Source organism: Ruditapes philippinarum, unplaced genomic scaffold (assembly GCF_026571515.1).
Source record: "Ruditapes philippinarum isolate M1 unplaced genomic scaffold, ASM2657151v2 ctg544_1_1_1_1, whole genome shotgun sequence".
In the NCBI taxonomy this organism is placed as follows: Eukaryota; Metazoa; Mollusca; class Bivalvia; order Venerida; family Veneridae; genus Ruditapes; species Ruditapes philippinarum.
In genome coordinates, this window is record NW_026855242.1 from 117,269 (window position 1) to 178,767 (window position 61,499).

At 31.5% G+C, this 61,499-nt stretch overlaps 5 protein-coding genes across 8 annotated transcripts; 3 read left to right on the forward strand and 2 right to left on the reverse strand.

Moving 5' to 3' along the window:
- The first annotated feature begins 4,923 nt into the window (after positions 1-4,923).
- Positions 4,924-8,350, forward strand: LOC132742584 (uncharacterized). Its single transcript, XM_060731029.1, has 5 exons — positions 4,924-4,963; positions 5,138-5,490; positions 5,698-5,780; positions 6,197-6,281; positions 7,189-8,350. The coding sequence occupies exons 2-5, from the start codon at positions 5,217-5,219 to the stop codon at positions 7,287-7,289; spliced, it is 543 nt and encodes a 180-aa protein (XP_060587012.1). The 5' UTR covers positions 4,924-4,963; positions 5,138-5,216; the 3' UTR covers positions 7,290-8,350.
- Positions 8,351-13,454: 5,104 nt separating this feature from the next.
- On the forward strand, positions 13,455-19,555 carry LOC132742576 (C-type lectin domain family 10 member A-like). Its single transcript, XM_060731018.1, has 4 exons — positions 13,455-14,099; positions 14,303-14,385; positions 14,776-14,860; positions 17,444-19,555. Exons 1-4 carry the CDS (start codon positions 13,769-13,771, stop codon positions 17,659-17,661), a joined length of 717 nt encoding a protein of 238 aa, XP_060587001.1. The 5' UTR covers positions 13,455-13,768; the 3' UTR covers positions 17,662-19,555.
- A 9,829-nt stretch (positions 19,556-29,384) lies between these two features.
- LOC132742577 (uncharacterized) lies at positions 29,385-33,782 on the forward strand. 4 transcript variants are annotated; one of them, XM_060731020.1, is made up of 2 exons: positions 29,385-29,675; positions 31,215-33,782. In XM_060731020.1, exon 2 carries the CDS (start codon positions 32,212-32,214, stop codon positions 33,337-33,339), a length of 1,128 nt encoding a protein of 375 aa, XP_060587003.1. In that variant the 5' UTR covers positions 29,385-29,675; positions 31,215-32,211; the 3' UTR covers positions 33,340-33,782. The 4 variants fall into 3 exon arrangements, with proteins under 4 accessions (XP_060587003.1, XP_060587005.1, XP_060587006.1 ...); XM_060731023.1 differs by lacking the exon at positions 29,385-29,675 and adding an exon at positions 29,913-30,257; XM_060731021.1 differs by lacking the exon at positions 29,385-29,675 and adding an exon at positions 29,914-30,257.
- Positions 33,783-37,026: 3,244 nt separating this feature from the next.
- LOC132742585 (uncharacterized) lies at positions 37,027-39,405 on the reverse strand. Its single transcript, XM_060731030.1, has one exon. The coding sequence runs from the start codon at positions 38,697-38,699 to the stop codon at positions 37,749-37,751; it is 951 nt and encodes a 316-aa protein (XP_060587013.1). The 5' UTR covers positions 38,700-39,405; the 3' UTR covers positions 37,027-37,748.
- Positions 39,406-41,606: 2,201 nt separating this feature from the next.
- LOC132742581 (fibrinogen-like protein A) lies at positions 41,607-51,703 on the reverse strand. Its single transcript, XM_060731027.1, has 9 exons — positions 51,488-51,703; positions 50,786-50,851; positions 50,015-50,078; positions 48,739-48,849; positions 48,165-48,307; positions 47,837-47,924; positions 46,305-46,469; positions 44,681-44,864; positions 41,607-41,646 (listed from the first exon to the last, which is right to left on the reverse strand). Exons 1-9 carry the CDS (start codon positions 51,518-51,520, stop codon positions 41,607-41,609), a joined length of 894 nt encoding a protein of 297 aa, XP_060587010.1. The 5' UTR covers positions 51,521-51,703.
- Between the last annotated feature and the right edge of the window lie 9,796 nt (positions 51,704-61,499).

The window sequence follows — 61,499 nt, forward strand, 5'->3', positions numbered from 1 at the left end:
AGTTATTGGATGGAACTCATTCACCGTGACGTTGGTGCAGGCAGACTAGTTGAATTTCTTACAGAATCGGAACATAAATATTTCATAACATTTGACATTTAAAGACGGAAAATATTAAAAAATTGTTTAAAAATGTATTCCTTTGTAAGAAACATAAATTTGGATAAATAAGATACGGTATTTGCTCTGTGAAATTTAAATTTCAAACCGTCATGCTATATGAAACTCTTTCTGTTAAAATGGTTGTTTAAACACGCATTAGAAATGTCATTGTATAATAAAGAAAATAGTCAAGAAAGTTTTTTTGAAATATTTTTGTTTTAATGCTTTAACATAGTTCATAGTTTACCTTTTAAAAAGATATACAAATGAGCACAGTTTATATTGCGTTGTCTTAGAAAATCGCATACAAAAACTGTACTTTTGTGTAGTTCTAATGAATTTAAAACGATATCATTGTATTCTTCTTCTATTTGAGAAAAAAAATAGAATCGTACTTATCCTAATACAGAAAGATTAATTTCAGTTATAGCTTAACATTTAAAACGAACATTTTGCGTGTGTGCATACAAGCAGTTATATTTTACGCAAATAAATTGAAATAATCTCATATCAAAAGTCATAATTAACAATCGACAAGTGAATTTTCTCGTGTGTCTTTTCATACATATAATTCTGATTACTGCGTGAGACATTGAACTAATGGACAGACTTAATTAACAGAGACTGCAATGTTTACCTATTCAAATAACTCCCCCTTTTTATATACTTGCATATACAGATGATAAAAGGGCAGCTGTTAACCCTGTTGCTCCTACTCTATCTCAAAATTAATTGAATGGTTTTGGTCCTTGGTGTTTACTGATTTCAATAATTTAAGTGTTGAAGATTTCATATTATTCACCCCGGCTTTTGGGAAGTTATAATTTCTGCAGATTCCTTTACCTTAATCCAACATATTTTCTATTCGCTGCTCTCGAAGGGTCACCTTTCAGCAGAATTTTACGTCAGTTGTGTAAGATCTAATGAATTTATATCGAAAGGTTTGTTCGTTTTACGCTGTGACGATATAAAAGGATCAATATGAATAATGACCCCGGTGGGTGCCTTCTTTTGTGTAACATATTCTCAATAATTTAAAGACAATGACCTGCCCAATGACCTGAGAAATTATGACTTCTTCACTAGCACCTCCAACGCTTCTTCCCGCCCCACAAACACACACAGACACCATATTTTTACTTTAACAGTATTGGACCATAGCAAGTGTTGCTAATCATTCTGTCGGTGAGCATAAAGTTATCACATTGTCCGTTCGTCTTAAAGCTTGTTCGGTGTAACGAAGTATAGTGAACCCCTTGGAATACTGGCATCCCGGTCTTTATTCTATCGAAAAAGAAACATTTTCTATAAAGAACTGACTACAGCTAAAAACAATGAGCCTGTCTTAAATGACCGCTTGTCATTATTCTCTAGCTAAAATATAATAGACAAGATCAACAAGAAAAGGCGGCGTTCAATGAACGCAGCCCCCACCCGACCCAGTAACAAGCGTCAGTGGCAAGGAGCCCAGGAGGACCCCAAACAAAAATAGGAAAGGGCATAAGGCAGAACACGGACAGGCAAACCACTACATAAGAATAAATAATTAGTAACTGATAAGGAACTAAAGAAAACAAATAAATGATTGAATATTAGGCCCATAAAAGTTTTTATTTAGAAAAGTGACAAAGTAAGGCCTCCATTTTCTTTGTAATCCACGTCAGTATTCGACAGGAACATTGGGGTTTGAAAACATTCAATTAATTGTACAATTCAAGTTAAAATTTTGTATAATCTATACAAAAGGTATATTATTTGGGAATTTGGGTGTGTATCCAATTTCTGTCAACATAAAACGTTGGAATATTATATTACTGCAATAATATTATTCCTTAAAAGGATGATGAAATACTCGTACATGGATGTATAATTTCGTACAATACAACCTAACAATTGCATTATAGTGGTAATTATTGCTTTCATTGGATCAGGTTTTCGTTGATTCATGTGTATCAGATCATCTGCCAATAAAAACATTATTATTTTTTATCAGTTTAATAACACTATTCATAATAATACTGCTTAATTCGATTGTACAGTAATGGTCTAGTACAGTAGAAAATTCCCGTTTATGTCTTCTATTTGGTATGTACAATGGTGGGTTATGCTTTGGAGAAAATTACTCAGATGTATTTTCCGGTAAGTTAAGTAAAATTGTATGTAATTTATGCATGACAAATGAAAATGGTCGTCATCCTGGTGTCAAGCAAAACTTAAGATTGTACTTTTTGTGATAAGAATACTGTTAAGCGCTGCATATGTAGAATTAATCTGAAAGATAGTAGAAACAGATATGTTGATATAAGTATAATTATCATCATCTGGTATCCTTTTAAGAAGACGAACTGAGGCTTTGTAACAAAAAAGCAGAATTAAACCAAATTTGATTTACAATTGGGAAAAGAAATGTTATGATTTACGTCGAATCAAATGAATTCTTAATTATGTTAAATACTTTAAATAATTTGAACTGATACTTATAACTGATACTTGCAGTCTTTAATTTACATTTAAACCTTATTCTGAAGATAATTATGTATATAGTCAAACATTTCTAGTAATGTTTAATATTTTCAATATCTGATATCCTTTTTCTTTATTCTATATTTACAATAACAGCAGTAAGTCGGCGGTCGTGCAGACGTATATTCTTGAAGCTTTGGTTCTTTAATGTAACTATATGTTGATTATTTGTTTTTGACACTTTTTAACGAAAGTTTTGTGAAAGTTAATTATTATGTTACATTGACTAAACAAAAAAATCGGTCATATCTAATAATATTCTGTTCAACATAAATATGTACGCATTTTGCGGATACTGGTTTTTAAAAAATAACTGTTATCATGTGCTTCGTTCAGAAATAAATTTTGTCTAATAGAAAATCCTTAATTATCGGCATATTAGACATTGACACCCAGATGTAGTCAATTTCTCCAAAAAATGTGTGTAATGTTTTCTTACATTACGTCTATTTCTAAGGAAGGACTAACTACAAGTATGAATCATACAAATTGACCATGATCAATGACTCTCTATGGAAGGGCAAAAGCTACATGCGTGTCAAATTACACACGATCCGTCGTCGATCTGTCAGTTATGTTAGATGAAACAGTGGTGAAGATAACAGCCACAGAAATATATTGACAAGCCAGTGACATAAAGACAAGTTTATTTCATGCCAATGAAGAATGGAAACAATATATTGCAGATCCGGAGTGATATTGTGTTACTTATCAGTACAAAGACACATTTTTCATAACAAATTTAGTATTGAAATGTGTGTCAAATATAGTTCTCTTTAATATTATTACATATAAGCGAAGCGAATTCAATCGTGCAATATACATGTTTGTAAGTGAATCAGTTTTTGCAGTTACATTTGTTGAACAAGAAAAACAAGAATAATTGTTATAAATACAAAGTGCCGCTAATTAAAAATGCAATCCTTGGGGATTAAAAAACAAATAATTATTTATGTGCTGGGGCATTTGTGTAGGTACAACATCAATTACGCATAACAAATATAAATGATCGTGCTGGATGATGTATTTCAGAAATTGTTATATAGCAGAAAATTTGTTTGATTAAATCATAAATGAAGCTGTTCGTGCGATGTACAAAGTGACTGAACTGTTTTATGGTGACTTGTATGTACCTTATTTTAAAGAGGACTAACCTTGCTATAATATTTCAAGATATTACGTTTTTGCCAATTATTCTGCAAGATGTAGACTTGGGGAAAAGAATTATCTATCAATGTGAACAAAATCTCTTTGCAAAAAGGCACAATTACCTACTTTTTTTTTGATATCCCTACAAATTACTCAACAACCATTGCAAAGTTTTTCTAATGTATCTAATATAAACCATTTACTTGGTAAGTATACGAGTCAAAACAGCTTGAAGCTTCAATACATTGGTTACACAGCTAGATTAGACAAAATCAACAATTTAAAGAATATAAAATTTCTGTGTTTTGTTTGCGTGATAGGGTTTTACGTCGCCTCAACGGTGGATAAGTCATATGGCGACTTTCAAGCTTTACTGGTGGCGGAATTTCTCGGGTTCGAATTTCAGACACCAACAGACACCTGAGTAGAACCACGGATGTTCCGTTAGTTAGCTGGATTGCTTTCATACATGAAAGAATCCAAAGTACATGGCGGGACTTAAACCTACAGCGAAAAGGGACAAATGGTTTGAAGCCAACGATTTTATCCAATGCTGTATAAAGCTAATGTGTTTCATACTGGAGTTTCTCAAATTAAATCACTGCTTAAATGCAACAAGATTTTATTTTTTTTGCTTTTTGCATTATTCATTCATATAAATAAGCTCGGTTCTGATTTTTCTTAAACGTTTGTATCAGAGAAAAAAGCAGTCTTGTTAAACACATAACCTTACAATTTATGATATTGGTAGTGCGCAGTAAATTTGCAAAAAGTATGTTAATTTTGGAATAGGGAGACCCCTTGAAAAGAATAAAACAAAAGCCATAACAAAAAAAAGAAAAAATGCAGGCACGGTTCGTGAGAGATTATAGAAAGACGCCCATTAGCACCGGCTGCAACACAGCACTGAACACCTTTTTTTGAATAGTAAGTTACTAACATTCACAAATGATTGGAACATATTTAATGATAGTAAAAAATATGTTTTACCACCTTTAATTACCTCTTGTGATATTTCTGTCACGTTGAATTGCGAAATACTTAAAAGCATTTCCAATATATGCAAATATAGAATATCATAAATAATTTAATTGTTGATTTATAAGTGATATAGTGTATCTGATATTTTTATATAATAAAATAGTTCTCGGAAATATCACGACGAAACAGAAATATTATTAAACTAAACGTAAGTTTTTAAGTGATTCATATTATGTAAATTTGATGCATTTGATATATGTATCTAATCATTCACTAAACTAAGTGGTTTTACAACGATTTTATTGTTGCAAAGCTAATTATGTAAGAATGCAAATAATTTGTATTTGATTGTATATTTATTTTATATTATGTTATGTTTCAGTTGGAACCAAATTGCTAGAAGGCATGATGAAGATTACAAGTGCTTTGTTCGTACACTTAATAATCAGTCTTTAAATCAGATGCAAGGAAATGAAAGCACACTTGAAAACATCGTTGGGTTCAGACGTCTAAATGTTCTGGATGGATATTCATGTCCAGTAAACAATACAATCAAAGTCGAAAACCAAGAAAATAAACTTTTGTGTTTGATTCTTTGTTCCAAACTGAGCTCATGCAAAGGTGTTTACATTTTACCGGACTCTAAAGAAAGATGTGTTATGTGCTCTGCAACCTTTTTCACTATTGACATCAGTCAAGAGATAAGTACAACACGTCAGTTTTACAAACGTATCAGTAAGTTAAATATTGTGTTTACTAAATGATTAATTCACATTCAAATAAATCTTCATATCATTTACTTTTGTTAATTCAGTTGAACTACACTATAACTTGGCTTCATTTTTTTCTCGACTACTTAAGTAAAAAAAAAATATTTATTGAATGTGGTTATTTATATATTTGTGTGAATATTAAATATATATGTAAAATCTTCTTCCTCAGGGAGATCGAGAAACAATGTAACGACCTCTGGAGTTTCTGCATACAGTTTTGCAAAAGAACAATTGAACTGGACCAGTGCAGAGGTATATTTTTTTATAAATACTTCCCTTTCAATTCACATTTAAAACAATGAGTGACACTTGCCGACACCTGGTTTGAAAGTGTATTTTTAGGATTTAACTGGCAAGGCTTAGTTCGTTCAGTGTTATGATTCGTTTTGTTCACCAGATCACAGAAGGTAAGATTTATTTTCCTAATTTTTGTCCTTTATTAACGCATCTTTAGTTAATCATTCAAATAAGGCAAGTGAATTATATCATTATTTCATTTTAAATAACAACTAATTTTAACAAATTTATTCAAAATATGTATAAATACAGATGTAGTTTACACAGTACTGTCTAAAGAAATTGGTTTAAAACCCGATGCGTTTGCATGATTTTATAATATTCGAAAGGTTGATTAGTTTTTAACAGGGTAATATATCGTTCTGTTTTAGGAAAATTGCAAAAGTTACGGAGGACATTTGGCGAAGATTATCTCTGATGAAGAAAATGAGTATGTAGTTAATGTTAGTGCATCATGTAAGTGTTCTTGTATACGATTTGTTAAATGAACGCAGTTGAGGTCTAAAGGTCTAAAATATAATATTTGAATTTCACATAGATCATTAAAAAAATTAAAATATACATAGAAATGTAAACGATGATAAAGAAATATACTCAGAAATAAATCAAAATGAATTAAAAATCGTATCTTTTCGTAGTATAATTTGAGTGAAAAAGTTGAAATTGGTCAGTTTTCACAATTGCAATAGTTATTCTTGTAAAACGAAGTGGGCAAATGGTCTAAAATTTTGCACACGAGACTAGAAGGCATGGATTATATTTTGTTTTTAGCTTAAGCAAACCGAGCCTGCAACATTTTAAACTGTGCAGTGCAGACAACCTTTTATGTTTTCATTTGTTGATCTGTACATTTCATATGTTAGATCGGCTCACATAAAATATTTACTTTATGATTATACAAACATTTACAAATCAGGTTAATTATAGTTTTGTAAAAGAATATGGTCTCAATGTACACAATGTCAGGAGTTCTTATCGTATGGGACTTTTAAAAAGTACATAAAAATACAATAAATTTTAATTGATGTATATCCTAAAGTATAAATTGAGATTTTGTTGTTTGTACACCCTTGTCTTGATGGCCAACAGCATAATTCTGCAATATCAAAAATTAAATACATGTCGACATCAGGCTATTAATTAAATTACAATTTAAAATCACACTAAATCCTATAAAGCTATATTCAAATGAATGTGTTTTCCAAAATCTTATGGTCTATCATCGAAGAAGGACTTTAACTATGTGCATGCGTCATTTGCTCCTCAGGAAATATACTAGCATATGCTATTTTTTTTCAAAACTCCAACAATATTTTTTGCAGCAGATATATAGCTTAATTCACTTTTAACGTTTCGATTATAGACCAATATGGGATCTGGATAGGTGGATACGGAGTCGGCGGGCCGGTTGACACATTCAGATGGTGGGATGGGTCACGTTTAGTTGACGGATATGACAATTGAAGTAAAGGACAACCTTGGACAAAAGAACCTGATCCGACGTGTATTGTCTTATTTAAGACAGCAAATGGACAATGGGGAGATGAGGATTGCAATGGCAAAAGGCGTGGTGTATGCAAATTTGAGTAAATCACAACATAATTTAATTATTCTGGTACTAACTTAATTAAAAAATGTAAGCATTTTATTCATGCATATTATAGATTCTTACACGCTTCACACTATTCCCAAATTATAAAGAAAGGACAATAAAGTGTATTATTACATGCTTACACGTCATATGCCGTTATTAATGACGTCAATAGACCAAATGACGTCAGGAAAATTATTAAGCCGCTCAATGTAGTTCAAAAAACTTTGATCAATTCTCTATTTATAAGCATGTTAGGATTGAAATAGACATTGGTTTTTCTTGCATTACAGTTTAATAATGCATGGCTCAAAGTTATAAAATTCATATCTATTTCCTAATTATTGATTTGCACATTTTAGATCTAAATCAAGTTGCTATACATCAAGGTAATTTGTATATATTGGCAGACATGAACGATAGCATTTTGATTATGACAGCATTCATAATTAAAGATATACTATCCTCAAATTTGATAATAGAAAATATTGACAATAGCTACACATTCTCTTTGTAAATATGAAATAAACATGTTTTAACTTTACTTAAAATCATACACACTACATGGGATCGCAATATAAATATATAATGTCATTAAAAAAACTTTCAATCCTTTCTTTTATTGTCCTGTTCTAGGAAAAGCAGCTTTCCATACATAGTCTATTTATTCTGTTATTCAAGTTTCAACTATTCAGTTATGATTTCACAGCTTTCAAAATAAATTCAAGGATGAGCAATTGTATATCTTTAATTTAAGAGCATTAGAATAGTAAGTTTATAGATACTTTAGCCAAACATTTACAGACTCCTTCAGAATAATCATTTGCTCTTTTCGTATCAATAATGTTTAATGTGCTACAGAAAAACTCCTCAATAACCCAATGAACCAAACTTAAAGAAAATACGTTTTTGTCTGAAAAATTTCGCAAAGAAACCTATAGGACATAGTTGATTAACAACAACACGTGAATATAGAGTAAGGAAATAGATATCAATTTTAAGTGCATTTTTGTAGAATAATGTACAATTCGAGTTCAAATGCGCAGGAAAAATAATCACGAAGGCCGATAGACCAGGGTTATTAATTACATAGCATTTGAACGAAATGTTAAATGGGGAATAATTTGAAGGATGTTGTAACAATTGTCATTAACGTTTTGGATTACGCCTTCACCAGGATAAACATTTAAACACACAACCGATGTGTTGTAGTAATAATAATGTAACATTAAAATGGCGGGAAAATGAACAATTCAAATATGTGTTTTTAAGAGTCTTTATTATACAAATGATATAAAAGCTAAGTTCTAATTTTGATTTAAAAATACTTAAATTTCCTATAGATATATATTAAATAAAAAAGCGTAAAATGTAAAAACAAAATAGTACTTAAGAAACACACACACAATATTATGTTAAACATGTAACACATATGATAAATCGACAGAAGATATCAGTTTTGTATTCATTCCTTTATTCCTTCTAGATATTGTGTTTGTAGTTTATGTATTCAGAAATTTATTTTTTTTATCTTATTTTATTGATATCCATGGGCATAAATGAAAGATCGTTAATATTATGATCATGGCGAAATCGCGGCCGTTATTTAAGGAGTTTAGACTAACAACTGTTCCGAGGTATTATCATGCATGGATGCCATCAAATAAAATGATTTCTTAAATTATATTTAATACTTTAAATACTCTCGTTTTCAGACATTCTTGTTATAATTAATATTTTGCAATTTTCTGTTTGCATTTAATCATTATTTTACGGATAATTATGGATATAGTCAAATACTTTCTTTATTTATAAGTTAGTAATATTAAAAATTCTCGCTGATTTCTGATATCCTTGTTCTTTAATTTATATTTTCAATTCATTCTTGACGTTTGGGTCCTTTAATAATACTTTGTTGATTATTTGTATTTGTCACTTTTTAACGATTATGTTTTTTATGATACTGTTCAGACCGTATACCCCGATTGCGCATACATCATGATTTTTATATTGGAGGATCGGGGAAGGGTGGATGTGACTTTGTTTTCATTTCTTTCAAACGTAATTATTTTTATAAGTGGTTGTAAATAAATATCTTTTCCATTTTGTTTTGTTGTTGTTGTTTTTTGTTGTTGTTGCTGCTGTGTTGGGTTTTTTTTAGATGTAAATTTACTCTATTACACCTATTTCCATGATGTAATCTAAACATGTGGGGAACAGAGATCTAACTGACTTATAATATTGTAAGGCTATTAGCTTATGTTGCAAAGATAGGTGAAGAATTTGCGTCGTTTTTTTATGTTCTCAACTTGCGCGCCTAGACCCCAAGATGCCTTAAAATTTCAAATGGACGACTGTGTTTTGTGCTGCATAATTTTAAAAAGTTATGCGAAAGTTGATTATTATGTTACATTGACTTTATAATAACGTGGTTACGTCTTATAATAATCTGCTCAACATAAAAAGTATTAAATAATTACTTTTGACATGTGCTTAATTCATAAATAGACTTTGTCTTAAGGAAAATCATTAAATATCTGTATAACTGACATCTGATATCTAGTCCATTTCTCCAATAAAAGTGTAATGTTTTCTTACATTACGTCTATTTCTAAGGAAGGACTAACTACAAGTATGAATCATACAAATTGACCATGATCAATGACTCTCAATGGAAGACCCAAAACTACATGCGTGTCAAATTATACACTATCCGTCGCCTACTTGTCAGTTATGTTGTATTAAACAGTGGTAAAGATAACAGCCACTGAAATATATTGACAAAACAGCGACATAAAGACAAGTTTCTTTCTTGGTTCCATGGTACCATGGCAATGAGGAATGACAACTATATCAAGCAGATCTGGAGTGATATTGTGTTTCTTATCAGTACAAACACACGCTGTTTCATAACAAATTTAGAATTGAAATTCAATTATATTCCTCTTTAACATTATTTCGAGAAAAAAAAAAACTTATACATAAAAGCATAGTGAATAAATTGTGCAGTTGCAATGTACGTGTTTATAAGTGTATCCATTTTATAGTTACCTTTGATGAACAAGAAAAAAAAAGAATAATTCTTATCGCTAATTCGAAATGAGCACCTTAGGGATTACGAAACATCACTAACATACTGGAGCATTTACAAAGCTATAACATCAATAAAGCATAACAAATATCAATACGTGACCGATGATGTGTTTTAGTAATTGTTTTATAGCAGAACATTTTGTTCATTAAATTATAAATGAGGTTGTTCAGGCGATATATTGTAGTGCCCCGGTATTTAATGGTAACTGATACTTACCTGGTGATTTTTATTTATTCTGTGTCCTTTTTGTTATTTTTCTTTTTGAAACAACAAATATTTTTGCAGCTTTCACTGGCTTCCCGTATAAATCAAGACAGTTGGACTGTTTAAATATTCATCTCAACTTGCCTTATCTATGCGTTTTGCCAGGATTTCTTAATTTTACATCGCACTGTCTCCGTTCAAAATGTTAACAGTTTGTATTTTCTCTTTTGCTGCTCCGTTTATCCTAGTCCGTGAAGTTTTTGTGATAAATCCAGTTTAAATCGTCAATAATACATGTTTTCTTTTATAATGTGAAGTAACTTGTTTAAAATCCATTTTAAACCTTCCAAATTTATTGATTTAATTTGTAATTACTAGCACATTGTTATTGTACAGGAGGCGGCCATTTTGTTATGACAGCTTCCGGTTGTATTGCTACGGACGCCGGTGCGCTAAGGATATTTTTTCCGTATTGTTTACATTGTTTTGATTTGAGAATAGATAGCTATGGCCAGTTTGTTAAACTGTAGAAACGTCCATATCATGTAATTATTTTTGTCTTACATTTCTATCTTTATCTTTAGTGTCTACTCGGTACAATTATCAAAATTTTAAGTTTGCATCACTGCTGCAGTAGATGCGCGCTTTTGCTACGTCATTAATGGTGCATTGATGCGTTCTTGTGTTATGCTACAAGAATGATGCATTTATGCATCATTTTGTTGCATGCTACATTGGTAGCACTCAGTTTTGTATAAATACCAGACGTCTTGCTGCGTTTTGGGACTTCAGATATTTTTTGGGGCCTGGGCACCCGTTACTCTAGTAGCTAAATTTTAAGAACATTTAAATTAAAGCATTTATTTTTCTAAAAGGTTAGTGTGACTTAACAAAATAGCGAATAGACACTAGACAAAAATTATTAATAGTACATTTTTCTTGGTTTGATAAGATATTTTATATCTTCAAAGAAATATTTTTGTAAGAGAAATCTTGTAATGTTTTTGTAGATTTCTCATTGATAAGTAATAATAGTTTTCCTATATATCTTTAAGTAAACTTGTGCATTTTAAATCATTTATTACATTGCCATATGAGTTTGAGGCTTGTAGGTTCTATATACAATGAACAGTTAATTATAAGTTATCCATATACCTGCACAAGGGTTTAGCATTTCAGTAAATATGGTGGTTAGCCATAGGTTGGTAGATAATTTAATGAGTTTTAATTAAGTTGTTAAAACATGAAACTTACTTATTAATTGATGAGCATGTTTTGATTGCTTTAGATTTAACAGAAAATTAAATTGATTATACTTTATCAAGTGCTTGTCTTTTGTCATTGTGTACAAAATAGATTTTAATTATTATTTACCTATACTGATTGAGACCCGCCTTTATTGAGTACTTAAGTCCATCGCCCATTTGTTTGCCCTTCACCCTGAAGCCTAAGTCCTGTATCCTGACAATATTGCGAGGGACTCAGAGCATTGGGATAACCAGCCTGGTGAACTGAGCAGTATAAGTGGAGCTGATACCAAAGTCGAGCACTCACACACTCAGTCATCCAGACACTACATTGTCTATAGCATATTGTGTTTTACAATACCAAGGCCATCCGGACGCTAGGACCGCTAGCGCGTCATATATTTTTAATAAATGGAGCTGGTATTAAGGTCGAGCACTCACACACTCGGACATCCGGACACTACATTGTCTATAGCATATTGTGTGATACAATACCAAGGCCATCCGGACGCCAGGACCGCTAGCGCGTAACAATATTTTGTGTCTGAAGTGTTTTATGATCTCTTGAATATACCTTGTTTTAAAGAAGACTAACCTTGCTTTAGTATTTCAAGATGATATGCGTTTGTAAGCTATTTTGTAAGATGTAGATTTGTGGAATTATCTATCAATGGGAACAAAATCTCTTTGCAAAAAGGCACAATTACCTACTTTTTACGATAAAATAATGATATATCCATATATATTACTCTACAGATCTATACACTCTATTGGTCATATGGCGACTTTCCAGTTTTACGGTTGGAGGAATACCTCAGTTGCACTTTCGTGCATTATTTCACACACGAACAGCACCTGAATATAATCACCGACGTTCCGTTAGTAAATTTGATAGCTTTCTTACTGAAAGAATCCAAGGACCTGCTGTATAACGCTAATGTGTTCTCGTTTTAACATGTATTATTGGAGTTTCTAAATTATCTGATTAACGATATGCTAATATACGACAAGAACTTGCTTATAACAGCTTATGCTTATATAAATATGTTCGGTTCTGCTTTTTCTCAAACGTGTTTGTGTTAAGAACACGCAATAAGCTGACAATTAATGATGTTTGTAGTGCGCAGTTAATTTGCAAAGAGTAATAGGGGATAGGGAAATGCACATGTCCCCTAGCACCGGCTTAATCGGTATTCAATCATCAATACTGATAGTATTGGGATCGATCGTCTCGAACGGAAAAAACAACACTGAAGTACGGTTTAACCTTTTACAGCTGCAACATAGCACTGAAAACCTGTTTTTGTGAGTAGTAACATTCACAAATATCTAATGAAAACACAAAACTCAGTTTTACCACCTTTAATTACCTCTTGTTATCTTATTTCTAGCTGAATGGATGTTACATGAGGCGAAATACCGGTATTTACAAGCATTTCTAATGTAAACGTGCCAATATGAAATTGTGTCTTTATTTGTTAGTGGAATTTGTCTTTGAGAGTTGCTGATTGAATCGTTGAATTTATCAGTGATATCGTGTATCTGATATTATTTTATAAAAAAATAGTTCTCAGGAAAGATCATGACGAAACAGAAATATTATTTGTGATTCTTTAACTTAACGTAACTTTTTAACTGATACATATTATGGGCATTTGACGCATTAGATAAATGTTTCTAATCATTCTCTAAATGAAGTGGTTTTAGATGCAAAGCTAAAGATTTAAGACGGCAAATCATAAGTATTTGATTGTTTATTTATTTTATATTTTAATATGTTGCAATTGAAACTACATTGTTAGAAGACATGATGAAAATAACAAGTGCTTTGCTCGTACACTTAATAATCAGTCTTTTGAATCAGATGCAAGGAAATGAAAGCACACTTGAAAACATCGTTGGATTCAGACGTCTAAATATTCTGGATGGATATTCATGTCCAGTAAACAATACAATCAAAGTCGAAAACCAAGAAAATGAACTTTTGTGTTTAATTCTTTGTTCCAAACTGAGCTCATGCAATGGTGTTTTCATTTCACCGGACTCTAAAGAAAGATGTGTTATGTGCTCTGCAACCTTTTTCACTATTGACATCACTCAAGAGTTAAGTACAACACGACAGTTTTACAAACGTATTAGTAAGTTAAAATATTGTTTGCTAATTACGTAATAAATAATTGTATAAATTTTCATATCATTTAGTTTTGTTAACTTTGTTGAAATACATTATAAAATGGCTTCATTTTTTTTTCTCGACTACTTAAGTAAAAAAATATTCATTGAATGTGGTTATTTATATACTTGTTTGAATATTAAAAATATGTAAAATCTTCTTCCTCAGGGAGATCGAGAAACAATTTTACGACCTCTGGAGTTTCTGTATACAGTTTTGCAAAACAAGATTTGAACTGGACGAATGCAGAGGTATACTTTTTATAAATACTTCCCTTTCATTTCACATTTAAAACAATGAGTGACACTTGCAGGCACCTGGTTTGAAAGCGTGATTCTAGGATTTAGCTGGCAATGCTTAGTTCGTCCCGTGTTATGATTCGTTTTGTTCAACAGATCACAGAAGATAAGATTTATTTTCCTAGTTTATGCAACTTTAGTTAATCACTCAAATAAGGCAAATGAATTATATCATTATTTCATTTTAAATAACAACTGATTTTAACAAATTTATTCAAAATATGTATAAATACATATGTAGTGTACACAGTACTGTCTAAAGAAATTGGTTTAAAACCCGATGCTTTTGTATGATTTTATAATATTAGTATTTTAACAGGGCAATGTATCGTGTAATTTCAGGAAAATTGCAAAAGTTACGGAGGACATTTGGCGAAGATTATCTCTGACGAAGAAAATCAATATGTAGTTAATGTTAGTCCATCATGTAAGTGTTCTTGTTAACGATTTATTAGATGAACACAGTTGAGGTCTAAAGGTCTAAAATATAAAATTTGAATTTCACATAGATCATTTAATGAATTAAAGTATAGAAGAAATGCAAACGAAAAAAAAGAAATATATTTAGAAATACATTAAAAAATAAACTAAAAATCGTATTTGTGTGCTTATCATAGTCTAATTTGAGTGAAAAACATTGAAATTGCCACTTCCCAAAATTGCACTTGTTATTCTGGTAAAACGGAGTGGACAAATGGTCTAAAATTTTTGCACACGAGACTAGAGGGCATGGACTATAGCTTGTATTTTCTTAGACAAACCGAGCCTGCATTATTTTCAACTGTGCAGTAGGCAACCTTTTATGTTTTCATTTGTTGATTTGTACATTTCATATGTTGGATCGGCTCACATAAAATAATTACTTTATGATGAAACAAACATTTACAAATCAGGTAAATTATAGTTTTGTAAAAGAATATGGTCTCAAGGTTCACAAAGTCAGGAGATTTTATCGTATGGGACTGATTTCTTTTTAAAAGGACATAAAATTACAATAAATCTTTAATTGTTGTATATTCTAAAGTATAAATTGAGATTTTGCTGTTTGTACACCCTTGTCTAGATGACCAACAGCATAATTCTGCAATATCAAAAATTAAACATGTCGTCATCAGGTTATTAATTAGATTACAGTTTAAAATCAACACTAATATTGTTAAATAGAAAGCCAAACACGGCACAATTGAAAATGTTGCTGGCTCGGTTTGATTGAGCTAAGGGTGATTCAACATTATTCAAGTAGGAATATTGAAACCACCCAACTAGAAAATGCCGAAAAGTTGAAGCTAAAATACCACAAGCACAACAATAATGTCGTGCTGAACGATCTTCAAGGATCGAAAATATAACATCATTGTTTAATGTACGGGGAGACTTTTTACAGCCGCCACACGGCACAAATGACACGGATGTGATCATAATATAGATAAATACAGAATCCCTAAAGAAAGCCCAACACGACACAATTGAAAATGTTGCAGGCTCGGTTTGATTGAGCCTGTTCATGGACGGTACTGAAAAGTGCAAGTAACCGTCCACGCCCCCTAGCTCCGGCTTAAGCAGAATTCAACATTTAAACATGAAATAGTAAAATTTTGAATTTAGAAACTTCTGCAGATGTGTTCATACGGCAGTTATCATGGAACCTTCAATGTGACACTTCCGTGCATTTCCATGAAAAGCGGCGTATGGTCCCCAAGTAATAAAAAGCGTGTGCCCTAAACGAGAAAACAATGGGCGGAACTAAATAAAATGGAATTTTGAAAGGGGATCAGAGGTTATGAAGCCTGCGTATCACAGACAAGACGTCAAAAGACAAATTTAAAAAGCAAATCCTATACTTTACTATATCCTATAAAGCTATATTCTACTGAAATAGTTCAATAAAATTTTATCAACAGTTATATTATATGTTTTCCACAATCTTATGGTCTATCATCGAAGAAGGGCTTTAACTCTGTGCATGTGACATTTGCTCTTCATGAAATATACTAATCAGAGCTGCATTACTGGTACTGGTACTGGTACTGCAGTACGTACTGCAGCGATTTTGCAAGTACTGGTACTGATACTGAATTACTCTTACAAAATTTTGCTACTACTGGTACTGGTACTGCATTACTGTCTTAAAAAGTGGTACTGCTACTGCATTACCCAGTACTTTTGGTTTTGATAAAAATTTAAAAAAGCATCAATTTTTCTCATAAAATAAAGCTGTAAATGACATGAACTATATTTTATTTTTGTGAAAAAGTAAGTGATAATTTGCTGCAATATCTCTTCAAATGTTAACAAAGTATTCATCATAAAAAACACCAAAGACTCTAAGTAAAAATTAAATTAAGATAAACAGACTCAATAACTATTTACTCTAAAATATCCTTATTAAAATCTTTTATTACTTTGTATTTACTAGTAAACGAGCAAAATAAACACTAATTATTTTTTTCTATTCTAAATAAGCCCATTTCAAGTGAAAAAAGTGATATTGTTAGCACCATAAAAAGTCGATATTACTTTGGTATAAATTGAACAGAGGTGTGAAGGTGTGAAAGGCAACAAAAGACTGTTGTGTTTTAAATGAAAGATGTTTGCATGGTATTTATACTGTTGACTGGTTACTAAACAATTAGATATGACATAAATATATGTTGTAAATATTGTTTGTAAAAAGTATGTTAAAACTATAAAGTTGTAAACATGTTATGTTAACTTTAAAGTAAATTATGATTTTATTTCTTTGCTGAATAATATTTGCAATTATTTGTTTGACACTGTATTTATTCAACTTTTGATGAATATATAAAAGTAATGGTACTGATACTTAATTACTTCACCAAAAAAAAGTACTGGTACTGCAGTACTGAGCTAAAATCTAGTACTGGTACTGGTAATGGTACTGCATAATTTGCCAAGTACTGGTACTAATACTTAAGTACTACACCCTTAGAACTGATGCAGCTCTGATACTAATATAAGCTATTTTAAAACTCCAACAATATTTTTGCAGCACATATCTGGATAGGTGGATATGGAGTAGGCGGGCCGGTTGACACATTCAGATGGTGGGATGGGTCACGTTTAGTTGACGGATATGACAATTGGAGTAAAGGACAACCTTGGACAAACGAACCTGATCCAACGTGTATTGCCTTATGGACATCAAGTGGACAATGGGGAGACGAGGTTTGCCATGACAAAAGACATGGTGTATGCAAATTTGAGTAAATCACAACATAATCTAATTAATCTAGTACTAAAAGTACTTTATTAAAAAATATAAGCATTTGATTCATGCATGAATTCATTATTATTGATTCTAACAAGCTTTACACTATTCCGAAATAAAAAGATAGGACAATCAAAATGTGTTTTATTACATGCTTACATGTCATATGAGGTTATTATTGACGTAAATAAACCAAATGACGTCAAGAAAATTATTAAGACGCTCAATGTAGTTCAAAATACTTTGATCAATTCTCTTTTTATTAGCATGTTGAAATGGAAATAGACATTGATTTTTCTTGCATTACAGTTAAATGATGCATGGTTCAAAGTTATAAAATTCATATTTATTTCCAAATTATTGATTTGCACATTTTAGATCTAAATCAAGTTGCTGTAAATCAAGGTACTATGTATATAGTGGCCGATAGAAAGATAGCCTATTGATTATGACAGCATTCATAATTAAAGATATACTATCCTCAAATTTGATAATAGAAAATATTGACAATTGCTACACAGTCTCTTTGTAAATATGAAATAAACATGTTTTAACTCACTTAAAATCCTACACACTACATGGGGGTCACAATATGAATATATATGTTATTAAAAGAAAACTTGCAATCCTGTTAAGAAAATACCAACTTTTCTTGTCCTGTTATAGGAAAAGCAGCTCCCCATACATACTTTATTTATTCTGTTATTCAAGTTACAAATATTCAATTATGATTTCATAGCTGTCATAAAAATTCAAGGAGGAGCAATAGTATATATTTAATCTAAGAGCATAAGCATAGTAAGTTTATAGATACTTTAGCTAAACATTTACAGACTCCTTGGGAATAATCATTTGCTCTTTTCGTATCAATAATGTTTCATGTGCTACAGAAAAACTCTTCAACAACCCAATGAACCAAACTTAAATAAAATACGTTTTTGTCTGAAATTTTTCGCAAAGAAACTATAGGAAATAGTAGATTAACAACAATACGTGAATATAGAGTAAGGAAATAGATATCAATTTTAAGTGTATTTTTGTAGAATAATGAACAATTCGAGTTCAAACGCGCAGGAAAATAATCACGAAGGCCGATAGACCAGGGTTATTAATTACATAGCATTTGAACGAAATGTTAAATGTGGAATAATTTGAAGGATGTTGTAACAATTGTTTTGGTCATTAACGTTTTGGCCTACGCATTCACCAGGATAAATACTAAACCACAAACGTGTTGCAGTAATAATTATGAAATATTAAAATGTCGGGAAAATGTACAATTCAAATATGTGTTTTAAAGAGTCTTTTTTATACAAATGATACAAAAGCTAAGTTCTAATTTTGATTGAAAAATACGAAAATTGCCTTTCCAATAGAGATATATTTGAATGATATCTATGGGCATAAATGAAAAATCTTTGGCGAAATCACGACCGTTACTTAAGGAGTGTAGACTAACACTTGTTCCAAGTTTTTTTTCATGCATGTATGCCGTCAAATCAAATGATTTCTTAATCATATTTAATACTTTAAATACTCTCGTTTTCAGAAATTCTTGTAATAATTAATATTTTACAATTTTCTGTTTGCATTTAAACATTATTTTACGGATAATTATGGATATAGTCAAACAATTTTTTTATAAGTTAGTAATGTTAAATATTCTCACTGACATCTGATATCCTTGTGCTATATTTTGTATTTACAGTTCATTCTTGAAGCTTGAAGCTTCGGTCCTTCAATAATATTATGATGATTTTTTGTATTTGTCACTTTTTAACGATTTTGTTTTTTTATGAAATTGTTCGGATCGTAAAGCCCGATTGCGCATACAACATGATTTGTTGTATATTGGAGGGTGGGGGAAGTGAGAAAGTGTCTATCAAACGTAAATATTTTTTAAAGATGGTTGTAAATAAATATCTTTTCCATTTTGTTTTGTTGTTGTTGTTTTTTGTTGTTATTGCTGTGTTGGTTTTTTTTCAAATGAATATTTACTCCATTACACCTATACCCATGTAGTCTAAACATGTAGGGAACAAAGATCAAATTGACTTATAATATTGCAAGGCTATTGGCTTATATTGCAAAGATAGATGAACAATTTGCGTCGATTATTTTATATTTTTAACTTGCGCGCCTTGACCCCCAAAATGCCTTGAAATTTCAAACTGACGACTTTAATAACATGAACACAGTTTTTTGCTGCATATAAAATACCGAAAGTTGATTTAGAATGTTACATTGACTTTATAATAACGTGGTTACGTCTTATAATATTCTGCTCAACATAAAAAGTATTAAATAATTACTTTTGACATGTGCTCAATTCATAAATAGACTTTGTCTTAAGAAAAATCATTGAATATCTGTATTACTGACAACATTACGTTCTATTTCTTAGGAAGGACAAACTTTAAGTATGAATCATACAAATTGACCCTGCTCAATCACTCTCAATTGAAGACCCAAGACTACATGCGTGTCAAATTATACACTATCCGTCGTGTACTTGTCTGTTATGTTTTCTTAAAAAGTGGTAAAGATAACAGCCACAGAAATATATTGACAAGCCAGTGACATAAAGACAAGTTTCTTTCATGGTATCATGCCAATAAAGAATGGAAACAATATACTGCAGATCTGGAGTGATATTGTGCTTTTTATCAGTTCAAAGACACATCATGTTTCATAACAAATTAAGAATTGAAATCAAATTATATTTTTTCTTTACCAGAACATTATTTCGAGAAAAAACTTATACATAAAAGCGAAGTGAATTCAATCGTGCAAGTGCAATATCCGTGTTTATAAGTGTTTCCATTTTTACAGTTATCCTTGATGAACAAGACGAACAAAAATAATTCTTATTAATATAAATTGTCGCTAATTAGAAATGATCACCTTGGGGATTACGAAACATCACTAACATACTGGGGCATTTATGAAGCTATATTATCAATAAAGCGTAACAAATATCAATTATCGTGACTGATGACGTGTTTAAGTAATTGTTATGTAGCAGAATATTTTGTTAAATAAATTATAAATAAGGTTGTTAAGGCGATTGTATTGTGTCTGAACTGTTTAATAATCTCTTTAATGTACCTAATTTCAATCAGACTAATCTTGCTTAAGTATTTCAAGATAATATGCGTTTGTAAACAATTGTGTAAGATGTAGATAAGTGGAATAATCTTTCAATGGGAACAAAATCTTTTGAAAACGCACAATTACCTACTTTTAATGATAAAATAATGAGATATCCATACATATTACTCTACAGATCCATTTCAAAATTTGCCTAATATATCTAATATAAATCATTGACCTGGTCAGTATACGAGTCTAAACAGCTTGAAGCTTCAAACACATTGGTAACACAGCTTATATAGACAAAATGAGATATCAACAATTTTTGAAAATAAAATGTCTGTGTTTTGTTTGTTTGATAGGGTTTAACGTCGCGACAACATTGTATTGGTCATATGGCGACTTTCCAGCTGTACTGGTGGAGGAAGAGCTCAGTTGCATATCCGTGCATTTTTTCACACACGAACAGAACCTGAATAGATTCACCGAAGTTCCGTTAGTTAGTTTGATAGCTTTCTTACGTTAAAGAATCCAAGGACCTGCTGTTTAACGCAAATGTGTTCTCATTTTAACATATATTATTTGAATTTCTAAATTATCTGATTAACGATATCCTAAAATACGACAAGGACTTGATTATTACAGCTTATGCATTTCATATAAATATGCTCGGTTCTGCTTTTTCTCAAACGTGTTTGTGTTAAGAACACGCAATAAGCTGACAATTTATGATGTTTGTAGTGCTTAGTAAATTTGCAAAGAGTAATAGGGGATAGGGAGACCCAGGTAGACGAATGAAAACAAAAGTCAAACCTAAAGAAAAGGAAAATGCAGCCCGTCTTATGAGCGATTATAGAAAGTGTAACATTCCACTTGCCCCGTAGCACCGCCTCAAGCGGTGATCAATCATCAATGCTAATAGAATTGGGAGTAATCTTCTGGAATGCAAGAACAACACTAAAGTGCGTTTTGACCTTTTACAGCGGCAACATAGCACTGAATATCTGCTGTTGTGAGTAGTAACATTTACAAATGTTGTGAACATATCTAATGACGATACAAAACTCAGATTTACCACCTTTAATTACCTCTCCTCATATTCTTTCAAGCTGAATGGATGTTATATGAGGCGAAATATTAACATGCATTTCTAATTTAAACGTGCCAATATGAAATTCTGTTGTTTTTTTTGTCTGTAGAATTTGTGTTTGAGACTTATTGATTGAATCATTGAATTAGTCAGTGATATCGTGTATCTGATATTATTTTATAACAAATAGTTCTCGTAAAGATCATGACGAAACAGAAATATTATTTGTGATAATTAAACTAAACGTAACTTTTTGATTGATGCATTTTATGGGCATCTGATGCAATAAATATAGGTTACTGTTCATTCACTAAATGAAGTGGTGTCAGATGCAAAGCTAAAGATTTAAGACGGCAAATAATTTGTATTTGATTGTATATTTATTTTATATTTTAATATGTTGCAATTGAAACCAAATTGTTAGAAGGCATGATGAAGATAATAAGTGTTTTGATAGTACTCTTAATAATCAGTCTTTTGAATCAGCTGCAAGGAAATGAAAGCACAAATGAAAACATCGTTGGATTTAGACGCCTGAAGGTTCTGGATGGATATACATGTCCAGTAAACAATACTATCAAAGTCGAAAACCAAGAAAATGAACTATTGTGTTTAATTATTTGTTCCAAACTGAGCTCATGCTATGGTGTTTTCATTTCATCGGACTCTATAAGAAGATGCGTTATGTGCTCTGCAACCCTTTTCACTATTGACATCACACAAGAGATAAGTACAACACGTCAGTTTTATAAACGAATCAGTAAGTTAAAATTGTGTTTGCTAAATGATAAATTCACATTCAAATAAATCTTCATATCATTTAGTTTACTTAATTCAGTTGAACTACACTAAAACTTGGCTTCATTTTTTCCTCGACTACTTAAAATGTTTAATTATTGAACGTGATTATTTATATTATTTGTTAGAATAGTTCACATATGTAAAATCGTCTTCTTCAGGGAGATCGAACAATGAAACGACCTCTGGAGTTTCTGTATTCAGTTTTGTAAAACAATATTTCACTTGGACTAATGAAGAGGTATACCTTGATAAATACACGTAGTTTCATTTCATTTCCTATTTAAAACAATGAGTTACACTTCCCGAATGGGGTTGAAAATGTCTTTTTTGGGTGGTTGTTTCTGGGGATGTGTTGTTCTGTCAAATATTAGTTAGCCCTGTGTCCTGACACTTTGTTTTGCCCAGATTACAAATTAATTAATTCATTTAAAGATTAAATTTTCTGTTTTATTTTTCTTAAATAATGCATCTTTCAATAAAGTAAATGGGTTAAATCATTATTTCATTTTAAATTAGAACTGATTTAATCATATTTATTTAAGATATACAACATACAGAAGTAGATTTTCTAATTACTCTTAAAAGGAATTGGTATTAAGCCTGATTCTGCTGCGTGATTTTGTTATATTCGAAGGATATGTTAGTTAGTTTTGTACAGGGCAATATATAACGACTTTTTAGGAAAATTGTAAAAGTTTCGGAGGACATTTGGCGAAGATCATCTCTGATGAAGAACTTGAGTATGTAGTTAATACTACTATTGCGTCAGGTAAATTTTCTTGTTAACGATTAGTTAAAGGCACTTAACTGTGATCAAAAGGCCTAAAAAATTTAAATATCTGACATAAACCAGTTGGGGCACTTAAAATGTAGGTAAAAATGTTAGAAAATGATAATTAAATGACATAAATCTTGTCTTTAGATGTGTTTTTAAATTACCATTCTAACATAGAGAGCGTCGATATGTTAATTATAGTTCTGCTCAAGAATATGGTCTCAATGTACAAAACTTCAAGCGTTCTTATGGTATTTAACTTATTTCTTTCAATACAACATATCTTAATATTTAATTAAATGTTTTTTTTTCTATATATGGCCAACAACATGACTGTGTTATACTAATGTATAAATGAATAAATAAATAAATAGATAAATTAATTAATTAAAGAATAAATAAATAAATAAATAAATAAATAAATAAAAAGCAAATTCAGTTGGCCGTCTCTCTTCAAATATTTGATGTTGTCATTTAGAATTACATTTAAATTCTTAGATACACTAAATCCTTACCAGTTAAGACATTACAACTATAAATTGTTATTTTATGTTTATACATGTGAGTAACAGGTGAATAACACATTTTATCACATAATGCACGTCGCGGGAAAAAATAAAGCCATTTACTACACACCCGTGCCGCCTTTACGACTTCGTCAAAAAAGGTATTGCACGGCCGTGCATATATTTTGACGTGACGTTCAATAAAATCAGTATTTAATTTTATATTCATTCTATTCACTATCTTCTATGTATACTCTACCTATAATTATAATAAGCATAATTGAACGTTACAATTATAGACCAACACGGGATCTGGATAGGTGGATCTGGTATGGGCGGATTGATTGACAAATTCAGATGATGGGATGGATCACGGTTAATTGACGGATATGATAACTGGAGCTATGGACAACCTTATTCAAAAGAACTTAATCCGACGTGTATAGTCTTATTTACGAAAGCAAATGGACAATGGGGAGATGAGTATTGCGATCACAACAGATTTGGTCTATGCAAATTTGAATAAAACACAGGAAAATGGTGTTATACTATCACTAAAAGTATATAATGCACACAAAATATATAAGCATTAAATTCATGCAATGATACTTTAGACGCCGCTTACATTTGGCGTCTAGTAGATATGCAGTTGCCCATACAGCAATGGGGGAAATTTTAGACTTGATTTTGTGCATTTTTTTGTTTTAACGAAATCACACTTTTTTTAAATTTTCTAAAAAAAAGCTTTTATGATGTACAACGTGTCATATAGCTTTAAGGGATTAGAATTAACGTTTAACTGAAGTGAATAGTGCCATGTTTGAATATCATATTCTTTTTATCATTATCTAATTTTATCTGCATAATAAACAACGTGCCAATGAGCCAGTCTATAGTCGATCATTCTAAACCTTAACCGTTGAGAGAGGTGACAACTGAGGCAGTGTCACTTTTTTCATTTGCTTCGCCTCTGTTGCAGTTCGGCTCCGCCTTAAATTGTCATATTAAATTTGATATTATGCTCCATATGCTAGCATTTATTCTTCGTTGACGGGGTAGAACTTTGATCAATATCACATGTCGAATCATTAAATTACAAGTTACAAAGCCTAAACCACGCCCACTATCAGAGAGGCGGTTCTCTCTCAACCGTTAAGAAAGTACAACAAAGGCCTGTAAGGGGAGATGACTGCAGAACAGTTTATCCTGAACATTATGCAATTCGTTCCAATATTTCAATGGGTATATTCTCGGCACATATTGCCTCGAATTTATTTTAAGTATACCAATCATTTCAATTTCATTTGTTATCCAATTTATTTTGCTTCGACCAGACATTTCAGTCTTTGTCGCAACAGACAAACATTTTAGAATTTCAGACCTGTCATTTTCTAAGGTTCTACTTTTTCACAAAAATATGCAACTTTATTATTAAACAACGAGCACATACCAAGAACATAGAGAAAAAAATGATTTATGCTTCGAATAGTCAACTGTAATAGAAAACGATGTTCATTGCTGATTGACTGTTCATATCATTTTGCGGCGTCTTTGATGTGCAGCATCAACATTTAACTTGTTGATTATTGATTTGCACCTTTGAAATCTAAGGATCTGTCAATCAAAGTAATTATATAGTACAAGACATGAAGTAACATACTTATTGTGATGTTTACGAGTATAAGCTTATTATGCTACTTCTAGGTACTTAGCTTAACCATTAACGAATTTCTTTAAGATATTTATTTGCTTTTTTATTATCACTATCATTAATTAATTTCGCTACGGAAAAAGTCCTCAGCAACCTTATGAACCTAACTTTAAAATGTCAACTTTTTAACCCCTTTGTCAGGATTTTGGAATAAAAGTAATACATATTGTAGTTTTACAAAAACGAGAAAAACACATTTTATTTGATATGTTTATGATTTATGTTATTTCTTTTGTCCGTCCGTTATTCCGTTCGTCCGAAGAAATCTGCATATTTAGCAAACTTAAAAAGTTTTAAAAGCTTGATGTTTATTGAAATGTGGCAAGAGGACCACATGGAGAATGTGAACCTCCCGTTAGTTCACCATTCAATTCGTGCGAAGAAATCTGGATCTAATAATAACCCAAAAAGTGCTAAAGCTAGGTTGATGACACTTGATACAGGACCACGTGCAAACCACGCGGATCTTTATATTTGTTCGTCCTCCTGTCCGTCTGCCCGTTCGTCATTCTGACAGGCCGAATAAACCTTGATCCTGTCATATAACTGATGGTGATAAATGGTATGTAGGTAGAGGATCGTATAAAGAAAAGATCATATGCACTTCATTTTTATGTTATAGTTATAGATATGGTTAAAAACATTTAAAACTCTACAAATCTGGATTCTGTCATAACTCCAAATATACAAACAAGATATACAAGATAATAATTGGTATGTAGACAGAAGACTATATGGAACTATGCATGTCATCTGGACAATGCGGTTGCTATGGTTATACAACTGGAGAAAAATTTGTATAACCTAAACATTACTGTTCTATTGACACGGTCTTGTTATGGAACAAGTCACAATAGTATTAGATAGTGTTAGATAGTATTTTACTTTCAGTTTCCCATTTACTTATTTTTTTCATTAAATAACTCCACATTACTACAGTTTATTCATTTGCACAGAGCATTCAAGTCAGTGTTTTCGACATTAGCGCCGTTTTGTTTTGCAATTTGCATTTTAGCGTTATAAAATTTTTGTACATAAAAATACCTATGATTTGGGGAAACCTATGCTGAAATGCTGAAATATAACAATGACACTATTTGTATGTGTTTTTATTATAACATTTCATGAGATAATTCGGAAACATTTGATTGTGTTTCATAAATAAATTAGATAGACGAAGAGTACTGATCTGAAACAAGTGAAAGACAAGGCGTAATGTCATGATTTCTTTTTATTTCTGATGTGTATTACAATATCAGATACGAAAAAAAAATGAAGAAAAGAGATCCATTTTGAAGAACAGTGTAATCAGATTAAACAGAGGTGGAATAAATTCTTTTTTTTTTTTTTTTTTTCTTTTTTTCATTTTTATGGTTGAATATTTAGTACAATGTGAAGAGTTATAGAATAAAACAGGTTTATTAAGAATTCCCTGATTTTGGGTTTGTTTTTGGCTCCCTGAGATGAATCACACTCTGAGCTTCATTGTTTCGTGCTATCTTGGCTTTAAAAAGTTACTGTCAGATGGAGATATTCAAGGCCAACGTTAATAATATCTTTGTTTTCCCTACCACCACCACCATATATGACAGTTTGAATAGGGTAGATAGGTAGATTAAATATATTTTATCAAAATTATTATAATGTTTCATATAATGATATAAAAAATGTAAATGTTAAGCAACTGCTTAAAGTTTAGAACTAAAGTGTCAAAGTTTTAATCGACTGAATATATATCCAAGTTTGTAGGTTTATAATGAAAAAAACGTTTGACAGATATAAAGATGGGGTCTTATTTACAGACTCTGCTTCCATGTTTCGTCAAAGTTATTTTCTATTCATCTTTTTTCTAAGCAGTGATTTTCGTGGGAATAGGTAGCGGAAGAATAAGCAAACAGTATTGTGTTATAGGCCAAATTATACCCTTAATGTATTAATATTGTTTGTATCACATTCCCGTTTAATTGTATATCAACATGATCATAGTGTATCTTGATTTATGTAAGAATAGAATGGCCATATTACAGGCACACTGCCTCAGAAACAAAGTAATCTTCCGTCTTTGAAAGATAGCATTACACTGATCGCGTGACACAATCAAAAGCTCTCACACACTCAAGTCTGTAATAACACACTTAAGTTAATAAATTCATATTTAATATAAACATATGTATCTCTCAGCAACAATCAATAATACATGTCCACACTTTAGTTTTCTGCATTTGGTTTACATTGTTTATGTCGTGAGGATTAATTACAAAAATAGTGAATTTTGCCTATTTAAAACATCAATGAATACATGAATGTCAATAGTTACAATAACATGCTGCGTTGTTTCTTGTCTAAAAAAGCTCAATATGATAAACAATTATACAAACTGGGTGATATTCACCTCTTTTTCTTTGTAATTTCAGTTCGTCTGTATACCCTTAAAATGAACAGCTGAATAAAACGTAACACCGTGATTATATATTCGCGTCGGACAAGCTCTCTCTCAAAATTTATGGGTCAACCATACTAAATAACTTTTACAAAATAACCAAAATAACTCTAGCCACTGAGAGTTAAAATAAAGCAACAATTATAGACATCTAGAAGCGTTCCCTTATCCTGACGAGTTCAAGACTTGTGCGTAAGTATGAAAAAAACCAGTATCGAGGGGTTTGTAAATTGTTATAATTCTGCAATATTTGGAAAGAAAATGTTTATGTCTTACATTTAATTCATCATAAATATTAAGTACATGTTTTTCGAGTAGATTTATACACACATCAATTATCGTGAGTCATGAGGGCGAATATAGGTTTAAACATACCCGATATATTATTTACAAATGTTCAAATCAATTATTATGGTGGCATATTTCTGCCACCAGATAACCTGATACCTAACTAGTTAATTAAGAGGTTAACTAGTTACGTAACTAGTTAACCTGATACCTAACTAGTTAATTAAGAGGTTAACTAGTTACGTAACTAGTTAACCTCTTAATTAACTAGTTAGTTATATGGTTATCTGGTGGCAGAAATATGCCACCATAAATTATAATATTTTTTTCCTTTAAGATATTTTGTTAAAATCTTTTAAATACTGAAGGGATTTTCTTAAAATAAAGTGTGAATTATCTCTGATTTTCAATTATATTTTCCTAGGTGACTCGGTTGATAAATACGTATGTGTAATCACTTGAGTAATGATTAGTGTAAACTTCAACTGACAATGAAAGTGTACATATGTAAATTTTAAGATCTGTGTTTAAAAAGTAATTTGCACTGGTGCTATATGCTCGCCACATGATAAATGCATGTATATTATTATTGCTCATGTTTATCGTGAACGAATATTTATAGTAATTCTTTTATTTCATAAGATGAAAAGTTTAATCAGAATACTGTTAATATAAAATTGTTATTTCGAGAATCTTCATTTGCATGCGATTAAATGGAGGCTAAACATACTCCTTTGTCAAACAATTTAATTCCAGTATGATCTAAAATTCATCTAAAATCATTGGACATAGATTGTTGTAGTTTCGGTTGATTCTTAAAATAAATGGAGTTTTTACTCACACTGTACTATCAAACATAATTTTACAGAAAGAGGAATCCCTGTATTGATGTATATCATTAGAAAAATATTCGCCTGTAATATTTTTAGTTTGCAGCAACACGCAATACATTGTATATTGTCTATATTTAGCAAGCATAAAAGTTATTGGTATTTCCATTTTCTGCATGAAACACAAATGTAAATGCTAGAATATTTAAGGCATTGTTCTAATGTATGTGCTTAATATACTCATAGATATTATTCAATATTAAAACACGAAGTTTTGTCGATTGAGATACATATAATTTGATGGATAGTATATGGTTGACTTGTCACGAAAACTGCTATTAAAACCATCAATATGTTATTTCTATGTGTGTACATATTTAACTTTCTCATATATATTCATGTTATATTTGATACATAAATGACTTGGATGATTTTATCCCCTGGCATCTAGTAGAATTCTTTTAAACACCAAAACTGAGGTATGTATTGCAATGTTTCTTACATTAATTTCTTTAGAGAACTTAAATTTTTGAAAATAACAAACGATCAGCTTGATAAAAATGTTAATGATGCCTGTCATGCATTTCTATTACGTGTATACGTTTTATATTATCATAATTTTGTCAAATGTTTTTCTACTGGAACATTATAGCACTAAGGCAAATTACAAGTAATCTTGCCATTGTTATGTTAAGGTATTCCAGATGAAAGTCCTCACTAATGAGTAGACTTGTTTGATTTATTACTAAGCAATATATATGGTAAAGATCATTTTAGATTGAAATCATCTGGAGATAGTTTAACACGTTGAATCAGTTTGGCGTCGCCCATGTGTGAAATGTAGATATAGTGCTTGGTCTACCAACCTTTAAAATCAATTTAACCTTTATAGCGTGCATGTAATATATTTGATATAGAAATATAGCAGGATATTTGTCATGGTTAACACTTTAACTAATCAATAACCAAGACTTATGTCACTTAATTGATTGTTTAAGGTCCGTTTTGAAACTTGATTGAAATAACAATCTTATTCAAAGGACTTAAATCAACCTTTTAAGGTAGGTCACGATTTCATTCTAATATAATCATTAAGTAGTAGAATTATATGCAAAAGTAAAGAATGGGAATTAAAGTAAAATTGCTAATTATAAACTGGTTTATCACTAATGTAATCCGAAGGGCTTACTAGTATATAAATAACACATGGGTTTGTGATATCATCCCGTGGAAATAACTGTTACCCGAGGCGTTATTTTACGGGGTGGGGTCTTTCAAATAGAAATTTGAAAGACCCTGCTGTAACTTACAAACCCATGTGTTATTTATTTTATTACCCCGAACAATAATTGTAATGATTTTTATGATTTTATTTTATTTAGAAAATAGATCATGTGACCAGATTTTATACTGTCTTAGTCACGTGGTACAACACTTGCATTAACAGTATAAATAACTCTAATTTCACTTATGCTAAATAAAAACTCTAATTTTACTTATGTATATTTACGTTTCGGCTTTTGGCCTTTTTCAAAATAATACAATTCTAGTTGTAAAGTTTTAACACCGTGTCTTTCTAATAATATTCAAAGCAATAATTTTTTAAGCATAGTTACTAGAATTGCCTTTTGATAAAGACCATATAGGCGGATATTAACACATATCTGGTGATCATTCGGCAGGTGGTCCACCAAACCGGCTTTTCTGTATAACTTACCAGTAATTACCAATTTTTCAACAAATGACCGACAATATATTTATCATATAACATTTCTAAATAAGTGGTCAGAGACAAATGATCATAACACTCTATGCCCGAGCTCATTAGTCACGCAAATAAAACCAACCGCTTCGTCAGAAGATCCAACGGAATAAGATCTAGCAGAATGATTATTGTACTCTAATTTTTAATTTACATTTTTACTTTTAAAGATGACAGTGTAAGAGATTTTTTCATTATAATTATACATCGTCATATATTAACATGTATATCTAAATTCAATATTTACTTTTTCCAGAATGTATCACATCCCAGATTATTCCCGTAGCATGTCAATAAAGCTGTCCGAAGTCCTAGACGATATAGGTGTTAATGAGAAAATGATAATGAAGATGAGGAAGGCTGTTCTATTGGACGAAACTATGTCTACAATAGCTTTACGGGCTACCAGTGATAATGCATGTGTTTATAATTTTGGAAGCAGGTCAGAGGGCAGCACAACACCCGGATTAAAGTCCGATGCAGATACTCTCATCAGCCGAGATGACGAATTCACTGTAATAAGAAACTGGTCAGAATGGTCTCCAATTTTGAGTAATTTCTTAATGATACAGGATGAAACAATTCCCCCTGGATATTGTTTGTTACAGAAACTTAGAGCAGACGCTCCACTCCCAGAAACAATCGAGGACGGGAATCATTTTGTCAAGGACTTGAATGGTCGTATATTGCACAAGAATACAGTTCTAGATGATATAAGTATTGAAGGTAGAAAAAGGCAAGGACCTTCCCTTGCGTCAACAGGAGTTCCTGGAGTTTTAGATTGTGATAATGTATCATCATTTTCTTTTAAAACGATGCCAGAGTTAGCTAAACGTGGTCTAGATGAACTGGATGATTGTCCTTGGCCAACCGAAGAAATGAAACTCTATTCAAGGTCTGCTAAATGTTTTGTTGTTGGGGTAGGGTACAAAGGAAGCGAGAACAGTGATTTTGAATGGAGGATCTCTACTTCGTTGGTTGAACGTTGTTTGATGTTTAATTTGAATATCACTCAATTAAGATGTTACATCCTGATGAAAATGATCGCAAAGACATTTATCAATTTGGAAGATGAAAAATATGTCTCAAGTTTTATGTGTAAAACAGTTTTGTTTTACTGTATAGTAAGTAAACCTAGATATAGATGGGACATGGATAACCTTTTAAACCTATTGAATTATTGCCTATTTACTTGAAGCCAATGCTTACGTTGTGGATATTGTACACATTTTATTGTTCGTAGAAACAATTTGATGGGAGGAAAAATGTCTCCTCGAGTAAAACATCAGTTACTTCAGCGTATATCAAAGTTATTACCATGTGTTGATACCTCATTATTTGGAATTCAATTTGATCAGCTTGGTCTAAGATTTCAGGCTAAGCTTAACATGATTGATGAATCACGTCATTGCATTCGACCTCGTGACGAGTTCGTTAGAGCAAGTACAAATGTTTTATTACTTAATGCTGCCAGTGACATTTTGGATTACCACAGAACGTTTGTTTATAATTCAAAGGACGATATTCTAAAATTAAACACGAAATCATTGTTAAAGACATTGTCATATTTGATAAAGAATTATAGGAATGGAGATGTGCTTGCAAAAATAGCCTGTAAACTTCTTGCCCCATTAAACTGTACATTAATTGGTAGTTTGTTGGCCTCACGCAATATTCAGAATAATGATAGAATTTCGCCCGAAGCCTTTGCTTGGTTTGAGTCAGGACTTAACTCAGATGTTGCGTCTGGCAAGTTGAAATTTGCGTCAATGATATATTGCACAGGAGATATGGTTAGATCCGAGGCACTTCTTTGTGATATTGAACAACAATATAGAGTACATATTACTGAACCTATTTGTGGATGCTATGATTTTCAGAGGCCGTGGATAAGAAAAGGATTTGGCCATATTTCTAAAGAATACGATGTGGAAGCAGCGAAATCTATAATTGCATTCTGTGTATGTTTCTTCCGTAGTGAAATTTATTGCATTCCTCATGAACTGCAATATGAACTGTTTAGATCAATACCAGCTGATCTTCCATTTAGAACATTTTGGGATAATAATTGGATGGATTGTGCTGTCGTTGACTCACTTCCTTATCTATACTACCTTCAATACAAGACATATAGCAATCTACAGAAGCCATTTGAACAGCAAAATGCACTCAGAAAACTGACTCATGCTATTAATACAGAGCGTAACTTAGGACACAAAGAAACAGCATATAATCTATTAGGGCAATGTATGGAACATCAGAACAGATATGTTGATGCCCTTTCATGTTATATGTTGTCGCTTCGTATAAGAGCGAGAAACAATGCCGCAAAAATTCATCTTTGCAAATGTCTTGCACGGGTAATGACGCCAAACCGCTAACCAATTCGATATTTCGGTCTATTGAGAAATAACTAATGTAAAACCAAAGATAGTCGATATAATTTAAATAAGTAAATAATACATTTAAAATCTTTGGATTTTGACAGGGTCATTATGTTGATTTTCTCACTTTGTACTATCTGCCTAAGTATTAAACGTATAAATTAAATCAATAAAGAAATATAGTTTCTATAATCACATGAGAACATTTCGTATTAAGTTACTTTCCATTTGTCCTTTCGTATTTAATTATTCTGAAAAGATTTATGAGTGTACAAATGTCTAGCATACATACGATTCTTCACATATGTACGGATTGATTTCATTTATTTGAATAAATAACATGTGTGTTATATCAAAACCGATTGCTTGAATTTTTGTTTTGTTCCAACTGAAAAATGCCATCTATGAAATAATGTCTGTTAATGGTAGTTTCACTTAATTCATTTCATCGCTTTGTTTGTTTAGAATAAATAATAATAACATGTAAATATTCTTTATTTTTGTTAATGACAGAAAACATTCCTCCTAAAATATTGTTTAATCGCTCTTGAAATATATTGTCTGTTATGTTTGTTAAAAGGAAACTGCATGTGATATTTTCGCTATCTCTGAACCCTATTTCAAGATTCCATTTTATTTAGATTTGCACCTAAATATGAGCCGCGTCACGACAAAACCAACGTAATGGGTTTGCGACCAGCATGGATCCAGACCAGGATCCATGCTGTTCGCTTTCAGTTTCTCTACTTGTAATAGGGTTTGTAAGCGAACAGCATGGATCCTGATCAGACTGCGTGGATGCGCAGGCTGGTCTGGATCCATGCTGGTCGCAAACCCATTATGTTGGTTTTGTCATGAAGTGGCTCATATTTATCTTAAAATAGCTTCTTTGCATGAACAAATCGATATATTATTAACATAATTAAAATTATTATTTATCCTTTTTATGATTAATTGAGTCAATCTAACGATTTGTTATACACTTATCCTGTTGGTATGTCGAGCCATATACAAAAATAGATTATCGCCAAATTTAGGGATAAATAACAAACTTATAACCAGTAAATAAGTTCGTCTTTGGGAAACATACTGTAGTAAAATAAATAAATCGAAATAATCCTGCAAAGTTCATTAAGATTGTTTGAACTCATAAAGAACAAAAGACTGAAACTAGAAAAAACAATGCGTGGGAAAGAAAGTTTGCATGATTATTCAAAAAGAACTTTAAAAAGTTTTTTTTTTTAATTTCTTTAAAATGCTCATATTTATAATTTCGGTAATTTGTATTTCATGAAAGTGAATATCAAAAGATTTAAGATATTTTGAAATATGGTATGTTATCCTGCCTTTTTAATATATTCGTTTTTACAACTGGCTTTTATTATTTGAATTGTATTGTTTCCATGGATATCCCAGCATCCTCTAGTCGTGGTGTGCGAGGCTGGACTTTACTTAAGAGATGTGCTATAAAATTATGAGCATTGATTGCGGTTTACGTATTCATGGTTATTTCTAATTATATCCAAAACTACCAGAGATACAAAATGTCATTTAAAGAGTGACATCCATCAAAGATTAAAACTTCCTTTTCTCAAGCTAATTAATTATTTTTCAATTAAAGGCGGAACACGCTGTAGTGAATTTCACGCCAAGTGAGTTCAAAATTTGTTTCGCGTAAATTACTTTTATTATAGTATGGGTTCGTAAATTTGGAGCCGATTGGATTCATAACCGACTTATGATAGTCCTTTACATTTTTTTTTATATTTATTATTTCTAAAATATCATTGGTTAAGATTTAAAGAATAGTATTTTTGATTAAATCTGGCCCACATTTCACAAAATGTATTTCAAAAACACTAAAGATTGATAAAGTTATTGGTTGTGTTTAACAGTGTATGCCTAATATATTGCCGTTTGTTTGACCATGTTTAACTTTACAATATAGATATTTTAAGTGATACTGCAAAACGATAAGATAACATTTTACGGTAGCAAACAAAGTTGATTACAAAATAAATCTTTGGTTAATATTTGTACACAGACATAAGTCTGAAGATATGTAAATTATATATTTTAAATTTGAAAACTGTAGACGATTTTTTTCTTTTCGGACAAAGGCAACTGAAAGCCGGCGTAATATACAGTCACTAAAAATCGCTTCTGGAAACTCTAATGGGCGACTCGCGTCAGTATTATCATTAATTTAAACGCAAAAAAGTGACTAACAATCACTTTGTTCATAAACTTTTATGTTTGCAAGCAGGAATGACTGTTTTATATGGTGGCTGATTTGTGCCATTCGTGTTTTCGCCCCGCGACCCCGCCAAGCGAAAAAACGAAGATTGAAAAGTTAACATGGCGGGGGCGCGCAGCGAAAACACGCTAATAAGCGAGGGCACGCGCGGTCGCGGAACAAGATTTAAGAAATAAAACGGCGGGGTCGCGGGACGAAAACACGATAATTAGCGGGGGCGCGGGGCGAAGTTAAATAAATAAAACTTCGCCGCGCGCCCTCGCTAATTAGCGTGTTTTCGTCCCGCGACCCCGCCAAGCGAAAAGTCGACAATTAACATGTTAAAATGGCGGGGGCGCCGAGCGAAAACACGCTTATTAGCGAGGGCGCTAATTAGCGTGTTTTCGCTCCGCGCCCCCGCCGTTTTATTTCTTAAATCTCGCTCCGCGCCCCCGCGGGGCGAAGTTTTATTTATTAAACTTCGCCCCGCGCCCTCGCTAATTAGCGTGTTTTCGCTGCGCGCCCCCGCCATTTTAACTTGTTAATTTTCGACTTTTCGCTTGGCGGGGTCGCGGGGCGAAAACACGAATGGCACAAATCAGCCACCATAGTTTCATTTGCTGGGTCTCGTGTTAATATTGCCTTACATGGTTACTTTATGCTATACTATGCAAACAGTAACATTTGTTTAAAAAAAAGTAAAACATCTCAATACAGTATCTACAGCTTGTCACTTTTTCAATGACTGTCAGTATTACTTTTATGAATCGATAAAAGAAAACACAGGAATTTATTTCATTCGTTTATTTCTTCATCATTTCTATGGTAGTACCTTATGATGATAATAAAACTTAATAACTGGACAGAATTAAGTTTTGTTGTGCATTATATACACGTACATGACTATGTATGGTCACATTTCAGTTTTATATTTTCTATTTACTTACGTGCTTTAATTTTTCTATTCACTTGGCTTTAAATCATCAAAAGCGTCATGTGCGTATTGAACAAATCCATTCGTAAAGTACTCGTACATTAATTTAAAATGTAACTCGACTAAGTCTTATTAAGTAAGCTAATCCTTTACTTCGTTCCAGGTCTGACACTCTTGTCAGATGTTTGACTAATACAACTTCATCAAATTCTGAAATAATCTTGTTTTCCTTTATAGTTCTACATTTTACTTTTAACAAATTCTTGTCAAGATATTCATTTTATTAATAAATCCTTTATTCCGACCAATTTTCTGTGTCTGAAAAGCATAGAGTTAACCAGTTTTGTTGTTGCCACTTGTCCTACCAATGTTTTTGTTGTTGATGATGATGATGGTGATGATGATGATGGTGTTGTTGTTGTTGTTGTTGTTGTTTTTATATCTAATTAAGACATGACAAATGCCAGATTTACTAGTTAAAGAATTATAAAGCATTAACTGCGAATAATGAAGATGAATCTTATTCATCTATTAATAGGACATTGTGGAATAAAACATATTACAAACAAAATCACACGTAGTATAATCATTGTTTTGAAAATGGCCCAAAATGCAATACATTTTCAAAATGAATAAAACTTAAAATTATATGTTACGAAACAGAAGTAAATAATAATGAAACAATAACTAAATCAAATAAATTTGTCAGCAAATTATATATATATATAATAGATAAAAGTTAGTATTGTAAGGAATATCACAGCAGCAAGAACTGAACTGTTCGGTACAATGTCATGTCCCTGCATCTATTTTCCTTTATTTGCTGTAGACCATACTGGTCAGCCTCTGACCCGTGTATAGAACCGCATATGATCAGGTTCTGTACTGCTATCATATATTTATTGATATCCAGAAAGTTAATAATGGACATTTAAAAAGATTAAGGTCAATATTACAATGAAAAATGAAAAATAAAACGTTTATACGTTAAATGATTCCCGAATGGTTTAAATGATTTAGACCCCATTAAGAAACATTTAACAATCTGTATACCCATGATCCAATTACATCTAACAGTATAGTTATTACATTACCATTAAGGTGTTTATATATACGGACACAATATAAAATGTATATATACATTTTGAAACTGTTTCATTGAACCATTTATCAAGTTAATTTCCAAGCGCTGGGATTGAAATACGCCATCTGCTTTCTTTCATTTTAGAATTTATTTCAGGACGCATCGGCGCTTATTTCATGAACAGAGTTTGGTGGTGGGGAATGCCCACTCGTCAGCTGTAATTGTGAAAGTTCATGTCCGTAATTTGCCAAAGCCATTGGTGGAATACTATGTAACGGGTTTTGGGCACTTCGGGATGTATCCATTGTTAATTGAGTTTTAGTTCTAGCTCCTAATGTAAGTCGTGATGTTGAAAAGCACATATCGGATCTGTCGATTCGCTCTGATTGAAATCCCGTATTGTATCGTTCTAAAGTGGGTAACACGAGAGGTGCAAGATCCGGTCTAGGACTGGTATAGTGGTCAAGTTGTATAGGACCATTTATTTGTTGTCTTTGGGCAAGTCGGGCTCGCAAATTCATCACTTGAGAATCGGACACTGATACTGTAGGCGCTGACTGGACAGCAGATGCAGTTATCTTAGGAAAGTTGGTATTTTGTCTCAAAAAGTCGAACTTCGTTTGATGTCGCATTATACGTCTTGCTGGAAATTGTTTATAGTTTTTCTCAAACAACGGACGGGTTTCATCATCGCTCCCAGGTGACGGTTCGTTACCAGCTTCGGCAACATCCGGGGCTATTTTTCTCGGTTGTGACCCCATGAACGTTGTGGAATAAAATGTCATTTCTTTAGTTGGTCTTTCAATTTCGCATATTGTCTTTTTGGCGGATAATTTATTGCTTAAATCGGTGATTTCCTGAGCTCGGCACCTTTCAGATATGTCATTTAAAATCCTTTGATGTTTGCCAAGCCGTCTGCGCTCAAAGCTGTTTGACAATTCCATGACGGCAACTTTTTCCGGCGTCGGAAGTCGTCGGCCGTCTCGATACTGGTTGAGGTATACAGGCATGACTCGTGTCGCCTCACGATCAATGGAGAAATGAGGTGGTGGCGGGGGTGATGTAATATCTCCGTAAAAATTTTGAGCTTTAAACAGCCTCATTTTTAAACTTCAGTTGAGGTCGTTTTCACGATGTTCAAGAGCGTAAACAAAGTTAACTTGAAGTTAAAAACATAACAGCATGGGTCTTAATCTCATTGCTATATTCACCTGGATTCTTTCGTCATTTTAGTTCCACATCATTAAAGAAAAGCATTTAAATTCCACGGAAATTTCATAATAACAAAAGCGTTGATAACACGTGCGTTTGTCAATCAATACTGAACAAATATGGATATTTTAGAATTCTTCAATTTTGCTAGTTTTTTTAAGTTCCGTGCACAAAGATCGTTTTAATTGTAATTCTCCAGCCAAAATATATTTTTAACATGTTTATTATTCACTTACTGCGTCCAAAACTGTTAATCCCTCTGTAATTCTTTACAGCTTTAATCTGTTAACAAATTATGGAAACATTCTTTAATAGGATTTTCTAGATTTAACGCACTTTTCTTACATGTTACCTTTTATACAATAACATGTTTTCATTACTTATATAGACGTATTGAACACAATTTTTCTACAAAGTTTTCTACAAAGTTTTCATCTTAAAACAAATGAAAAACCCAATAATGTTACATAGTTAAATATTATCACGTAACTTTGTAGCCGTAAATCAGTATTGGTACATTTAAAAACCACCTGTATAGGTTTACAATAAAGTTCTACCGTCAGGTATAACAAAAGCAATATTAAATGGAATTATTTAGATAAATCTTTTTGGCATTTAGATAAGCTGGTAGCAAAAATCCAATTCAGAAGTAACCGTATAAAATACGAGTACAATAACAAGATATTCGTTTAATCTTCAATCTAAAGGAGCATGTCTCATGGAATAGAATAAAAAGAAATACGTTTAAACAAAAATATCAGTGAAGTTTACTTGTAGTACGTGTGTCATTCTCTTTTTAAACAAGTATGTAAAACAAAATGAAATAATAGAAAGAACGTATTAAAGCGTAAAAGTTACGTGATACTGTTTGTCTGCCACATTGCAAAGAATTAGAAAATATTGTGTTTTTTTCCTAACTTAGAGATTCGTCCAAAAAGTGTTTGTTTCGGTGTTCTTTTGGTCATACAAATTTTAATTTAGTCAGTTTATTTTTATTGTAGTATTTACTGAAGATGTATTTTTGTGTTGCTATTGTAAACATATGCGGTGTAAACTAAGTTTAATTCAATTCATAAGTATTACATCACTGTAAATTGAAACTCGTTACATTATCTTTATATTGTTTTTACTGGTGCTGGTGGTGGATTTTTGGTTCCGTTTCGGTTTTTTTTTTTGGTTTTTTTTTGTTTTTGTTGTTTTTTTTTTTTGGGGGGGGGGGGGGGTTAAGGGGGTCTTTATTTATTTATTTATTTATTTATTTATTTATTTATTTATTTATTTATTTATTTATTTATTTATTTATCTTTTTATTGTATATATGTCGCTTATTTTCCGTCAAAAAAATTAGATTTGTACGAAATATGCCTGACGTTTACGAACATCTATGTTACCTTGTTTGTATGAATGGATACTGTAGAAAAGACATTTTATTTCATTTCCTTTAACAGCAATTCAACATATATAAATACATAAATGTTTATCTTGTGAATTTAGTCTATATATATAAAAACTTTCATAATTCTTTTTTTTCCGTTTAAGGAAAACAAAGAAGCAGTTGAGGAACATAGTCTATTTTTACAAATTCCTAATCCATTAGTAACTGTTGAAACAGCCGCTTTATGCGCATTTGCTTTTTTACCGCGTACAATACATTCTGTCAACACTGAATAACTTACTAGGCTCACTTGAAGATTTAATTGTAAGTATGAAAACATGATAAGAGTTGATTAATTGAACAAGAACAACTATGAACACTTAAAAGTTTCTATTTTCAAAAAGGTTTTAAACATTGTAGACAGAATTGAGGTAATCATAGGTTGCCGTGGCTTTGTGAAAAATGTCACTTGTCAGATAAATAAACCCAGGTGATAAATGTCTAAAAACTAGTCAATTTCAAGTTCATTACAAACAGAAATGAATGAATGTTTTTGAATGTCTTTTCTGACAGTTCTCCAACGTTGCGTTGTTTTCGAGTGAGTTTGCATTTTTATGAGTATTTTTCTTTTTGTTAGTCAATTTCTCCTCCTGTATGTTTAAGCACATACATGTTGGATTTTGTATCAGGCACGAATGCACAATAAAAAATATTTATTGACAGTATTTGTCTAGTTTGAATGGTTGTCTACATAATCTAGTTTGAATGGTTGTTTAAATTGTCTAGTATGAATAGTTGTGTAAATTGTTTAGTTTGAATGATTGTGTAAAAACTTATCAAGTTTGAATGGTTGTGTAATTTGTCTAGTTTGAATGGTTGTGTAATTGGTCTAGTTTGAAGGATTGTGTAAATTGTCTAGTTTGAATAGTTGTGTAAATTGTCTAGTATGAATGGTTGTGTAAATTGTTTAGTTTGAATGATTGTGTAAATTATAAGTTTGAATGGTTGTGTAATTTGTCTAGTTTGAATGGTTGTGTAATTTGTCTAGTTTGAATGGTTGTGTAAATTGTCTAGTTTGAATGATTGGGTAAATTGTCTAGTTTCAATGGTTGTGTAATTTGTCTAGTTTGAATGGTTGTCTAAATAAACAGAGTATATGTCATTAAGAGGATAACAATTCGCTTATATTTAGGATGCCTGACCAAGGCAATTAAAATGCTTATAGGCTCAGTTTGATGGTAGTAAATACAAGCAACTTTCCACGCTCCCCTAGCACCGTCTTCATCAGATCTTGACATTCAAATATGAAAATGTTATTATTGAAAAATTAGGGATTACGTGTTCTAGCCCACAAAGGTCACGAACACGTTTCCTCATATGGCGCTATACCTAAATTCTGAGAGGATGACTAAAGAATTAACCACTAGTTAAACATGAAACTCTCAAATTTTATCACAACCGAGCTGAAATATATATTTTAAAAATTAACCTTATTAAATAAGTTTCCGCCACGTCACAAAAAATTCTTTTAACGTAGCTTGTCACTTTTTCGCATAGCTCAATCCTACATGTGTATAGTAAAGGACATTTGATGATTTTTTTCTCAAACAGTATAACATGAAAGAAGACTGTAAAACCTATTCAATCCCGACATAATGTATACATGCAGCGTTCAGAACCCCTTTAAGTAAAACCATTGATTCCTTTTTTGATGCGTTTGTTTAAGGTCGCCGCAGGAAAGCCCATATGGCCATTTTAGAGCGTCCCGCCGAGATTTTTCGTCGATTTTATCCAGCTTTACTGATGGTGGAACCCAGGTGCCCCTTCGGGCATTATTTCAGGCACGAGCGGGCACCTGAGTAGAACCACCGACCTTCCGTATGCCAGCTGGATGGCTTCCTCACATGAAAGATTTCGACCCGAGTGCGGATCGAACCTACAGCGGTGAGGGACCTGTGATCTCAAGTCAGCGACTTTAACTACTCGGCCACGGAGGCCCCTGATTGATTCCTTACCAACGAGTGCTCATTTATATATTGCCAAAGTTATTAAACCATTTCTAGTTTGAAACATCAGGGATGTTATAATCATTTAAATACATTCCAGGTTTGATCCTCATGAGTGACTAACAATCACTTGGTCACACTATCGTATTGATTTTTCCAAAGACTTGCATTGTGAGATATAGTCCCTAATCCTACCTTAAAATTGAGTTTTCACATGAAAGAGGTGAGTTTTGTAGAAGAATGAAATGTCTAACTTATTATACATATATAGGGGTAGTTAACCTTTTTTTATTTCATTTTATGTATTTATTTTATTCATTTTTTATTTAATTTTTATTTTATTTTTTCCAAAATGACTTTAAAGAGGATTACCCCCCTTTTCTGCTGATTACAGGAGTGACATACACTTTTCCCATTTCCATCAAATCACCTCATGGTCCATTGAAACTTACGGTTTTCCCTGCAGCTTTTTCAGCCAATCATGTTACAATACGATAGTCTGACCAAACATGGCTCGCATCTGATCAAAGCTCGCAAGAGGCCACGAATATTGATTTAACCACGCATAACCTTGTCACTGACCTAGATTTTGGACTTGAACCGCAAAAAAACCGATAAAAAGCTTTGTTGTCCACTATTGTCAGGTTTTGAAACTTTATAGGGTAAATTTGAACTAAATCTCTTGTGCTACGGCGGTGGCGTAACCGGAATAGTAGTCTAAAGCTAAATTCGCAAGACGGTCAATGTGGTTTAGTGGTTAGCATACTAGACCGGCATTCATGAGACCTGAGGTTCGAGTCTCGTCTGCGCCATGCCAATTTTTCGTGTGATTTTCTTATCAATATCCCCATATCACATATGTTCAATTATTGACAGTAGTGGCCTTATAAAATAATAAATGTGTTTGCCATAAGAATATTTATAATGAAAAATGTGACTGATTCAGCCAGTGTCTGCGGTAAAAGAGCTATAAATAGCTTGCTCCTCTGGTAACAAAAATGATTACGTCATAATATGCAAGTTAAAATTAACTGGCCAATTCACATGAAAAGTGCGCAAGGGCCGCTGTGGTTTAGAGGTTATCATACTGGACAAGCAATCCAGAGACCCTTGGCTCGAGTCCCAGCTGCGGTGTCCAAATTTTACAGGGAATTTTTTACATGATGACGGATCAAGGAAACTTTTCCGAGATTTGTGTACTTTTTGATGGAGCCCTTGATCAATACTTTTGTGTAAAACTTTCAGATCATTAGCTCACCCTGTTATTTCCAGAATATCCTTTGCAGACGTTTCAGTTTAAAGTTTAAAGTCCTTGTAAGAAGTTTTCAAATTAGGTGTTTAGGTTTTTTCACCTCAGTCCTTTAAATATTGACAATGATTTCAAACTTTGGTGGCTAACTATACACAGATGCGTATGAATACTTCCCCGCGAGGTTAGTTATTTCAGTGAAAATGAGTGCATTATATAGTCTTACTTGATAAAGATATATGAATTCATTCCCGAATAAGAGAAAGAACGTATTTGTGAGTTGTATACATGCCTGTCTAAATGTTTCTTATATAGCGTCCGCCTAACGTGTGTGCATTTTTTCCAGAGCGTGAACTTTCCATGTAAATTGAAAGGTTCATCTTGTTTGTACATGCACCTCGAGGAGCTTTTACGTCAAAGTTTAAAATCAGTAGAATCAATGATATAATTTTGGACCCTACTATGTGCATGCATCTTTCTGAGTTCTGCCTTGAATGTTCGTTTTTTCTTCAAGGTTTTTATATGTAATTATTTTGGGGTTTTTTTTTTTCAAAATTGAGGCCACATCCAAATTTGGAGTAAAAGATGCGAGATTTACGAAAACCAAAAGGTGCTATTTCTTACGTTTAAGTGTGGTGTAGAACTTATTTGATATACAGTACAATGTATGAAAAGCAGATGGGTAACTATTGTACCTGATGGGTATCTAAACCTGGCTATATTTTACATGTTTATACTCAAGGGAGCATAATGTTACATTCAGTATTGAAACATTAGATTCTTTCAATTGATCGTTTGAAGTCTTTACCAATACCTCTGTAGATAAGTCATTTAGGGTTTTAGAGTAAAATACAAAGACACAAGGCCACAGCGTAGACAAATATTTTGAAAACTGACCACATTTTGCCTTTAGAATGATCATCTGCCTTTAATAACAATACATATACATATATTCACATTTCCTTGCAAAATGTCTGTCGTACATTTTTAGACATTCGGACTGAAGTGCTTTCAGTATATTGATTCTAGTTTACAAAACTAAGAACAATTATATTTGATTATTATGACTAGGATTATTAAGATAATAGTTTAAAGCAATGTCACAAAATCTGTTTCATGGCAATGTCTGATAAATTTCCAAGGCTTTATGTAGTTCATTGTTATAAATATCGTCGAATCATCATCATCGAAGTCTTAAATGCAAAAGCGTCGTTAAGGCCATAATAATTAATTCCCACCAACCATCCATTGTCATTAATTGTGACTGCTCCTGGAGTTGCATAGTTACTATTGAGGTCCACATCACCACAAGCGTTATACCACCATCCTGATTCGATTCGTTCAGCACAATTAGACAAATCGACATCATTGTCAGAGTCAAAAGTGGAAAATGCCATACCATTGTGGTTATTTAGTCCAAATGGATCTGCAACAAAACAAATTGTGGAGTTATCTTAACGAATAAATAAGTTTTCACTAGTAAAACATATAGTTTTGGAATCATTACTCATTTAATGCATTTCAAACAAAGATAAACGAGTTAAGTCAGATATCATTTAAGATCATTTAAATATACTTATTTATCATTTAATTCAATATCATATAAATAAGTATTCAAATCAGGAAAGGTTTGTGTGGACAATTTTAAATACTTGGAAATCTTCAACATAGTTTTGCTTTCCTTTAACTTTTGAAACATATCTAGAACATTTGATTTTTTTACATTCTTACAAACATATTTAGCAAATATCCTGTATGTTGTAATTAAGGTTGTAACCACACTTTTATATAATTTAATATATGTATATAATTATATGCTTCTAAATCAATTTTCAAACATCGAAGAATATGTAAAATATGTGCTGCAAATATTTGTCCACATTATGTGTAATCATTTAAATATATGTATTCATTTCTAATTGAAAAATTTGACTAAGACTTCCAAATAATAAATTTCTAATTACCTCCCTTTATTACCATGAAATGTAAATTCGGTAATATCTTTACAAATAATACTTTTTGGAACTTACAATATTGATAAATATTCATTTAAGCAACATATTTATGATATAAAACCATAAAAAATGAGTTACATGGTCTTTAACAGAAATGTGCAAGTGCATCAGAAAAGATCCCGCCGTGACTGGAATTTGAACTCGCCACGCCCCGAATACAAGGCTCTGATCCCTGAAACAGTTATCAGAGGTTGCACTAGAAACAAAAGTATGTGTGCACTTAACCCTAAAAAAAAAAAAAAAAAAAAAAAATTTAATGTATCACATTTGCAGATCCATATTATATGTGTAATTTATTGTATATTGCTGTATTCATGAAAGATTCTGTATTTATTTGACAAAGTTTTTATTCCCGCGTTAACGTCACGTTCGGTTTAGCGTATAGTTAAACGGACGTTGCGTCATTTGTCATTTGTTATTTTATAAACGTCAATTTTTCTGAAGAAGACTGAACGTCGAAAGCTTAAGAAAAGCGTTTGTTTTTATTGAACTGATTATATATGCACTTAACCCTGGCACATCTCTTTTCGGAAAGTCATCATTAATGAAAAAGAATGCTTTATATTTTAGCTAGAAACCATTTTGTTTATCAATCAGAAACCGTTTTGGTTTAAAAACAAATTCAAAGAGTATGGCATCCCGGATTATTCCCCTTCTTATGAACATATTTAGTTTGTAACATAAAATGCCAATACATCAGAAAAGATCCAGCCGTGGATTGGATAGGATTCAAACTCGAGACCTTTCGTTTACAAGTGAAAAAAAAACAATCTAGCGAGACCATTGAGCCAAATAACCGACAATTATAATGACGATTGTGAGTGTGCACACAATCGTAACAATATACCTACTTATAAGAGGTGTTCCGCTGGCTGTTCCAATGTTGAGGACATACAATGATGTTGTCAGAGAGAAATCCAGAAACTCGCGGTAGTAAAAAGTATCGTGTACATCAGTTAAATGGATCCTTAATTTTGTCGGACTTTGAGTCGCTATCTCTTGTACATGTTTCAAACCTGTAAATATCGTCAAACATTACTCTTTAAATGATTTATAGTAATTAAATAATGCATGTATGTCTTTTCAGAAAATGTAACGTTTAATTTCGACTATGACTTAATAATATAACAAAAGTTGTGCTGTCTTGTTGATACTAGATAACCAAATCAAATGAAATTAAAATCAATCAAGTCAAATGAAAGAAAAATCTTGTAAACACTTTAACGATGTGCAAAAACATAGTTTAGGACTTGTGTCTCATTATTATCTTTTTTGCAAATATTTGTTGTATTTGTTTGAAAAATGTATTTGTTTGAAAAATGGTGATTTTTGATTATGCAACGTTTTAGATAACTTTTGAAATATTGTCAATTTTACATTTGAATTCTTAAAGGCACATTATGCCTTATAAAGGCTTTTATCTTTATTTCTCAAAAACTTTAAACGTTACTCAATGACCAATTACTTGGACCATTTTTTTCGTCTGTTGCTCTTTTGGCAATATGTAAAGTTATATTGATTTTGTATTTTGTATGGAAGTAAAAGTTCTACTTTGTTTTCATTTCGCTACTATTATGACAATTATTGCTACTTTGTTTTAGGAACCAAGCATCTAACATTCATTCTCTAAAACCATTTTTTAAACATTATGCAATTCGTGTTTGCCCTTTCTAAAGAAGTAACATTTAATTTTTGTTTCTGTCAAACAATTTGCCTTCAAGTAGTTTTTCTTCTTCTTCTTATGTCACAGAATCACCAAGTCTATGTTACAGAAAACACTTCATATAAATAATGTTTAAAAAAACATCTGAAAACCCTTACTGCCAAACAATTAATAAAACTGTATAGGTACGGTCACGTATTGCAATGCATGAAGTTCTTGTTTATATTATTATTGTCTGCCTGCTACGCTCAACAAGGCGGGCAATGGACTTGTAGTCAAGTGGGTGTTGGTTCGATCCATGGGCCAGGCGAAATTTCTCTGTATTAATTGAATTTTGATAGTAAGTCTTATAGCCGCTAATTCCGAATCATGGTTCAACTTGATTAAAAATAACAATATATAGTGCATTTTAATTTGGTTGCTATGGTAACCTAATAAATAGAAAAAAATGCCTAAGTTGTTCTTGTTTCTTTTTTCAACATATAAATATGAATCAATGAAATGTTGATGAATTTCTGAAAAGGTTTTTTTTTAACCCTTAGTGAACCTATCCCTTTGTAATTACTGGCATGTTCTCCAGATAAACCTGTTTGTGGACCGACCGCCTGTATCAGACCAAATTGTGGAAAAATCGTCGTATAAAACATACATTTTTTTTCAAATAAAGTGAACTACCTAACCAAAACTCGAGACCTTTCGTTTACAAGTGAAAAAAAAAACAATCTAGCGAGACCTCTCCAAAACCATTTTCGTACTGATAAAAATTCCTGTAGAAATCAAGACTGCCATCAAAACGATTTTGAAAAACCTAAACAAAGAGAGAGAAAAAATCATTTATTGTTACGTGTATTTCATTGTACATTTAGACATTTTTGTAGTGTGATTTTTATGTCACTTTACTTAAAATGGACATTTTTGCAATAAAACACTTAAAATTTGTTTCCATCTTTTAAAATAATAATCTTTGTTTTATTTTATTAAATAATAATCTTTGGGCGAAACATTGAAACCATTTTGGATATATGAATATATGAAAGTATAAACTTACTGTCCATCCACCACCATCGGTTTCCATGTCACAGTATACATCTATCATAGTGTTAGTCTGCCAGAGATTTATTGGATACTTCCCACTTGTAGTTATTCCTGCATTAAGCAGGTCAAGACAATCGGTTGCAACAAATGCAGAAACTATTCAAGAAAAGAAAAATTATCAGAGTTACAGACTACATAGTAAGAAAAAATAGGTTTAAATCATTCTGTTAAATATATGTATATTGTTTTCGAAAATGTGTATACTGCACTATGCCATACTGCAAGAATATAAAAATGCCAAATCTCGAACATAAATGCATAGATCCCTGACCTATCTAATTCTAATTATCAGATAAGTGGATACAATAAAAATTATTTCAACACAACATTTTTGTTAACAAAAGAACACATGTCAATGTTTGTGGTTAAATCTTTTGTTATTCAAATGAAAGGTCAGAGTTTGGAGCTATTATTTTTTTTTAGTTAAAAATGTGTGATATCAATGTGCACGTGGTTTTTTGTTTGCAAATTTAAACGGAATAAATGTGATGCTGAACTTTTGTATCACAAATGATTAGTGAACTTACTGTTGCAGTTATATCCTTCCCATTCAGCAGGGCAAGAACACGTGTAATTGGCCACCAAGTTGTTGCACGTGCCACCATTCTTACACGGGTTTGATTCGCACTCATCAATGTCTACATTTAAATTATTCCTTATTAGTATTTAGGATACTAGTGGTATTCATATCAACCACTCACACACACATGCCTTATGCTTCAGTTAATTTATCTTATACTGATGTATATTTTGGTGAACTGGACTTAAGAAGATTTATAAACGTATGGTCCTACAAGCCCAAATAACTATCTAAGTTATCGTCGAAAAATATTGAACGGACACTCTTACAAGAGGACACTTTTGCGAATACTCCGTGTTTCTCTCTGTTGTCTTTTTTTGAGCCACATTAACGAAAATTGACTTAACCGCGGACAGCGCGCTCCACTTTTTTCAGTGCTAGATAGTTGAAAAAAGACAACATAGAAAAGGGGGTATAATTCTGCAAACATACTTAGCAAAGAAAAATTCCTGCTCTTAACAGCCAAACGTATTTTAAGTTTGAAGTGAAATTCAATTATTTTTTTAGAAAAAAGGCAAATATACTGAGTAAAATAAGCAAATATTAAGCAAAACGGTTGTCAGGATTATCTTCCCCTTAGAAGTGCATTTCAAATTTGGTAGCGAACACCAGTACGTATACCCTTGATATTATTTGGGGAATTTATATTAACAAAAAGTTAACCAAGAAATTCAAAGTCAAAAACGGGGCATACACTGAGAAATATTACTATTAAAGCAACCTGTCCTTTAAAGATGAATTCCTAAACAAGTTTTGTTTTCTAAATCGTACTTAACAAATAGGTTACTCAGTGCTAAAAATGTTGCACAACTTTGCTTAAAATTATTTTAGGATTATCTGCCCTTTTAAAATGGCGTCCTTTAATGGCAATAAACATGTATGCCAAGTTTGAATAACCTGTCTTGGAAATTTTAAAAGGCTAACTAACACCGACGCCAACGAGAGGGTCGTGACAAAAAGTGGAGCTAAAAAGCAATATTAATGACATCAATGAAAAGATACACTTACCCGTTATTAGTCTAGCCGTATACACAAATATCCTCTCTTAAATCCGAAAGGAAGAAAATACGGAAACTTTTACCATATCCCGGGCCGCCATTTACGGCGAGGGATTGTCAACTAAATAGTATAGAAAATTTTATGATTATGTATAACAAGATCGGTATTGCATCAGATATTAATTTCAAAGAAATTTAAAGTAAAAGACCCTCAGAATGTCACACCTGTACATCTTCCTATATCCAATCCCCCACACTTGATTTTGTTACAGAAAGATCCTTGGGGGCACTGAAGTATGAAAAAGAAATTATATTGTCATAGATTTTCACACGATACTATCTTTAAGTTACAAGAATGCTTAAAAGGACAACTGAACAGCGATTAGAAACAAGATGAAAATAAAATATTATAGATAATTTAAGCAGTCAACTAGATTCTATATATTTTTTCAAAATGAAGTAAAAACAGAGCATTCAAATGACATGTCAAGTAAAGATAATTATGCTTTTAGTTTATACTAATTTATTTTAAATCGATTGTGTTGGAAGCTATAAGCCAATTGAAACACTCGAATTCGTTCTAGAACCAACCGGTACTAAGCAAGGAGTGTAAAGTTTGTTGCTCGCGGAAACAACAGCTTGTCCCTAACGTTATTTGAACCCACGCAGCCAGAAATCTTTAGATTACTAGCCCCACGTGTTAACCACTTGACCACGCCATGCTTTTATTATTGCTGCAATCGCAACTTTTCGGCCATTTCCGCCAGTCTTCGGATAAAGACCTCGAACATACATTATTGTAACGGTCAGACATTTGGATGTCAAATATATACATTCGTTTTACATTACTAAAGATAACACTCTCTGCTTCTATTTTAATCTAAAACCACATGGTAGAACTACTTTCAAACCGTATTAAATCAGATAATAGCCGAGGACGTTTCAATTGTTGTTGCTGTTGTGATGATAAAAAAACAACAAAAAACAAAAACTTACAGGCGGGCGATCGGATGAACAGGGTATTGCATAAGATGTTTCAACACTGATCAAGACAGCGAAGAACTGAAATTTATTTTTAAAAAATTAAAAAAAAATCAAAAACAATTTCAATTAAAATCAAAATAAATTGAAATTTATTACTTTATGTTACTTTGTAAAATTGATTTTATTTTTATATACATGTATTATCATCATAAAAACTTCCTCGAAAAAGAACAGAGTTTACTTACACTACAATTTACTTTATTTATGTCACCATCGACATACGTACATTTAACAAAAACATTTTGTTTTATTTTTTGCCTAATTTGTCTTGACAAAATAGGGAAATTATAATTTGTACAGTATAATTGAGATTATAACAATCCGTATCAGAAAGATTGTTATAAAGCAACACTTCTAAAGTACCCTTGATCCTAGACACGAAAATGTAAATAATGATGTATAATATTTCTTATCAAACTAAAGGTAATTTAGGATTAATTAAATCATCAAAGAAATTAAAAGCAGCATAAATGCAAATTGCCATTAATTTATTCTGAGTTTCTTTTACTTTATTCATTTGTTATTTACATACATATGAGTTCCCTGTAGATAATTTCACATAATTAAAATTCTACGACATTAAATTGATGATGCATGATTCGTTAAATACTATGATCACCTTGAAAATAAATAAAATAACTTGAATTATCTTACTGCGATATATGCTCGTACTGTAGATGAAACCATCGTCAAAATCCAAACCTAGAATTATTGAAAGTATCTGCGTCTGGATTGTTAGCAATCTAACGAAAACCAGCTCCTAATTAACGCTACGCTTTAGGCAAGAACTATTAAAAAGATCAGAACTTGAGTCAGTTTTGATCGTAAGTATAGTAAAAGCAGATTTCGTTCGCATAATATATAGTGGTTTAAAGGTAAAAAACAATCACATCTGTCTCAAAAATATAATTTATTCTGACAGCTCATTTGAATAAATTAATGATAAGATGGCTCTTATTAGTCACTTTTCCCCTTCCCTTCGTGTACTTTTATAAATTAGTTCATTTGATCATATCTTGAAATGTTCAATATGTAGAGTTGAAACATATGTTTTGATCCTTGTAATTTTTAAAAAACTTTCGTTGTAAAGAGCAACAAAAAGTGAAATAACTCTTTTAAGAAACATGATTTATGTCATTTATCATAGTACTGGTCATTTTCTTTTGTTTGCACAGAAAAAATATGCTTGACTATATATGTAGATAAATCATAGTTTAACCTTTGTTTATTAATTTTAAAATTAAAATACATGTGCATATATAACCGCCATTCATTATTTGAGTCACAATACTTATAGTGACTTTAAACGTTCTCGTCGCTTTAGATTTGAACTGACATTTAACTGACATCGTTTTGGTTCTCTTACTTTTGTTCTGTTACAATGCTATAATTTAAGTTAGGTCTACCATATTGTTACAAAATGTACTTTAATTTTCTGTTTGCCAATTTATTTTCAATAATTCATCGCAACGTGTAGAGAATGTATTCAAGAAATAAAGAGATAAAAACGTATCAGCTTGAAATACTTACAATATTCAGTTTAATGAAAACCATTTGTATTGATGTTTCACATTAAAACATTCTACATTAGGTGTGTTATTAACAATGATTTCCGGAAAAGACCGGAGGCAGGGGGTTGCGGATGGGACAGAAAACTTTTACAGCAGCATGCCTCCAGATTTATGCTAATTTTCATGAAAACTAAAGCATATCATTCCTCACTTAAGTGATGGGGTCCAACAGCAATCCAAAGCGAGGTCTCTACATAAGCTTGAAATAGCGTAGTTTTATTACAATATTACATTCCTGACTCGAATTAACTATCGCCCGGAAACCATTTTTCTACTTTAAATAACACTGACCTTGACCTCAGGGAGTTCAAAAGCAATCCCAAGTGAGGTGTCCATATAAGTATGCTTGTATCAAATTTGACCAATGGTCCAAAAACAATCCTAGCATAGGTCTTCATATACTCTTCCTATATACTAGGTTTGATTACACAATCTCATTCCTAACTCTAGTTTTTGTCCAGAAATTATTTTTTTTCTTGTTTTTTCTCTTTAGTAAAAGTAACAAAGACCTTATACCCAGGGGATCCAAAAGCAATCCCAACCAGGGTCTTTATATAAGCTTGCTATATACCAAGTTACAGACAGGACATTCAGCATTTTATTTATCGATCAAGATTTCTTTGGTCCCATAGCTTTTAGTCTAGTCTTAATATTTTTAGCTTCTAATTTAGACATTATTTTGACAATTTCATCAGGCCAAAATGAGTTTTAACTTTACTATTCCTCAAATGTTTACTAACAAATAGGCAAAGTGGTATTTAGGAAATTATGTTGTCTTTATGCAATGATTTTGAATGGACAGTGATTGTTCATAAGTCTTGTACTGTTACTAAATGACAATAATTATATTTTGTTATTCATGTATCAAATATCATATTATTCTTTTTGCTGTTTTCTTTCCTTTTTTTTACCCATTCACATCGATTTTCTCCACATGTGTATCAGATAAAATAATGAAACTATCAGATAAAATCTTGAAAAGATGTCATTTAATTTGTATATGATATTAACAAGTCACATATTTTATAGCTGGCAATAACAAAGAAATCTGATGCAATGATAGTCAAGTTTTATAAAATAACTTGTAAAAAGGTTTTTTTTAACTTGCATCTTACTCAAAATGAAATTGCAATAATGCATTTATTTCAGGAATAAAAAGGTATTTCCAAGACTCTAACAAAAGTGTTCAGTCTACTTATTAAACTCAAGATAATTTCTATCAATTACATGTATATATACATATACATATCAATGTCTATTTATTTAGCCATTATTATAGACCAAATACTGATGATAAAGATGTTGAATTGTTAAACGTATTTCTAAGTGTAATTTCTACACAAAGATAAATGTGTACCATGTATAAAATACCGCTGAAAATTCACAATAATTGGATGAAAGACAAATATGTCTCACTGGCAGATGTTACTTTATAATTATAATACAATCAATTTTGATCCTTGTTTTGTACATGTTGAAATTTTTTCAGTTTTTTCATATCTTATTATAATAATCTAGCCTCAAGCTCAATTGTTATAAAGTTTGCAACTTTTTAATATCATCCCAAGTTAATTTCATTAAACACTTTTTAACATTTTAAACAGGAAATAATGTTGTGGCCAACCAAAGGGCTCAAGAAATTCATTTTGAACATTTGACATTGGTTGCAATCAGCGCTCTAGCTAGACCAAAATTTCCCAAATTTTCCCATTGGGGAGAAGCTTGAAGACATAGCGAGAAGATCCTAGGGGCATTCATTTTCACCAAAAAAGGATGTTTTATCTTTTTTTCTCATACAATGTACAATAATATTTATATTTAAATTATATACATATAAGATATAAACCACAGTAATGCTGATTTTTTATTTAGTGATATTTTTTTTATTAAATGAGCAATAAGATATAAAGTACATAAACTGTAATCAATAAGTGAACTACCGATGGTCTGACGTTTGTGTATTTCTTTTTTTTCAAATCGAATTGATATCAATTCCGTGAATAAAGTACACAAAATAACGGGTTATAATACAAATCGCTACAGATGAGTTATACATATTTTCGTGGCATTTTAACATGTGTTTAAATTATCTAGTTTTTTTATGAATTTACTGACCATTAATCTGTATTTGTGCGACTGCTATTAAAAGAACATCAAAGACACTGCCGACATTAAAATTTTTACTAGTCGCACACATTACTGTACTGAGCATTGACTGGGGCTCCTATTGTGTATAAATCTATATCCAGCTTAATTTACACGATCGATGTGCAAACGCTATTCTTGGTCCTTGCTGTCAAGTTAGTATCAGCAAGAGCTGTCATACAAAAGTGACAATGCCCCCAAAAAAGGTTTAGCAAGTATTGCAGAAAAATATTATAAAAAGAAAATATAATAAAAGTAAGTAATTGCTTAATAATGTTCTTGTGAAATGAAGTGCTATTCAGATAACCATCAAATTATCAAATAACAATTAGACTGAATGTCTGAGAAAACATGTCACAAAGAAATATCCCCGTGTCGGAGGATAAAGGCAGAGACCCCTTCCCTACTGATCAATTGAGGTAAGTGGATAATTAAAAGTTGATTCCCTAAATCAATAGAAATATACTGATTTAAGCATATACTTTATTATATATAATATTTCTTCATTTTCTGTATGAAACACTACATGTATTTGATTTGAAAATGGCAAGAAAAAATTAATTAATGGCCAGATGTTAGCATTTGTACTTTGTATAAAATCAATACATATAAAGATCATCACATATTATAACTATATTTCCCTTATTTCACGTGGTTGAAATATATTAAAGATCCACTACTGAAAACATGATTAAAAAGTAAACATAAAATATGAGAAAGTAACTCATTTGATTCAATTAATAATTTTCAGGTAAACGAAGGTTATAACCTCCACTTTTGTTCCTATTCAGTGAAGAAATAGCCTCAGTTACCTCCTCTATTTTAATCTCTTTATCTAGCATATCAATTTGTTGTAATATAACATCATCACTCTGAAATTATTTAATCAGAATTTCCAAGTTTTTGTCACCATCTTTCAAGTCCCAACTACCAAACAAATCATTCACTAATATCTGTTTTTGTTTCCTACCAAATATGAAAGAATCTGCCAATAAATAAAGGGCGTGGACAAAAGTGTAAAAATCTATTTTAGCACTGGTGACATTGACCCAACTGACAACTTACTCCATCCAAAGGTAGAAGACTCCTCAATATATGTTCCTACCAAATATAAAACACTTCTGTCAATAGTAAAATGTTACACCTGTATTTTTTTGGCATTTCTGACCTTGGCCCGAATGACCCTTAACTAAACCCAAACGAAGAGGACCTCCCTATGCATGTCTGTACTAAACATTCAAAATTTAAAATAGACAAGAAAAATGGGTATTATTCAATCAAAATTTGATAAAGAGAGAAAATAACAACTTAATTATGCAAGATGAAACTTTATTAATTATCCCTGTGTCTAATAAATGCATTATCAACAATTAATTAACAAACATAGTGGTCAATATAATAAATATAACATGTGACAACTCACATTATACATGAAAACAATATATACTACTGACAATAAATGCAATATCCATTTACATGTACAAATAATCTGTGCCAAAAAAAATAAAAAAAATCACAACTATGCCATGTTACATGTACTAAAAGTATACATAGCTTTATACAAGAAAGTTAATGATATCTGGTATGCCTTTATGGCGGTTTTGAAATAGAAAAGACAAGAAAAATATCACAAAATGGTATCATATCAATATAAATTTTAAAACCATTTTAAATTTTTCTTTATATTTTAACTCCATTTTAAGATATCAACCATCAACAATGCTATGGTCAGAATTTAGCTTTTGTGGTGGAGGTAGACATAATGACTTCCTAATATTATTACATGTATAATTTAAGGATGCCACCGTGCATACAGTTGTAGATACTTAATAACCTAGCAAGAGAATTCCTACATAAGATTTAAATACTCTTCAAGAGAAGAAAGTTACTCAAATGGGAACCTTAAAGATTGACCAATACAGACAAAAATTGAAAAAGTTGAAGCAAAAATATCATTTAAAAAGTTGATGTAATTTTGCACCTAATACATGGTAAAGAAAAACCCGACATAAGCTTAAGGACCAATGTCCCTTACATTCTAGACCTGGATGAAGAAATCTTATTCCCAATATGATAAATATGTACAAGCACTGGTTACTTTGAATGATTTTTGGTGTCATATTGATAATACAGCGTGGGTGATGATGTGATAGTTGTTTACGTTAACATTAATTGAGTCAAAGCTATGGCTGTGCCCATGACTCAAAAGGTATTAGCTATTTTTCATTAATATCTTTCAATATTTGAATAATAAATATATATGAATAGCATGCTAAAGGCAAATAACTGTCAATTTCAACGGCACATATTGTTTCCAATGCAGCTCTTTTACTTTTCCTAATATCCTGCTTGCAGAAATTCGTAACACAATGTTACTGCAAATTTTACCAAAACCTCACAGGATAACAAAACAAATGGGAAAAGTAACAGAACAACAATGGAAAGTGATGTATCATTTGAATCAGCAAATAATTATCTGAAACATGGTATATATCTATTTTTCAAATATTGAAAGATATAACAAAAAATATCAACCTTGCAGCAAGGGCAAGGCCATAAGTGGTGACCTAATGTCACCCAATACAAATGTCATGTGACCACCCACCCTGTCATATTTACATATATTGAACAGAAGAAATTATGTACTCTTTAAAGAATATTTAACTGACTAATATCACAGAAGCAGATCAGCCATTGCACAAACATAAGAAATAAATGTAAATGAAAATGTAAACTGGACAAAAAAACAATGAATCCATCATATATAAATTTCATATAATTATAAGGGTAACAAATACTATGGATTAAACCAAACTTTTGCTTTTATAAAAAAACAAAATAAGAGATTAAGATTTGCCTCCCTTTGAATACTACATTTGATATATTTATTATCAATACCTTAGAAGTACATGTTTACATATATAAACAATTTAGAACCACAATAGGGGTAAAGAAAATCTACTCTAATGAAAAGATGTAAAGTTTCACTTGCTTTACAAAAAGAACTACAGGTAAAAGTCTGATTTAGAAGCAATGATAGCCTCCAAATCATGGCTTTTGGTTGGGGTTTTTTTCAACAATAAATGGGGCATAACAAATGCACATTAAACTGTACATATTTTACTTGGTTATTTCCCTTTATACAGGTTTTGTTCTGCTTAGTCATACAATAATAAACCTAATCCCCTAATAATATTATTACATTTTATACATAAATAAATAGATGCAGTAATATATATGGACAAACAATCACAGAATTTGCTTTAAAAAGATATATATCTGTAGCAAATATGGCTGACAGCCCGGCAAGATCACTCACTTCAAAGATAAACCTCTTTCACTGTCATACACATAAACTGTACTTTAGTGCATTTAGTTTACTGTACATCTAACCCTAACTTATACATTAAATAGTACATCAACTCAATATCACTTTTTTATATTTAATTACCTGTTAAAATTGTTGTAAAAAAGTATTTGAAAAAAGCTTGTGTCTAATAAAATAATGTTTTTGTTCTACATTTTGATTTTAATATATTTATTATATTATAATCATATACTGTATTAGTTGTCTGATAAACATATTAAATACTGTAGATGGCTAGATGGTATATCAAATACCAGTCATATAGTTAAATATGTGGAGAGTTGTGTTGACAAATAATGGTTTAATATTAACATACTTCTGTTCTGTTTTAACAATTTTCATACCATGCTAATGAAATGGACTTTTAAATTTTGTGACAAAAAATGCTGACCATTCTTAGAAAAAATGCAAAAATAGACTTGTTCACATGACAACTCTCAAACCAAAATTTCTCATTAGCAAAATCAGAACAGTAGACTTTGGTGGCAGATTTTCTATTGGATGTTGTTGCTGTTGTTTCTTTGTGGTGATTTTTTTTTTAAATTTCTTTTGCCCAAGTTTGACAGTTTAGAAAAGTAACAAACACAGGCCACTTTTCTTCATAATTAATGGTAATCATCTTCTATGGTGTAACCTTGAATGTATAAATGACCATTCTTTTCTTATTAAATCTAAAAACTTAATTTTGTGGGATTTTTCATTTCTATCTTCTTCATAATATATATAAATACATATTAGTTAACTGCAAAAACAAACATCAAAAACACCATCCAAATTCTCTTGTCTCTTTTCTCCTTTGATCACAAATGAGGAATACACAATGTATATTTGGCATGCCTGTGAGAATACAGGGTGTTTCATAATATGTAATTCACTTTTAATCAAATGTCTTGTTTATGTAAGAATGTCAGTAATAATGAAAAATGTACCATATTAAAGGGAAATGCTGTCCATTTATTAAAAAGCAGTTTTTTTCCTTTTTTAACCTACCAATAATATATTTTAGCTACGCTTGAAAACAGGGTCCATTTATAGCATATACTCAAAATGACGTCCATTAGAAAACACGTTTCATGAAGTTTTCCATCACATTATTTCACAAGTCACCAGTAATCTTTCTTATTTCACATCTTATGGACTGTTTAAGCTGATCTGTTGTCTTTGGCTGCACTTTGTAGACTCTGTCCTTGAGATAGCCCCAGAGAAAAAAATCCAAAGGACTGAGATCCGGAGAGTGGGGCGGCCAATTGCATTCCGTCTTCAGAGAGATGAATCGCTTGTCGTGTTTTTTAAGCCATTCAAGAACTCTCTGGGCCGTGTGTGGAGCGGCACCATCTTGTTGGAACCATGTTTGTCTCATATCAACCCCTTTGCGACGGAGTGCAGGCAGGAACTTGTATTTTAGAAGAGACAAATAGCGGTCACTGTTGATTGTCTCGGTATTTCCGTCTTGGTCTTGGAATGCTGATTTTTTATTTAGTGATATTTTTTATAAAATGAGTTTTATATTGCATGAATAATAAGATAAAAAGTACATGAAATGTAATCAATAAGTGAACAACAGATGGTCCATCGTTAGTGTAATTTTTTTTTAAATCATATTGATATTAATGTTGAGAGTAAAGTACACAAAATAATGAAAAAATACAAATCGCTACAGATGAGTTATACATATTTTCGTGGCATTTTAACATGTATTTAAATGATCTAGTTTTTAATGAATTTACTGACCATTAATCTGTATTTGTGCGACTGCTATTCAAAGAACATCAAAGACACTGCCGACATAAATTTGTTTAACTAGATGCATACATAACTGTATTGAGCATCAGCTAGGGCTCCTATTGTGTATAAATCTATATGCATATAAATTATCACAGTCACTGAGCAATCTCATCTTCTTTGGTCCTTTCTGTCAAGTTAGTATCAACAAAAGCTGTCACACAAAAATGACGAATGCCACCGAAAAGGTTTCGTAAGTATTAATAGTATTATGAAAAGAAAATATAATGAAAGTAACAAATTGCTTATTGATGTTCTTGTTGATGTTCTTGTGAACTGTAGTGCTATTCAGATAATCACCAAATTATCAAATAACAATTAGACTGAGAAATATCCCCGTGCCGGAGGATAAAGGCAGAGACCCCTATGTTACAAATTTAGTGCTTTGCCTAATGAGCTTCAAATACTCTCCCAATTAAGGTAAGTGGATAATTAAATGTTGATTCCCTAAATCAATAAAAATATACTGATTTAAGCATATACTTTAGTATATATAATATTTTCTTCATTTTCTGTATGAAACACTACATGTATTTGATTTGAAAATGGCAAAAAAAAAACTTAATTAATAGCCAGATGTTAGCATTTGTACTTTGTATAAAATCAATACATATAAAGATCATCACATAGTATAACTATATTTGCCTTATTCCACGTGGTTGAAATATATTAATGATCCACTAGTGAAAATATGATTAAAAAGTTTACATAAAACATGAGAAAGTAAATCATTACATTTAATAAATAATTTTCAGGTAAAAGGTTATAACCTCCACTTTTGTTCCTATTCAGTGAAGAAATAGCCTCAGTTACCTCCTCTATTTTAATCTCTTTATCTAGCATATCAATTTGTTGTAATATAACATCATCACTCTGAAATTATTTAATCAAAATTTCCAAGTTTTTGTCACCATCTTTCAAGCCCCAACTACCAAACAAATCATTCACTAATATCTGTTTTTGTTTCCTACCAAATATGAAAGAATCTGCCAATAAATAAAGGGCGTGGACAAAAGTGTAAAAATCTATTTTTAGCACTGGAGACCTTGACTCAACTGACCCGTTACTCCATCCAAAGGTAGAAGACTTCTCAATTTATGTTCCTACTAAATATAAAAGACTTCTGTCAATAGAAAAAAAGATGCACCTGTAAAAGTGTAAAAAATTATTTTTGGCATTTGTGACCTTGACCCGAATGACCCTTAACCAAACCCAAACGAAGAGGACCTCCCTAGGCATGTCTGTACTAAACATCCAAAATTTAAAATAGACAAGAAAAATGGGTATTATTCAATCAAAATTTGATAAAGAGAGAAAATAACACTTAATTATGCAAGATGAAACTTTATTAATTATCCCTGTGATTAATAAATGCATTATCAACTATTAAATAACAAACATAGTGGTCAATATAATAAATATAACATGTGACAACTCACATTATAGAGGAAAACAATATATACCACTGACAATAAATGCAATATCCATTTACATGTACAAATAATCTGTGCCAAAAAAATAAATAACTAGAAATGTGTCCATAGGACACTGATGCCCCCACACGCCACTGTTCTGTCAATCTTATGACTCTAGGTCAAATATTTATTGGACTACATGTGCCACAAGTTTAAAACTAAAAATCAACAAAGGGCCATAATTCTGTTAAATTTGGTCGCAGCAAAAATTCCTGCCTTTACTACCATCTACACATTAAGGTTGTTAATCCCTGGAAGTTTAAGCAAAATCTGCCATCTGGTTTAACAGGAGTTGCATTCACAAAATTTCTACATAGTATATAGTG

Excerpts from the sequence above, each read along its gene's own strand:
- LOC132742584 (XM_060731029.1), top strand. The coding sequence starts at position 5,217 with ATGCAAGGAAATGAAAGCACACTTGAAAACATCGTTGGGTTCAGACGT. Across the intron at positions 5,491-5,697 it reads TCAGTTTTACAAACGTATCA|GGAGATCGAGAAACAATGTA; the intron begins GTAAGTTAAATA and ends CTTCTTCCTCAG. Across the intron at positions 5,781-6,196 it reads TGAACTGGACCAGTGCAGAG|GAAAATTGCAAAAGTTACGG; the intron begins GTATATTTTTTT and ends GTTCTGTTTTAG.
- LOC132742576 (XM_060731018.1), top strand. The coding sequence starts at position 13,769 with ATGATGAAAATAACAAGTGCTTTGCTCGTACACTTAATAATCAGTCTT. Across the intron at positions 14,100-14,302 it reads ACAGTTTTACAAACGTATTA|GGAGATCGAGAAACAATTTT; the intron begins GTAAGTTAAAAT and ends CTTCTTCCTCAG. Across the intron at positions 14,386-14,775 it reads TGAACTGGACGAATGCAGAG|GAAAATTGCAAAAGTTACGG; the intron begins GTATACTTTTTA and ends GTGTAATTTCAG.
- LOC132742577 (XM_060731020.1), top strand. The coding sequence starts at position 32,212 with ATGGGAGGAAAAATGTCTCCTCGAGTAAAACATCAGTTACTTCAGCGT.
- LOC132742585 (XM_060731030.1), bottom strand. The coding sequence starts at position 38,699 with ATGAGGCTGTTTAAAGCTCAAAATTTTTACGGAGATATTACATCACCC.
- LOC132742581 (XM_060731027.1), bottom strand. The coding sequence starts at position 51,520 with ATGGTTTCATCTACAGTACGAGCATATATCGCA. Across the intron at positions 50,852-51,487 it reads CAGTACGAGCATATATCGCA|TTCTTCGCTGTCTTGATCAG; the intron begins GTAAGATAATTC and ends AATAAATTTCAG. Across the intron at positions 44,865-46,304 it reads CAGCGGAACACCTCTTATAA|ATCCATTTGGACTAAATAAC; the intron begins GTAGGTATATTG and ends GTTTTGTTGCAG.